The 60,948-nt window shown below is 41.9% G+C and overlaps 6 protein-coding genes across 7 annotated transcripts in view; 3 read left to right on the top strand and 3 right to left on the bottom strand.

The window, feature by feature from the left end:
- nkd2b (NKD inhibitor of WNT signaling pathway 2b) overlaps positions 1-10,267 on the bottom strand; it is a 23,447-nt gene extending 13,180 nt beyond the window's left edge. Inside the window, exons 1-3 of the mRNA XM_080500284.1 lie at positions 10,019-10,267; positions 9,895-9,921; positions 9,709-9,800 (exon numbers count right to left, since the gene is read on the bottom strand). Coding sequence (XP_080356410.1) covers positions 9,709-9,800; positions 9,895-9,921; positions 10,019-10,043 — 144 coding nt within the window. The 5' untranslated portion in view covers positions 10,044-10,267. The remainder of the gene's footprint in view (positions 1-9,708; positions 9,801-9,894; positions 9,922-10,018) is intronic.
- A 4,454-nt stretch (positions 10,268-14,721) lies between these two features.
- On the bottom strand, positions 14,722-20,700 carry trip13 (thyroid hormone receptor interactor 13; the record flags this gene model as incomplete). Its single annotated transcript, XM_080501609.1, has 14 exons — positions 20,597-20,700; positions 20,083-20,166; positions 17,764-17,923; positions 17,546-17,672; positions 17,188-17,243; positions 17,017-17,107; positions 16,846-16,918; positions 16,663-16,726; positions 16,496-16,582; positions 16,274-16,380; positions 16,016-16,169; positions 15,048-15,160; positions 14,899-14,968; positions 14,722-14,817 (listed from the first exon to the last, which is right to left on the bottom strand). The coding sequence occupies exons 2-14, from the start codon at positions 20,154-20,156 to the stop codon at positions 14,722-14,724; spliced, it is 1,272 nt and encodes a 423-aa protein (XP_080357735.1). The 5' UTR covers positions 20,157-20,166; positions 20,597-20,700.
- Positions 20,701-20,771: 71 nt separating this feature from the next.
- Positions 20,772-27,400, top strand: brd9 (bromodomain containing 9). The gene is made up of 17 exons (XM_080501088.1): positions 20,772-20,911; positions 22,084-22,304; positions 22,395-22,523; positions 22,630-22,759; positions 22,899-22,956; positions 23,132-23,276; positions 23,391-23,501; positions 23,896-24,083; positions 24,603-24,735; positions 24,918-24,993; positions 25,103-25,198; positions 25,291-25,423; positions 25,546-25,657; positions 25,781-25,837; positions 25,936-26,041; positions 26,904-27,074; positions 27,153-27,400. The coding sequence occupies exons 1-17, from the start codon at positions 20,863-20,865 to the stop codon at positions 27,251-27,253; spliced, it is 2,016 nt and encodes a 671-aa protein (XP_080357214.1). The 5' UTR covers positions 20,772-20,862; the 3' UTR covers positions 27,254-27,400.
- A 1,107-nt stretch (positions 27,401-28,507) lies between these two features.
- zdhhc11 (zDHHC palmitoyltransferase 11) lies at positions 28,508-33,278 on the top strand. Its single transcript, XM_080501322.1, has 11 exons — positions 28,508-28,648; positions 29,689-29,978; positions 30,511-30,689; positions 30,782-30,883; positions 30,965-31,089; positions 31,178-31,336; positions 31,430-31,548; positions 31,640-31,677; positions 31,765-31,828; positions 32,159-32,234; positions 32,632-33,278. Exons 1-11 carry the CDS (start codon positions 28,618-28,620, stop codon positions 32,772-32,774), a joined length of 1,326 nt encoding a protein of 441 aa, XP_080357448.1. The 5' UTR covers positions 28,508-28,617; the 3' UTR covers positions 32,775-33,278.
- A 5,056-nt stretch (positions 33,279-38,334) lies between these two features.
- tppp (tubulin polymerization promoting protein) lies at positions 38,335-52,956 on the top strand. Of its 2 annotated transcripts, none has more exons than XM_080500354.1 (5): positions 38,335-38,458; positions 44,716-44,796; positions 45,294-45,629; positions 50,600-50,753; positions 50,835-52,956. In XM_080500354.1, the coding sequence occupies exons 2-5, from the start codon at positions 44,783-44,785 to the stop codon at positions 51,042-51,044; spliced, it is 714 nt and encodes a 237-aa protein (XP_080356480.1). In that variant the 5' UTR covers positions 38,335-38,458; positions 44,716-44,782; the 3' UTR covers positions 51,045-52,956. The 2 variants fall into 2 exon arrangements, with proteins under 2 accessions (XP_080356480.1, XP_080356481.1); XM_080500355.1 differs by having other exon boundaries at positions 38,337-38,411.
- A 278-nt stretch (positions 52,957-53,234) lies between these two features.
- cep72 (centrosomal protein 72) lies at positions 53,235-59,339 on the bottom strand. The gene is made up of 14 exons (XM_080500379.1): positions 59,261-59,339; positions 58,904-59,031; positions 57,837-58,029; positions 57,631-57,757; positions 56,603-56,754; positions 56,459-56,517; positions 56,333-56,375; positions 55,994-56,173; positions 54,990-55,165; positions 54,798-54,891; positions 54,520-54,698; positions 54,305-54,431; positions 53,850-53,961; positions 53,235-53,649 (listed from the first exon to the last, which is right to left on the bottom strand). The coding sequence occupies exons 1-14, from the start codon at positions 59,334-59,336 to the stop codon at positions 53,598-53,600; spliced, it is 1,698 nt and encodes a 565-aa protein (XP_080356505.1). The 5' UTR covers positions 59,337-59,339; the 3' UTR covers positions 53,235-53,597.
- Positions 59,340-60,948: the final 1,609 nt, after the last annotated feature.

The following is a 60,948-nucleotide window of genomic DNA, read 5'->3' on the forward strand; positions in this document are numbered from 1 at the left end:
TCAAAGAAACTGGAGTTCAGTGCGGCGGGATGCAACACATGAGGCAGGCGGGCCGAGCCTCTAATAACTCAACTGTGCTCAGTGACACTTGCCAAACCTCAGGACCCAAGAGACACCACTTGTTTGCATAATTGGTGCTGTTCCTCCTTACTGTGAAATATTTACAGCTCCAAGCCATCCTGGCCTGCAGAGCGATGCCCGGGCTTTGAGGGCTGTGGTGCAGATTTTGACACTAAATATCTTAAAACATGAGATATCAAAAAAAGAAGAAAAAAAAATTGGCAGCACTGGTTTTTTTCAGCATCTTCTCTCTGTGTTGTTGTGTAACTCCGCCTGAGCGTCCGGCACGACCGTCTCCTCCAGCCGGCAGGGAAGACCACAAGAATTCTTGACACTGCAAGAAGAGGCTTAATTCCAAGATGTGAAGTTCCTCACCGGGTTGGAACTGGACAGGGGGTCATACCAGGGTCAACACCAAGTGTTTTCCTGAGGATTCCTAAAAATACCCTCCTGCTGGGCTCAGGAAGCAGAGGAGACTCCGTGATCTTCAGACGATGTGAAGGAAGCCTCGATATGTAAAATGGACCGTTGCCAGCAGGCCAATGGCCGTAACGCTTTGGCATATGAGACGCAGCCTCCCATGAAAAGAGGGACAAAGTTGAAAGCTGAAGAGAAACAGATGAAATGGGGGAGAGAAAAAAAAGAAAGAAAAGAAAACGAAAGTAGCACGTGGGCCAATTACTGATGAGCCAAAATCATGCAAAGCTCATTCACATTTCTGTTGAATTATTCTCAGAGAAAATTACTGGTCAAAAAAAAAAGAAAAAAAGGGGGGGGGGTGTGAGTGTCGGCATATTTTGAATTACTTTAGAGATCAGAGCAACAAGATGAGTATTTCTCAGGTTTATGGCACAAACCATGAATTATAATTTTAATTTTGACACGTCAGGTAAATATGTCAAACAGAGATTTTTGAGGCGAAGGTCAGAGAGACTGTAACATCTGTGCTTCCTCCTTTTTGGACTGAGGCTGCCATGTGTGCACTTTAGTGACCCCACAGACTCGCTGTGTGTCTGAAACACTGTTCCCCAGTGTGAAATTCTGAAACGTAATTCATCCATGGCACAGGCAGAGATCAAAAGGCTACGGTGCAGAGGGCAGCTCAGCTCCACCTTCAGCTCAGCTTTAGCGGCAGAGCACACAGAGCGCCGCTGCTTTCATAGCCATAATTACAGAAACCGGGTCTTTGGGGCCGTGAAAGAGTCTGCACTTTCCACATGGGCTGTATTATAGCTTAAGTCTCTGGTTCCTTGCAAAATCCTTATCTTATCTCCAGCGACAGGCCTGATGGAGTCCCACACAGCAAGTTTTGGAGGCACAAAGTGTGACACTTAATGTTTGATAACAGTTCTTGAAAGTGGGGCTATGCTTCAAAAAGTGCAGGATGTTGATGTGCAATAGCACTCTAAAAGCTCTGAGATAATCAGGTGCTACCAGGATAAGGTTGAACATGTGACAGTGGGGGTAAAAGTTCAGATGTTCTGATGCTTTTTTTTTTTTTAAGACGTGTATGCAGCTATAAGGAGAACTGCTGGCGAGTGACTTTATGTCACAATTTCATTGAGGAAACTTCTAACTTACTAAAGCTTTTTACTTTGTGAAGATGTCTCCCGCTGAACACATTGTGGTGCAGTAAACATCTCTGTGAGGCACAAAAAAGCCACGATGTGATGAAATAAGCTAAAGACTTAGAAAGAGCGTGTGTTTTCTTTGTGATGTGAGCAGATGGTGTCTGTGAAAAGGCTCTCAGTGAGAAGGGCAGGCATCTCAAGGAGAACTGCTGTTTATTTGAAACGAGCCTTTAGGTAAACATGTTACATGGCACACAGGGCCAGGTCAGCGTTTGAAGTGGACGGGCTCGGGAAAGAAATGGGTGGGGGAAGAAAAGAAGGCTGCCTTCAGAGGAAATGAGAACAGAGGCCTCTTTCAGCAACGTTTCATCCCCTCCCTCCCTTTCTGTCACATATAGAAAGAGCACAAAAGGTGTTTGGGTACAGAACCAACACAGATTGTGAGCAGCACCTTGATCTTTGTTTCTTCTGAAGACATAGGTACAATCCTTCTTTCAGCCTTTTCCCCAAATTAAACCCTCCAGAGAAACTACAGCTCATGGCAAAAATAACCGCCTCCTTCAAAACGAAGACCCATTGATGGTTGTAATGACAGGAACTGGTTTCTGTAACAAAAGCAAGTTTGCAGCCACTCTCCACGGAAGAGGAATGCGTGGAGGAGAGGGACGGCCGGGCCTGCGCTGTCCGTCGAGCCCGGATCCAAGCTTTGAAGCCGCTGGTGTGTTTCAACAACTAACCACTTTCAGATGGGGCTGTGGCGTTTTATGAGCTGAGTAATAGCGATACCTACACATGTGGAGGCTCGGGGTCCCAAAGAGGGGACTTCTCTGCTAAAACCATAGAGGTCTGGCTGATGCTGCGTTTGAGACGTCTCAAACTATGGCATTATATAAATGTTGTCGTAATAGTAAAAACAGATATTGTGGAAAACTAGCTGACTCGTGGATTCTGTTCTGGTATGAAGTCCATGTATTTTTTTTAAGAGTAAGCAAATCATCAACATCTTCAACAACGGTGGAAAAACATAGATTTTATGAATCAGAACATAAATCGTGACTGTTAAGGCTTCATACATGTGAGAAGCTGTGAGATATGCTTCATATGACATCACAACAATAGCAGCAGCTTGAGCTGCCTTCCATAGGGCTTTTTTTTTTTTTTTTAAAGCATACAGGAAGTCAGGGTGTGTGGTGTATGTGGCATTTCACTCAACAACCCCAAATGCAGCAGGGCGTCAGGCTCGCAAATGTGAAGCAAGGATGAAGTTTTAGATGTGGCCCTGAAGGAAGAACCCAGGAATTGACGGTTGGAAGAGTTGAAAAGAGACAAATGTTGTCTGAAGACGTAGAAACTGCTGCAGGGGAAACCAAATGCACAGTCCAACAATATGTGTCGCGCCTTGTAATTATAATTTTTTAGTGACTATTGTTGTTTACTCAACATTATAATGAATTCATTTTGAAATTCATGGGACGGGCCTGCATTTGACATGAATGGGGAGATCTTCAAGTTTACGCTAGTTAAATTCATAAGAGAGAAACCCCACGTAACCTTTAAACAAACAAAAACACCCTACATTTAGTTATTTCTTCCATATTTATGACAAGATATTGAACAGAAACATCTAGACTGTGTCTGCTGAATATGGCTAAATTGGAATTTGAAGCCTCCTGTGTCTTACCCGGGCCTATAACGTTTGCTTTGCAGGCGGAACACATAATTAACACTATGTAATCAATTAAAAATAGCTCTACCAACAGTATATAATAACACCACAAGCAACCATAACTGAAAAAATATAATATTCCCCTGGCTGCTCTAAGGTTTGCGAAATGAAGTCCACTTGGAAAAGAACAGGGGTTTATGTGGAAACATACCTTACACACTAAAATGTAATAACCTTTGAGTCTCCCGGTGTTTTACTTGGCGTGCGAGAGCATCAGATCAAACACAGACTCGGATCCAGCAGCCTTTGCCAAAAATGTCAGCGCTAAGCACTGGACTCGAGCTTCAGGTATTTTCTTTCCCCTGGCAGAGAGCGAGAGCCCAGACACAGACCAGCGTTAACCGTTGGGGGGGGGCTGCCCCGTCACGAACCGTGCAGGGGAAGTGAGGTCTCCCCGCTGTCGCCAGTGACCATGCACGTCCAGGTCACGACTCGGGATGGGCTCCGCTCCCGCAGCCGAGTTAACATCCCATCGCCTGTTTCGTGGTTTGATGCAATCCTTTCCCGTGGAAACTGCGCTGCTACCCTCTGAAGTACGCGAGGGGATGTCTCATAAATATCATGAAAAGCAATGACAAGACGCATGCGACTTCAAAGTGGTGACGACAAGGATGGAGATATTTCCACAGGCAACAGAACTTCATTCCACACGTCTGCAGATAAATGTTAAAACAACGCGGAGAAGCGCAGGGGGGGGGGTGGCTGTCACGTCTGTCGTCTAAATATATCTTATGCTCCTTTAAAGCTTTGTGAGAACGTTACATTAACTGTTCATTCATGGCTTCAGATATACCCAGTGGTACGCTTGTGCGGGGATGAAAAATGGCTCCTGGATATGACAACAGTTGTCACGATGTCATCAAGCCAAACAAACCTGTCAACACGTCGTTTGTATTTTCTACATCAAGGCTGATGGAGCTATTTTTAATATACAGTTATGAAGGTATACAGTAGGCATCTGGTACGCTACTTACATGCTCAACCCACTCTCCATGAAGAGTGACCTCAGCGCAGCGACTGCAGACTGCAGCGGGTGATTTCAGTCATCGCATCTCATTTGTGCAGCGTTGTGGCTTTTCAATTAGGTCAGATTAGTGTAATCATTATATAGTTAAAGTATGGCAACTGCACCAAAGACATGAGTTGCTATGGGAAAAAAAAAATATTTCAGTCAGTAATTGGCCAGATTGAACTTTAAAAAAAAAAAATTCCTTGAACTGTGCATGTAGTTTCTGGATTAACTGAAACAACACAAAAAGGTGAGCCACCTCGCATGAGACTTCCTGTCTCTCTGTTCCTCTGTTGGATAAAGCAGCATAAAAGACGGATTGACACAATCAGTACAGGTGATCTTTTAACTTGCCAACTGCTTCAAGCAACTTAAAATCAAGAGGCTGGATGAGCAGCAGGTACCCAGAGATCATTGAGTCCCTTACTACACATCCCAAGTAAACCACTGCAGACCTGGTTGTGCTGAAAGCTTAAGCACCGGTGTATGATGGCTCTTTAGTTCCTTCTGATGGTCATCAAAGTTGTTTTTTTTGTTTTTTTTTCCCTGAGCACTGGTCACGAGGGAGTGAGGGGTAAAAGAGTGCAAACTCACAGTATAAATATCCTCAGAAAAATAAACATTTAATCTGCTCACAGTGTTCAGATGTTTCTCTCCATCATGCGCTCGCCTCACAAACCACTCGGAGCCTCTCACTCACTCAGTTGCTCACAAATATACAGGGAGAGGGACGCGAGGGAGCGAGGGGGCGAGGGAGCAAGGGAGCGAGGGACCGAGGGAGCGAGGGAGCGAGGGAGCGAGGGAGCGAGGGAGCGAGGGAGCGAGGGAGCGAGGGCCTGGCCTGTGACTCAGAGGTGAAGTCATGTGGCGATACACACTCAAGACATTCGAACATGAAGGAGCCAGCGTCCAGTGCCGGTGACAAATGTCGAGGCCCACCAGGTGATGGTGTTTACACTGACACGGAGCCGAATGTTTGTCTTGAAGCAAATGGCAAACAGAGAGAAGTTTCCCACCAGGGCAGCTTGATTTACATGTTTGTCAGCTGTTACAAGTTAATGAAGACGGTAAGGTGAGATGCCATCAAGTGGTCATCCTCTGTCTCCCAGAACAAGGCAGATCATTACTCCCCCTCCCCCCCTCTACCTTTTAAAAGAAAAAAAAAACCCATCAAATATCTTTCTTAAGAAAGAAGAAGAAAAAAAAACACACCCATAACCTCTATTCCTCCTCCTCCTCCTCCTCCTCTTTCCCTTCTCCCCGCCACCCCCTTCCTTCCCACCACAGCCCCTCTCCCTGCTCCAGGATTTCTGCTGTACAAACCAGGAACAGATGTCTGCCGGGGCCGTGCTGAAAGACCCCGCTGTTCTGGATGCCAGCCACATGCTTTTCATTCAGAGATGAAGGCTCACAGCTCTCCTTCTTGTGAAGCCAATTTAGAAAAAAAAAAAAAAAAAGTCGGGTGGAAAAAAACAAACTCTCCAAATGCCTTCAAGTTTCTTCAAAAGCAGTACATATACGAACACACCTTTCTGTCTCTACTCCACTATGTATTGTTCCCCGGTACTGCCTACATCCAGGATGTTATCTCTTTATCTTTTTCTTTTTTTAATCTGCGGTCCGAGACGCAGTCAGAAGATGCTGCGGACGAAAATATCACTTGAAAGTACTTCAGAAACAGCACAGTTGTATCCCCAGTAGAAACTACAACAAAGTGACCTCAGTTTTAAACGTGCGAGCGGTGTACTGAAAAATAAAATGTAATTTTACTGCCATGGTGTTTGGGATTACACAGATATCCCAGCCTCCGGTCCAAATCAAATACAGGCTAACTCAAAATTAACATGGCGACGAGAAGATATACACTCAGATGCCCAGCGGCGAGGCTCTCCAAACAAAACATCCATTTTAAGCAGAATCACCAAATGAGGATTTTTTTTTATATAAGGGGAAAGTCTTATTCACAGATTCCAAATGAACGCTTTTAAAAAAAAACAACAACATTAGCTTACAATTAGTTTAGTGAGCTGCTTGGGAACTATGCTCTTAAAACTAATTTATTATTGAAGGCCAACTGCTCGGTAACTCATTGCAAAGTCAAAATAAATTTGTGTCTTGGAGATTTTTGGCACATGATTACATCTTTTTAAAACCCCTAACCGAGAACCTCTTGTTTTTTGTTTCGTTTTTTGGGGGTTTTTTTTAAACTCCAAGTGTGACATTATTAACCTTTCATAGTGGAATAATGCAGCCCTTTGTTGTGGAGTTTAAAATGTTGACACGCTCCGTCTTCACAGACCAGGTTCTGTGGGAAGTGTCGAGACAAAAGATGGTGCTGAAAGGCAGAATTAGCCTGTCAATATTTGAGCATTCGGGCTCGTCTGGTTGAAGCTCCATGATGAAGCACAGTGTGTGTGTATGTGCGTGTGTGTGTGTGTGTGTGTGTGTGTGTGTGTGTGTGTGTGTGTGTGTGTGTGTATGTGTGTGTGTGTGTGTTTACACAGGTAAAAACACTGTGATCCTTGACAAAAGCTCGTCCGTGCACAACTACAGCGCCCTCAGTAATTTCACATATTCAGTAACTACAGACTAACAGACTGAGGTCATTTGGCAGCAGGGTGGCAGGTGACTTTATCCTCCTGTCACTCCTTTCATCTCTCCTGTGATGGTTCCACTTTACACCTGGTGCCCGAACAGGTAAAACTCGTCTCAAAAACACCTGCAAATGTTGGTGTTTTTTTTGTCAAACTCTCTATGGGTGTGTTTCAGGATGAGCCAAGTTATCCTGCTGCTTTTGTCTCCTTAATACCAAGTTTTAAGAAGACGAGGTGAAGGCAAGTATACGGCTGCGATCTTGATTCACCACTTGCAGAAGTATCATTATCTTTAAAAAAAAATTTTTTAAATAAAAAGGTCTTTAAATCCTTTGATACTTGTTTATACCTTGCTAATGCACAGGGAAAGCATTCACAACCCTTTGACTAAAGAAACATGGTGTTTTCTCCAGTAGCACCCTCCACCTCGGCCCGCCCCCCCCCGGCGCAGGACAGGGTGGACGGAGGAGTGAGGGTTCTGAGCCTCCGCTGATATCAGAGCCCTTTTAGAACTCCCAGTTCTGCACTTTGAAGTCACAGCCAGACAACTCAGGAATCCTACGCCTCCATTTGACAAAGAGGACTGAGGGGAGTGGGAGTCAAACTGCATTTGGCCAGTCTTCCTCAACGTGAAATTAGAGGTTATTCTAAATGTCTCTGGAGCTCATCATCATCATCATCATCATCATCATCATCCACATCCACATCTTAAGTGTTGGCAGATCTGCTCAACACGTGACGTCATTACGCCCCTGTCATATTTGACTGGGAACTGTTGAATCGTGGCCTGAACTGCAGACGCTCTTCATCTCATTTTTCATCTGGAAACATGACAAAGTGATCCAGTCCCCGCTAAGACTTAATTAACTGAACATGAGCTCAAACATGGAAACGAAGCAGGAATGAATGTGTTGAGAGAAACAACGTGACAGGGAGAAGATCCTCAGGGACGTGATCCATCTCTACGTCATTCCACGTAATCTCTCATTTCAAGCTGCTTGAATAGACTTATCATATTAATGAGCAGGTATGAAATATGAAATCTTGGGGAAAATTACAATATTGGTTAAGAATCCTGCATTATGCGTAAAATCATGAAATATTTGTATTGTTGATTAACTTCATTGATAATTAGATTTATTCTGCCTGTCCTCTTTTACATGACTTTCTGTTATATATTTTTATTGCGTTCTTTACTTATTTATGTTTCAACATCAGCCGGGCCACCAGTATAGAATGTAGCGCCATATGTACCAGTGTGGTACGACAATAAGGAGTCCTTGAATCCTTTGTAGAAAAATCCCAAACCAATTAAGTAGTATGGAAGCTGGCATGTTCTGCAAAGTGAAAGATTTCCGTGTGACTTTCTGTCAGGGGAAAAAAAAAATCACAAAAGTCCAATTTAAACTACAGAAGCAACTTGTTCTGTCCACTTTTAGTTTCAAAGAGGACTTGAGGAGCAAAGAGACGGTGGGTTGAAGGATGACAGGAATCCAGCTTTGGTGTGTGAACGGGCCTCTGATGGAACCAACTAGTGACGCGACATAAATCAGGAGCATGACGAGGGTGGAACCCACTGAGGCACTCCTCTGAGGCAAATCCTACTTTGATTTGCCATCAGTGGGCAAGTACTGTATATAGCCCTGATATAATCCATGACATCGCCTGAATTAGACCCACCCACCCTCACAGACTGCCAGTACCTCTGTGTGAACTTTCTCGCAGTTTCTGTCTGAGAGACTTGAGACACGGGGAGCCCCCCCCCACCCCCCCCCCCCCACCCCACCCCCCCCCACACAAAATGACACGCCAATCGAAGTGATGTAATGTTGTGCCAGAGGGGAGAATGGGAGGCATTGAGGGGAAAGACACAGCCTTGAGTCATGATGCCAGGAGCCACATGAGCAAATACCTTCTATCCTCCAGTCTGAGAGAAAACGACTACCTTTTCCATCCATTTTGTCTTTCTCACTGTGTGTGTGAGAGAGTGTGTGTGTGTGTGTGTATATATACACTGCTTTGCCAAGCCGCTTCACACACAAGGCTCATGGCTGTCATAACCCATCCAACGACGCTGGCAGGGGAATAACCGCTGCAGTGTTGAGCCGGAGCCAGGCGTGACAGGAAGAACAACAACCTACAACTCTGCAAAGACATCAGCGTGTCTCCACCACGCGCCTGTGAATGCAGTTTGCCTCTACTCAAGTGGAGGAGTTCTCAGATCGGCCTTCTACAGAGACAGGGTGTGGGGGGGGGGGGATGTAAAATCTCCATCCCAAGACAACTTTGAAGTGCTTCACAGGCTCACCCCGTTTACAAATACAGAGACACAATCAAGCAGACCTGTTAACACACTTCTTCCTTCTCCAAATGAGGGACTTCTTAAGCGCAGAGCAGTTTAACAAAAGGGGGATGGAGTCATAGTAAACAGTTTAACAAGATGAAACCACCTGATGCCAGAGCGAATCCAAAAAGTTGATTGATATAAAAAAACCAACAACAAATAAATAAAGGAAAATCATTAATTAAGAAAGAAAAAAAAACATGTTCACACTTTTTTCTCTCACCTCTTTCTAGTTTTGTAAAGTTTCTTGTCAGACTTCTCACTAAATAATTGAATACTCGTGCAGTTTTTTTTTCACACATTACCTTTAAAAAAAAAAAGGTAATTTCGACGCTGTGATTACTGCACACACACACACACACACGCGCGAAATGAAGGTGTCTCGGGAAAGGTGTGTAAAATACCTGCATGTTCTTCAGCTTGTGCTCCGCCGCGCCGTAGCGCTCACATTCCTCCATCCCTCTCCGCAGGAAGGCGTTCACCACAAAACTGTCTCCTGAGACACGGACAACGCACCGATCAGCACCCATTTAACCTCCAGCCTCATTCATAAATTCTCCATCATGCAGGAAAAGCCCGTTCATCCTCACCTTCTGGGTTTTCCCTGCGTTTGCACGCTTCTCGGGAGTTCGTGTCAGGGATGGGAGACACAACGCAGTTAGTTATGGTGTCATCACAGTTATTCTGCTCATCATTGCTTTTAACATTGCTTACCATGTTTTGATTGAAGTTTCCCCATTGTGTCCCTTTTCTCTCCCTCTTTCTCTCTCTCTCTCGCTCTCTCTGGCTCAATATACTCCAAAATCCGACAGAAATCAAGCAGCCCCCCCTCCACTTCTTCACATCCTCACATTGTGTTTGTTTGGGAAGAGAAAAAGTCCGACTTCATCCAAAGGCCGGTGGATGAACCTCGCGTTCATTGAAATATGAAACGCCGGTGGGATGATACGGGAGAAATGTGGAAGAAGAGACCAACTCGCCGTCGGTCCGCCTTCACGGTTTACTTCAGATCAACTGACGTGCGGCGCGCCTGAACGCAGCACGGAGCGCAAAAAGGCGCGTCAAGGCGCAGCAACAAGCGCAACGCATCCGGTTGGTGGAACCGGCAAAATAAAGCACGCGATCGTGCGATCACAGTGGAGGCGTGACACCATTCCACATAATCATCTTCTACACTGCTGTTGTCTTTCGCTGTTTTAATTCTGAACTTCCGAAGGAAATAATTACTTCGCAATAATCCTGAATAACAACATACAGAATTACTGAGTTTTCTCTCTTGACAACGCTACAAAATTCTTCACTTCTCTGTATTTGAATATTATCACTGGTTTTACAGAAATCTACCGCTCCATTAATTTAGTCCTAAATTGAAGATCTCTGATCAATTTAACTCATACTTACTTTTTCTTTTTTGCAAATCTGGACATTTACGGGTAAAGTTTCTTTATGAGCTTTATATGTAATTTGCTAGATAATCTGCTACGTCGGGACATTTCAACAATGTCAACTGAAAGAATAATTGGTTTGTTGATCTGTTTGATCTCAATGGGACTTCCTGGAACACTGACGCAAGTGTGCAAGAAACAAATTCCACAAAGTCATATAACTGTAATTATGTATGATAATGATTGGGTTTGTATTTTTCTGAGCGTTTCTTCAGGCACGTAGTTTTCCAGATACTTGAGTACAATTTACAACCGATAATTCTCATTTGAATTTCTCAATATCACATCAAGTTAAATCTGACATAAAGTGAATAAAGTGCCTACTATCAACACTTTGAATTGAGATGAGTTTTCCGAGTAGTTTTTCTTTACAGCAGTGCATTTTGTACCAGATTACAAGTCAACCCATGTAGCAATGGTTAGATTTGAGTAGAATTACGTCTTAATAATGATAAAGAAACAACACTTACTTGTCATTTCACAATAATCACATTGATTTTCATTTTTCACACATCATCAACCTTGCAATTAACTGAAGCATTAAAAACTGTATTATTTTTTTTTTTAATCAAGATTTGTAGCGACCACAAAATGCTAAATGATCCCTCAAAACAACAACACAATAGTGAGAAGGTTGTTTGGGATGATACATGAAACATGACCTCTAAACCTCTGGTGTCAAAGCGCCTGCTTGTAAATGTTTTATTTTGACAAGTCCGTCGGTTGGTTTCCTGGTTGCAGATTGTTCCACTTGACACGTGACCTGTTCGGTCTGAATTGGTGCTGAAAGCAAAACCACGTCCTCTGAATTCCATCGCCTCCAGCTTCATTAAAGTTGATCGATATTGTAAATCACTTTTGCTTTCACGACTTTAATTGTTTGTTTGTTTTTTTAATCAGTTCATCCGCCTGTATCCCAAAATAAGCTTCTCATGTCATGAAAATTCAACCGATGTGCAGATGTCGTCACAGATTCAGGGAGAACATCGTTCTAAAGGAATCTGATGTTGATGGTTCCCTTTGTGATGTGGAGCATTTCTTTATCAGATATCTGAGATAAACTTTGCTTTATCGAAGAGAAACAGGAAGAACATGTTGTACATGAGGACTTCAGACGGTTTGTTGTTGGTTTCTTATGGCGGGGTGGAAAAACACAAACATGCCAAGAGTTATGAACAGTCCTTCCACTGATAGCCTTTGACTCGTGTTAGTGTTTACTACATTAATACATTAATAATCCTCGCACAAAAACACCGAGGCACAGACGTTATGATATTACATCCTGCGCACTGAGCAGCTTTTATCACGTCTGAAACATCTTATTATTGCGCTTCGCATTAAAGTGTCCCAGTTTCACCACCGTACCTTGATACATGTGGGGTACAGCTGTGGAGCTGCTCCTGTCACTTTGTCTGCACGCACACACACACACACACACACACACACACACACACACACACACACACACACACACACACACACACACACACACACACACACACACACACACACACACACACACACACACACACACACACACACACACACACACACACACTCAGATCACTGTCTGTGGATGACAGGAGGAGCAGACATTTGCATGGCTCATTGATGGCAGCTCCTTTTCATCCTACTTGCTGTGCCTAATTATCACCATTTCTTTATGCAGCCGGGCTCCCAGGATTCTGCCTCTTTACAAGGTACCCCCCCCCCCCCCCCCCCCCCCCCACACACACACACACACACACACACACACACACACACCAATCATTTCTCCTAGTCTTTTAAAACCATGCTTAAACTGATGACAAGCACTTGGGACACAGAAATCTGTTAGTACTTTCTGACAGGACAGTTTTAAGTGAAGGAGAGAGAGAGAGAAAGAGAGAGAGAGAGTGAGAGAGAGAGAGAGATGTGATCATCCTTTACAAGAAATGTTCATCTTGATAAAAGAACTGGTTTATGATCAAAGGCTGTCATGTTGATGGACTGGAGAGGATGTGGATCATTAAAACGCGCAGATTTCTTTTACTTCAGCATCACACTTTTGAATCAGCAATGGGAATTGCAACCTTGCTAGAACTCAGAATGTTTGCATGTAACTTTAAACATCTGTTTAAATTAATCCCGTCTCCACCGCTGGCATACATGGAGATATTCCAACGCCTCCAGCAACGCACACGAACGGCGGTTGAGAAGCTGTTTGTTTTGTTTGGAGTTTTTTTTCTTCTTTTTAACAGCTTAAAGCTGCTTGAAACTGTGATAAAATCCAGTAACAATAAGGCTTTTGACTTTTCTTCCTTCTCTTACTTGATTGCCTTTTAACAGCTGCCTGGTTTTGGACCGACTACAGTCAAAAAGAAAGAAAAAGAAAAAGAAAAAAGGCCTCCAGACAAAGCAATTATGGTTTTATTTTTGCCCTGCTCGTTCTTACGGCTCCCCTTTTCTCTGCACTTTGTGATCATTGATCAGATTAGAGAATCGCTGAGCTCCCTGATGTGATTCATCTCCCATAAAAACGTCATTGAAATTGACAACTATTAGCAGTAAAGTGATAACATGGAGCCAAAGAGAACAACAATGTGTCCCAGGTCTAATGTGCTGTTTCTGTGCGAGGGGGGAAATCCAGCCCGGGTTGGTCCTGATTAGAGCACAAATATTTCACTTGATCTTAATGACAGACGAATCAAATCCACCAATAAATCTAATGAGCTTAATGACACAAGAGCAGCGAGGTCACTGGGCAACAGCCATATGATTGAGGTCTGAAGCGTGTCAATGGGAGATGAATTCAATGTTTGCTTTGCTTTTGCATTCAGGAACAGCCTAAAGGATCCACCTTTGAAGTGGAATGAAAAAGAAAAGAAAAAAAAAAAAGCAGTTGCCAACAACAAACAAAGGGCACATTGTGTGTGAACCCGGCAGCTGACGTGCAAAGCAGCCGAGCATTCACAGAATGCAAAACATGTTCACGCGAACAATGAAGTCACTGATCTGTCCATGTAAACTGCACACGGGCAGTGATACATTTCAAAATGCTATCGTCTTCCAAGTCTTTTGTTGTTTGGGTCAAATCGGCGGGGCCAGCGCTCGTAAACACGCCGTGTGTCGGTTTTAATGGAGCCGGACCCCCCCCCCCCCCCCCCCCATGTGGACGTTTGATGACGACCACAGAATCAACCTTGACCGTCCCTGATGTCTCTCATCCACGACGACAAAAATCATGCGTGGAACTATAACAGCCTTTGTATGCCACCAAGTGGCGGCCATTGACCCGTTTCCCAAAAATAATCCCCTTGCAACAACAAACATTACAAATAATATTGTTTATTGCAAAGTTATAAACAAAGATGTGCTGAACATGTTATTCCAGTGAGTTCATAGAAACATTGAGATTAATGTAAAAGTGAGGACAGAAACAGAACATCCCTTGAAAAACAAACAAAGAAATGAACAATGTCCACCCAATGTGTGTGCTTTAACATAAAAACATGTTTAAATATAAGCACAGCTCGCAGCTAATAAGAACAATTAAAACTGACAGCAATCAAACCATGTTGATGCAGCTGATTCTAAAACAGCTTCACGTCTATGGAACGACGCCACGACTACAACGTAAGTGAGAACTCCGTTTACGCCAAATACAACAAACCACTTCTGCGAAAGAAAAAACGGTTGGCAGTATTAAAGTTAAAGCTGCATGTTATTTAAAAATATCAAACACTTTGGAAATGAGAATGACTTAAACAGTTAATACAACATCGAACGTTCAAGGCTCTGGGTTCAGAAAACCACCTGAATCAAGGCTCGTGTGTTACAGAAAGTATTTGTTAAAACAATCTTTGTATTTAGGAAGTTCAAGTGTCGCATCCAAATGAACAAAACGCGGCGGCATTAAAAAAAAAAAGCCGTGAGGCGCTGGGTTGACGTCTTCCAAACAATGGTGGGTCAGCCTCTTGAGCTCTGATCAGTTCAGACACTGTTGACCAGGTTCCCTTTCTCCTCCCTCTGTTTGTCCACCGCCAGGCTCATGGCCTCCAGAAACCTCTCCAGAGACACTGTTGGAGTCTGCAGGCAAACAAAGCAGCGTTTTTATACGCGGACACCTCGAGCTTTAAACTTGTCCGTGGGAGAAAAACAAGCGCTTGCCTTCACAAACAGCGCATGGGCGAGAAAAGGCAATTTCCGGAGCGCCCGTCCACTCAAACCTTTGCTTTTTCTGGAAACATAAAACAAAACAGTCGTCTCTTGTTGTTGCAGCTCGCGACGCGAGTGCGATTTGTGGCGTTTCCACTCACAGAGCAATGTTCCTCAGCTTCAGACTGTGTTTGGACATCTCGCTCTCCGCGAAGCCGATCGTCTCCAGCTCGCTTATGGTGAACAGCTGCTGGCGAGGGACGACGATCTGGCACTGTGGACGGAGTCAAGGAGTGAGAGGAATCCACCCGGAAAAGGGCTGAAGTCGTCGGACGGAGGTCACCTCCAGCCCACGCCGTGCTCGCTTAGATAGAAAGGATCGGCAGGTGGATTTAGACCCCCGCTAACGTGACGTTTCCAGTGAAGACGCATGGCGTTGGCGGTTTTCGTCTCGGAAAAGTTTCACGTTTACACGGAAATGTTGTGAAAACGACATGCAGAACGCGGACAGTCCTACAGATAGACGACAAAGTCAGACTGCTTTAAAACAATAAAAGCTGAACCTTCCTCTGGGAAAGAGGGAAACTTCTGAAGGAGCTTCCAAGAGCATGTCCTTCAATATGGCGTCGTTTGGATGAAAGTCAAGAAATCTACTCACTCTGTGCGCAAATGAGGCTTTTAAATGTTTATTCCCTTTCACCACATCAGTGAAACTGACTTGCCAAGAGCTTATAGAGCAAATGTGCTTGTTATTGATATTGCCAACTGGGAAACTGGCCATTCCCAACTGGTAACTCCTACAGTTACGAGCTGCAGGGATGGAGCAGAACACTGTTTTGAATATAGCAGATTTGTCTCGATTCTAGTTTTCCATCTATTCTTGATTTGGGTTGTGAAACGGAACATTTCAGCAAATCATTTTTGTCATCTTCAAGTAACTCATCCAACAGTCACTGAGCAGAGCGACTGAGTCATTTGTGAGTCAGAATATGAACCTTCATCTCCCAATGTCCATGATTATGTTGAAAAAGAAACGAATCTCAAAACGTAAGTCGCACATCTCCAAGTGTTTGAAATTATGAAACTAAAATAAATGTACAGTGTTATGTGTGTGTGTGTGTGGGTTCACCTTCATCAGCTCCTCCAGGGAGGAGAGGTAAATGTTATAGATGCCTTTCTCAGACGGCGGTCCGATGTACTGCTTGATATCCGCTCGGTCCACAAACGCCAGGTCGATCTTCTCCGTCACGTTGGAGGTCGTCAGGATCACCACGTTGGAATGTCTGAGAGAAACGACAACATGATAAAGACTGCGACAGTGTTGAGTGAAGCTGAATCATTTAAAAAAAAAACAGAAATATAGGTACAGCAGTTTTAATAATCAGACCGTTTGATCTGGTCCAGCTGAGTGAGCACGGCGTTGACCACTCGGATGGCGTCCGACGGCTCCGTTCCAGCCTGGCAGGCATTCCTCGCTGCCGTCAGACTCTCCACCTGTTTGTTAAAAAAAAAAAAAAAAAAAAAATGGATTCACAACAGACGCATCAATCTCACACGTTATTGTAACGAGTAGGAGAAAAATATGAATTCATTAGTGAAACCTCTTCACCTCGTCGATCAGCACAAACACCAGACCGTCCTTGTCGTCGATGAATTGCTGGATCTTCTGGAACATCCTGGTGACCAGCTTCCCGCTCTGTGATCAAGAGGCGCCGTTAGCTGGGACGACGGCATCGGCTCAGTGTACAACCAAATGGGGTTTTGCGTTTCTTTTACCTCGGAGAACCACTTTGAGAACAAACTGTGGCTGTTGATCTCCACAAACTGTCCATAAGAATACCTGCAGGCAGAGAGAGAGTGGTGGGGGGGGGGGGGGGGGGGGGGGTTTGGGGGATTGAAACGAGGAGAGCAGGTGTGAGGACAGCTGAAGCGCTCTGAATGAAACGAGGCTTGTCTTACCGGCTCGACATTCTGATTGACAGCTTCTGGGCTAAAGCTTTGCACAGCGAGGTTTTCCCGGTGCCCGGGGGTCCTGGAAAGGGAGCCCATTCAAAAAAGGTAGAAATCAAGTCACTGCGCGGCTCTCGTCACCACGTGACATCAGCTCAGAGGGGTCAGGGCGACTTTTACCGTGAAGCAGCACGACGCGGTTCCAGGATACCAGGTTACTGTCCACGTTTTTGTCCGAGAAGTAAATCGTCGTGGTGACATAGTCCAGCAGCTGTGGGGGGAAATCCACACGGCGGAAAGTCAAGCACAACGGTCAAGAAATCGAGCGTCTGAAGTGGCTCATCGTTTTACCTGTGTTTTAACGCCGGTGTCGTACACCAGACTCTCCCAAACCCCGTCAAATTCAGCTGTGAGCAAAAGAATCCATTTAAAAGAACAATACAGCAAATAAGCAGATCTCCCATCTGTGACTCAAATTTTAATCTGGAATTTTGAAAATCGGCTAAAAGATCTGAATCCTTGTCGTCCACATGATCCCTGCAGCCTTCAGGTTTTTATCTTCCATCATTTCTATGTAAGCTATTAGCCCACGGTCATTGAACTTTGCCTGCTCTGCCTATCCTGATCTAGATTGCAAACAGGCAAATACTGGAAAGAGGGAATCCAGATGTTGTGGTCAGCGCTCGATCCTGCACGGCTCCACCATCACCTGCCGGGAGCAGCCAGTGGTTCGCTGCTGAGAGCTCCTCATCCTCCTCCAGCGTGAGCGTGCTGGGCCCGTCCTCGTTCAGGGTGTAGATGTAAACAGAGACGGAGCAGTTCTTTAAATCGAGGGGCTGAGTGGAGGAAAGAATGGCAATCAGTCTTTCACGTCGCCATCGAAACGACGAGAGATTCAATGCGAACAAAAAAAACAATATGACAGACCGGCGCATTTATTTCTTCGAGGTCAACCAGAGCGATGAACTTAACGTGCTTCTGAAGGAACTCGTCGTCAAACTCCGTCCATCTGTAGTTTCCAAAGACCATGCTGTGGCGATTCAGCAGAGCCTGAACATGAACCTTCAGGTCGCACAGTTTGGCTGTGCTGGAAGAGAAATGAAGAGAGAATTCAAAGAATTCAAAAAAGATGGAGACGCACACAGACTGATGTTGACAGATTAGGACAGCAAACAGTTCAATTTTTTTTTATTATGTTTTAACACCAGTTTCTTTGTTTTTGTCAGCTTGTTTAGGGGTCTTCTTCAAAAGTTCTTTTTACATTCATGTTTGGTCTTCTCTTTGTTCAAATATCCCTGTGAAGTCCTTTGAATGGTTCCAGCCTGCATGATGAAGTGCTATGAAAATAAACTGAGATTGCCTGATAAAATAAATCACTTCCATTCATTTTCTGTACCTTGAAAAAACAATGTCAGTAAAAGGGAAAGTTGTCTCTCAACCCTCACACCCCCCTGCCCCCTCCCCCCAAAAATCTGATAAATCCAAGATCCACAAATAAAAAGCAGATTGTTGAACCTGTGTTACACAAATCAGACTTTTATTTTCCCACTGAATTAAGTGATATCATTCTAACAACACGGAATCATGAAATTCAACTTCTGTCATTTGCATTTGAATTTAATGGGAAGTTCACTCAGAAACAGAAACCTCGAGGCCAAAACAAATCCCGGCGAACCATCAAGAAGCAGAATCTGCAAATATATTGCATTGTGCAATCAGAATTAGATTGTGCCAGATTGTGTGGCAGATGAAAGCATTTTCTGTTTAAAATGAACAAAAGAGTAAAACTAGGTTGCCAGTAGAGGCAAGGGCAAAGCCCTGTAGTCATTCATAACAACAGACGCGTTGCTAAGCAACACAGCGGGACTCAGGTTGGCCCGATCACGACCAGGAGAGACAACACTGCTGCTCTGAATGCAAGGGAGGGCAAACCATCTTCCCCAGGGGGGGCAGATTAAAGTATTACTACTGGAGAGAGCTACTTACACGGGAAGTGCACACGTTTACACTAAAATCCAGGCAGTTGTACTGCATACATGTACACGCTTTAAAAAAAATTCAATTTACAATGTCTTGAAGACCCGTCAGGGACAGAGAAAGGTCCAGAGCCCTCAGCGTGCCACACTGACTGACAGCTTAGTGATGTGGTGTGTCCAGCGCCCCCTGGTGGCGACCACAGTCCTACTATGACACGTTCTGCTTCAACGGGCTGCCAGCTCGTGCAGAGAATTTAATATTTAAAATACGTAACAAGTCAGCTGTCATTCCAGAGCCAATGTTTAAAAAAAAAGAAGAAAAGAAATTAGAACACAAACAAGCAATGACTAAAAGCATAAGACACAAAAAACGGAGGAGAGCCACATAAAGACGTTTTGCAAGTGCAAATTGGCATTTTCATTTTCATTTATAAAGTTGCCAAAATGCATTTACAATTCTGTATGCTCAATTATGTCTATGAATTCCAAAATGATGTACTTACATTTCAAAGCTCACCAAAATATCACGCCAATCTAAATTTTGCTTGTTCTCAATCACTTAATAACTGTGGGAGAACATTGTGTTTAGTTTCTTTGAACCACAAACAAATGTAAATTTTGTGAGATAAACCTATAAAATCTGCAGACGTTTCTCTTCCAACAGGCTCCATTTGCAAACATGCTCTATATGTTGCTCTATATACTACTCTATTGCGCTATATGAGTATTATCATTCAATTATAGTGATTCGTGGCACAAATTGCTGTAGACACAGACCAGGCGTCACAGTGTGGAATGAGTCAAAAGCTCCTGGTTTTCAGTTCTTGACAACCATCAGTGCCACAAGTCAAACCACAGTCAATGTGGGAAGTGTCTCACCAACCACCCCTGCACTCTGACCAGCCAACTAAGAACGTGTTAAAAAGTGTGACTTGAATCACATTGACATCTTGAAGAATTAATTCAACTAGACAGCATATGCAAAACCATTTGAAATTGTAACGTGAACGTAATATAACACAGGTGGTGATTGCAAAGTGATTTAAGAAGCCAACACAATCTGGCAGTATATTAAGTAAAGACTAATACAAATGTCCTTCTTCTTAAAGTACTATTTAAGAAAATTCCTCATGTATTGCTTATACCAGTAAATAAAGTACATCAAGGTTCTGTATTGAAGTACGTCACGTGTATTACATTGTTAAAACTAACAGAGGGCTCTTTTATTTGAGTGCAACAGTGAAACAGCATCACCTTTATAAAAACTCACCTGTGGGATTTTACGAGGACCTCTACATTGATTATCTGTTTGGAGTTTACTGCTTCTGTCTCGTCACCCTCCATGATTGGAAAACTGTGGACACCAGAGCAACATTTAACAGGTTTTAATAGCATACCTCTTGAAAGCATGTAACATGTTTTAATCTTCACCAAAGACTACCTCAGTCGTTCGGTGTAACGGATTAACTGGTTTCCCTGTCAACAGATGACCGACTTCTTTAAGGTCCCCCTTGTTGTTGCGAATAACAGCCGATTTCAAAAGCACGGCAGGAATCCATAGCTGTCCCGGTGAACGCCGTTTAGCCATTTTCACATTAAATGTTCCCATTTCAACATCTGATGTTATTAGCGGCAACGACAGAGGCTACAGGTCATCAATTAACAGGGAAGCCAGTTAACCCGAAACACTAGCTAGCTCTCTAGCTTAACAAAGCTACGCGAGCGATGATGTCGCTGGCTAACGCGACCGGGTACTATTAACAACACAACAAATGGAATCGCACCTTAAAACACCAACGCCGCCAAGTGTTACTGAAATATCTGGCCGTCAGTAACTTTTTGAGGTCTGTCGTGTTGACGGAAAAGACGACGACCCAGTCAAATCCAGCGCGCTGATTTCTGACACCGGAAGTACAATCGGTTCCAGATTCTACTTCCGCTCACCTCCATCGTTTTTCACTGTTATCTGTTTTTACTGCAAGGATAACGACGCGACTACTGCCAACATACTCGGAATAAGCCCAGGAAAAGCTCACATTATCTCGGAGACATGGGGAAAAAACACAAGAAGCACAAGCCGGAGTGGAGAACAGTTGATGGTAGCTGAGTGACCCGTGAAACCTTTTGTGTCGCGAGCTCCATGTTAGCTTAGCATCGCAGCACAGATCTGCAGTGTTTGTAAAAGAGAACAATACATGCAAATATTTTTGACAAAGCTGTCAACTGCTTTGACATTATCCCCACTGTAATACAAGTTTGTAGCAGTATATTATATCACCCTGTACCTGGATGAGTTTTAGTGGCATTAGCATGTAGGAGTGAATTCTTCTGTGTTCATATTTGTCGCTTTGTAACTTAAGTTTAGGGTAAACAAAACCAATTATGTTGTCTTACAATTTAATGTGGAGGTTTATTAAAGTACACCACTTACTGTTTAATCGAGGGCGTCTTTATAAACAGCTCAAAATGCTTTAAAAATTAAAAACATCAACATTGATAAAACTCAAACTTGCATCACATTACAAGGTGTCCGAATATATAAAGAAAGTAATGTATTTGTGAGGCTTGTTTCTTCCGTATGTTGTTACCAAATCAGCAATCCAAGCGACAAAAGCTTCAGAATTCACATTATCACTGATTATTTGATCAATTGTCTGCATGTTCAATTGCTTACCCGTTTACAAATTAGATTTCTACGTTTATTCAATTCAACTTAACTTGTATAGCACCAAATAAAATAGACATTTCTAAGTTTTTTTTTAATTGATGCACAAAGGAAGCAGCACCAAAGTGCAGTACAGAGTGGTACAAGAGATCCTTCATTCCTGAGGCAATAAGACTAACTACTCCTTGTAAATAGTATTTGTTGTGTTTTTCTGATTATTTCATCCTTCAAGCCTCAAAACCAGCATGACAGCAGGCTGAGATTGTAAAAACCTGCATAATGCAACAGCTATAAGAGAAGTTTTATTGACATTTCACTGTGTTTTACGAGAGAAGGTTTCATTCATATTGGGATTATGTTGAGATTGGGGTTATTTTCGAATGTAATTGCTTATGTTTGTGAAAATATATACATTTTACTCACGTATACTCTGCACCACAAAGAAAAAATTCTAATTGAAAGCTTGGTATGACACAATTTGCTCACTCAAAGTGAAATTAGGCCGTATGTGTGCCTCTGAACTAAAATGTCATTTTTGTTGTGCTTTCTATTTTTGCGACCGCCTCCGTCTTCTCATGCTTCACCTCGTTTGTTTTTTGCTTGTAGACTATGAAGACAAAGCTCTGGAGAAGCCGCTGAAGCTTGTGCTCAAAGTGGGAGGCAGCGAGGTGACGGAGCTCTCCGGTTCGGGTCACGACTCCAGCTACTACGATGACAGATCGGACCACGAGCGCGAACGGCACAAGGAGAAGAAGAAGAAGAAGAAGAAGAAGTCTGAGAAGGATAAAGACAAATATGTAGACGACGAGGAGAGAAGGCGGAGGAAGGTTAGTCGACGGGATGAGGCTTTATGTGATTGACGTGCTGTTCTGTACTTAAAGCTAAAGCTTTTTTTTTTTTTTTTTTTAATTTTAAAGGAGGAAAAACGGAAGAAGAGGGAGCGGGAGCAGAATGAATCCGAGGCGGCGGCGGCTGTGGCTGCTGCTGGTAGCGGGGTGCCTGTTGAACCATTCACACTATCTAAAACCATCACTATTGCACTAGAGGTGGGAAACGGTTTGAAGATTGAGGCGACGTCATTTATAGTCCTATTTAATCAGTCGAACTGTCAGTAATTCTAGCTCATATTTGATTTTTTTCTCACGCGCTCAGCCAGAGGAGAAGAAAAAGAAGAAGGAAAGGTTCGAGATCGAGCCCGAACTGGAGGATTTTCACCCAAGTGTTAAGATGGACTTGGATCAGCAAGGAGACCGTCCAGTCAGAGCGTGCAGGACACAGCAAGGTGGAACTGCCTCAATTCACACGGGATAAAAAAAAAGAAAAGAAAAAAAGATCATTTTGCAAGCTGATGTTTTTTTTTTTAAGTACTTATGAATCCCTCACGTATGAACATAATGTTTCTTGATGTTTGCACAATGCAGAGAATGAGTCCACGCCTCGCCAACAACTACTGGAGCACTTTCTGAGGCAGTTGCAGAGGTGAGGAACACATATTGACAATAACTACATCCACTTCCAATGTTTTTCTCCCGCTTTTGAAGCATTATATTCCTGCTTCCTGTTTTTAAAAGCATGTAGTTTAATTCAGTTTGCAGCTAAAGTGAAGGTGTGAGAAATGACCCAAACACCGGCGTGACCCCACATATCTTTCCAGGAAAGATCCCCATGGATTTTTCTCACTTCCAGTGACCGACGCCATCGCTCCCGGCTACTCTGTCATCATCAAACATCCCATGGACTTCAGTACCATGAAGGACAAGATCATGAACAACGACTACAACACGGTGACGGAGTTCAAGGTGAGCGTTCCTCATAAAACATTGTCATGTGCTCGTGAAAAACATTCGTCTTTCGTTTTCAAATTAGTTTGAAAACTCGATTCTTGCTTCCTCCTGAAACGCTCCGGCCTTCAGGCGGATTTCAAACTGATGTGTGACAACGCGATGGTGTACAACCGGCCAGAGACCGTCTACTACAAGGCTGCCAAGAAACTGCTTCACACAGGATTCAAGATGATGAGCAAGGTGATGAGGACTGGTGATATTGTAGTGCATGCAATTATTACACATCAAACTACAGTTTTGTAGTTTTTGTAATTCATTTAAAAAGGAAAACCACAAACATTTCTCCTATGCTTAACATGATCTTTTTTTTACACTGTCACATTTTTACATTAAAACTAATCAAAGACTTGAATTGGTTCACAATTTTTGTAAAATATTTGAACATTTCCTCCATTGTGTTTAAGGAATATTTGTTTGTACTCGGAAGTTGTAAACAAATCAGGGATGAGTAAAGTTTTCTGAATCGTAATATCTATTTTCACTTTCATTTTAAATGTCTTCTCCAGTGTCAATTTCAACAACTTTGCCAATTCAGGCCATGAAGTCAATTGTGTTTGTCCTCCCGTGTGTCCAGGAGCGGCTCCTGGCTCTGAAGCGCAGCATGTCTTTCATGCAGGACATGGATTTCACTCAGCAGGCTGCTATTTTAGGAGACGAGGACCTGACGGCTGACCTCCCTCCTCCAGAGACCATCGTCATGCCGGTGGAGTCGGCCAAGAAGTCCAGGAAACAACCAACCAAAGACATGAAGGAAGTCATCAGGTAGCCTTCATTTTGTCCAGCTTTCTTTTTGAATTCACGTTTAAGGAAGCGGCAGGTTGTCCCCAACGCACATTTGACTATATTGAGTTGTAAATTCCAACAGAACCTCAATACGACAGGTCAGGGGTCACCAACCTTTTTCAAACAAGATGTTACTTTGAGGCTGCTGAGAAACGTGAACAGCTGATTGTCTTTTCTGATGACTGAACTTCCTGAATAATTATTTTTCAATCATGTGTTTCATACTGATCACTGTTTTTCCAACATGCTCCCATGGTTGGAGTCCAGTTCTCACTAAAACAAGGCAATTTAAAGACACTTAACTGAACTAAAGAAATGCAGGATCATAAGTGTAGTCAAGTTCTTCCTGATGTGGAAGCTGGAACTCATAACAATAGTTATTATTTTGTTATTGTTTTTTGGGTTTGTTTGTGCACAAATTGACTAATGTTTTATTTTACATGTTCCAAATGCAAAAAACTAGATTTACTAATACTGTAACATTGTGGTTGGTGGTAGTTACCTGTTCGAGCCAGAGGGAAACGCTTGCAGCCTGACTGACAGTACGGCGGAGGAACACGTGTTGGCTCTGGTTGAACACTCAGCAGACGAAGCTCGGGACCGCATCAACAGATACATGCCCAACTCCAAGGTTCCCACGTTGCTCACCATTGATAAGCCCCAAATCGTGTGTGTGTGTGTTTGTGTATCAGATCTTGTTTGAGCTTCTTGACAGATGTCCACAATCTGATACGACGAGGGAACTTCTTCATTCACGATTAGATTCAGGGTCGACTATACTGACTTCCTGTTGTCACTTCTGTGCGTTTTTAGATGGGATACTTGCGTAAAGAGTCCGACAGTTCTCTTCTATATACTGTTGTCAATCAACTAGATCCAGATGCAGAAGGTCTGTTATTGTTGTAAAACCTCTTATAAATAACACTTTCCACAATTTGTACGTGCATGCATTATCCACACATCTTTAAATAATTGGGTTTTTTTGTGCTTTTTCACAGAGGAGGAGACTCATAAAGTAGACTTGAGTTCTCTGTCGAATAAGCTTCTTCCTGGATTAACAACGTTAGGCTTTAAAGACGACAGGAGACATAAAGGTGCGCTAGAATAGTAGTTTCACATTAGTCGTTTTTAAATGTTAATGACTAGTAAATTTGCAGACTTTAATATTTGTTCTTGCTCTCCGCAGTGACCTTTCTCAGCAGTGCCTACAACGTTCAGAGTCTTCAGAAGAACACAATCTTTCCAGACCTGCTCTCGGATGAGGTGGACAGCCTGTATTCAGCCTATGGAGACGACACAGGGGTGCAATGTGCTCTGAGGTAGGGTGGCGTTTCTTTTCTGACATTTCTGGCAAAAAAAATAACCCCTAAAAACTATTGCCAATCATTTTTTAATTGAGAAAAAAAACAAAACTTTTTTTTTTTTTTTTTTACATTTGAAGCGTCCAGGAGTTTGTGAAGGGCTGTGGAAGTGTCACCAAACGTTGGGTCGACGGGTTCCTGGACAAGATGACCGGCAACGACCACTCTAAAGCCGTCAATCAGATACGACAGGTGCTGCCTCCGGCAACACTCACATGGTTTCAGTTGATTCCCTCCGCCGTGCCGTCAAGTGGCACCCGTTTTTTTTTTCCCGCAGCTGAAGGCGTTAAACGTGTGCTTGATCTTACATTCCAGAAAAGAAACATGATGCTGAAGCCTGATGAGAACAAATCCAACATCTGTGACATGCAGGTATGCTGTGATGAACCATGAATAGAGGCGCAGGTTGAAACGCTCTCAGACGAGATGGATCTGTTTGTTTGACGACGTGTATTTTTTTTTTTGTTCAGATTGCAGATGGCGGCGGTCTGGGAGAGAGCAGCTCCGTGTTGGACTTCATGTCAATGAAGAACTATCCTGATATGTCGCTGGATATTTCTATGCTTAATTCATTAGGTGATTATTGCCGGCGAAATGAAGTAAACGAAGCTCACGCTTGAATATGTTGACGCCAACAACATCTGAGCTTTTACCCCCAATAGCAACGCCACAGACACAATAATGAGAAATGAAATTCGTAATTTATCTTAGTGCCTTAGTGGTGCTTTCCAGTCCAATTCAATCCAACTTTATTTGTATTGCACTTTTAAAACAAGAACCAAGTTTGACCAAAGTGCTTCACAGTTAGAAATAATAATGACAACAAAACAGTAACCTGAGTAAAAACAGTGCCCGTGCTCAATTTCTGTTAAAAGCCAGCGATACCTAAAACAAAGAAAATATTTACTTGTTATATATACAACACAGACAACTGAACACACAAAGCAAAATGCAGCAGTGGTAGTGAGCAACTTCTTTTTTTTTTTTTTTTATGAAACATCATCAGATTTATGACCATTCTATGTGAAAATATGCTGAAGTCTGCTGAAATCATGTGGCCTTAGAAGAAACAGACTTTAGGGTCCGTAGGGAGTCACAAACAGGTTAGTTTTTCATTGGTGTTGTAAAAAGTGCATTAAATATGAACATTGTCATCATGTACCTGTAAGTTTCTGCATTGAAACAAAGGAAACACGAGTTGTTTTTGTGTTACTGTTTAACTCATGGGGCTCAATTGAGATCAAGTCAGGCTGTTTGTGGCCCCTGAAGTAAGAAGAGTCTGCTTTAGGATCACACATCGTTTTCTGTCTTGAATTACACGGTTCCAGGTTTCTATAAATCTCCTTGTTTTGCTTCCTCTCGTTTCGCTTCAAAGCACCAGAAATGCATTCTACCTTTTTTTGTTCACGGTCGTTTTCTTTTGCGTTTTGTCCATCAGGTAAACCCGTGAAAAAGGAGCCAGGCAACGAGGACGGACAGCAGCATTTCGATGACGCCGACAAATTGTTGCAGGAGTTCCAGGAGACTCAGGTGGACAGAGTCGGCTCCAGACCCTCGTCCAACCTGTCGTCTCTTTCCAACGCCTCGGAGAGGGACCAGCACCACTTGGGTATCTTCCTCTCTCGTTTCTCCCTTTAGCAGCACAACCGTTTGCCGTTTTATTGATGTGTTCTTCCCTCATCCACAGGGAGCCCGTCGCACCTCGGTGTTGGCGACCAGTCTGAAATGGTTCACGACCCCTATGAGTTCCTGCAGTCTCCGGAGGCAGAGGGCTCATCAAACAGCTGACCACACACACACACACACACACTGCCGTTTTGTTATCCTGGTGTCAACAACACCGACTCTCCAGCATCGGACTGCTCAAACACTGGAGAGACAGCAGGAGCCGCATTCTGCCTTCAAAGACTGAATAGAAGTGTACATAGTAGTCTAATGTGGTGGTTTTGTATGAAGAAACACGCAAATAAATCCTTGTACCTCTGTTTTTTTTAATTGTCTGTGGTTCATTGTGTAATGGATATTTAAACTAGCCATCAGTAATGTCCACGGGCAAACACGGGAACCAGTAGTAGTACTAATCTGAATGTGGCTGAGCTCCAGCTCAGAGATCTTATGAGAATGTCCCGCTGCAGAGAAACATGACGTCTGAGTCCCCTGAAGGAGTAAACTTTCACCCACAGGCTTTAACAAAGAACTTTATTGTAAGAACAGCAAAAAAAAAAAATCAGAATGAACTGGCTCACCTTGAGATAGCACTGTTTTTTTTTCTTTTTTCAAAAAGAGTTGTAATAAAAGAAGCTTGCCGAGAAGCTGTTATTAAAATAGAACTTGTGCCGTAACTGCAACGTCAAGGTCACATTTGTGTCACTACGTCTGCAAAGTGTATTGAACGATCATGACTTTCAATAATCGATGATCCCCACATCTGATGTCCCATCACCAAGTAGAACAAGTGTGTTTGTGCTTTCCTGTCACTGTATTTGGACCTATTCTATGCTGGTTGAAGCAGATGTCTCATTATCGGCCGTCTCTGTGTGAGGGAAGTGAAACTAAGCGGTATACATTTCTATTCAGCACGGAGAAACTTGGGAGTGAAAGTTAACAGTGAAAGACAGGCTGTATTCAGGGAAGCAGAAGTATCATGTGTGCATCTGTGTCTGCAGTTCCCTTCTGGCCTTTTTTTTTTTTTTTTTTTTGCGGGAACAAGAGGTTCAACTGTGACCGAGGGGATCGTCTCTAACACCGCCTGAAAACATGTCAGAAATGCAGCGATTGTGTGTGCATGATATCGTGGTTCTTTATTGGGCGAGTGAAGCGCTGCACACACACACACACACTCTGAAGGAGAGGTGGGAAGAGCCTTGAGGAGCGCGCAGTGCGCACGCGCAGTGGATCCGTTTCCATAGCGCTGCTCTGACCTGCTGAGTGAGTTGATTCTTCGACTTCTGACTCACGTCCTCTGGCGACACAAACCCGACCTCACCATTCACGACTGCGGGTTATTTTTTTATTATGTTGTTTCCTCCTAGTATTTGATTTTTTTTTTTTACTATTTTTTTTAAAACTTTTTATTCTCTCAAACACGCGCGCGGCTGCTAATCCCACCATACGACGTTGAATATGCGTCTCAACGGGAGCTTATTGTTTTTATGGTTATGATCCCAGTTTCACGCCAGAAAAGTAAGTAAATCTTAATGTTTTCCAGCGATACAACTTAACAGTTTAATTCTTAATTTTAGTGCATGAAATGATCGACATTTGGTTTGTTTGTTTGTTTGAATTCTCAATTTCAGATCAGTCCCAGGTGTTTATCATCTCCACTTAACAATGTTCCATTTCTATGGTTAATTTAGAAAAAGAAACCTCTGGATTGGATTGTTTTTGGGGACACTGTTGAAGTTTTACGGCCATAAGCAAAACATGTGATCTGCAGCCCCATGTCAAATAAAGGGATGTTGCTGTTTTTCTGTCTCTTTCACTGTGGGTCAGCTGTTTTGTGTTGTGACAGTATCCTCCTTGTTGTGTTTAGTTTGGTACATAATCAATGAGAAGTCCCCTCCCCCCCTCCTAATCATTAAGCAAACACTTCTGCTATTTTACTTAACTGATTTAATGCAGTTTAATATATTAGTCCAGAAATAGTCTTTAATCCAGTGTAAATTTGAGATAATTTGTTCTCAGAAGTGTGACCAGGAGAATCACATTAAGCCTTCTCATGCGTCTCACACCAGGTAGTAATGTCAAACTAATATATAATATTCTAATAGCCTTCCACATAATCAGATAGTATTTTTTAATGGCTGCACAGGCATCATGCAAAACTGAAAGGTCATCGCAACTGGCTCAACTAACACTTAATAAATTAAATTGTAAATATGTCATCATTGTTTTACTCTGCACTTCCATTTTTTATTATGGTTGCTTCTCGAAACCTAAAAGGATCAATGAATGCTATGAAAACCCCCCATTTCTCATGAAAACTACAGTTTTAAAAGATGTATAGATTCAAATTTACCATAGTTATATGCTGTTAAATTATGTACTAATTTTCCTACATAACTAGGCCCTTTCTGTTTGATATATTCATGTCATTAAACATTGAACCACTGACCTGAATATTGGCCCAGTTTGTTTTTATGCCTTCACTTTACAGGTCACTTTACAGCTCCCTGAGTGTGTGATCATGGCGCTCAACTCATTTTCCTAACTCATTTCCCCAGCAAATGTGACCACACTGTACTGGAGCCCGACTGGTGTTTACCGCAGCCTTTGTTTCTCGCCCGCGGCTGAGATGAACTGCTTCAGCCAGAGGTTTCGACGCACGGCGCCCATGCGGGACGGCAGCAGGAACGACCTCGTCCCCTCCAAGCCTCCGAGGATGAACGGATGGTCGTGGCCCCTTCAGGCTTTCCAAGTGGTCGGGTGGCTGGTGTACAGCTACCTCGCCATCGTGAGCTTCGGTATCTATGTCCCTCTGCTGCCCCCGCCGTGGAACCATGTGGCCTACGCTGTATCCTTTCACCCTCCCCTGAACCCTCTCGTCACTGGAGCCGACTATCATGAAGCGGGTCTTCAGCATTTGAATATGGAGCCTCTGCAGAGGTTTTGTTTAGCCGCCTGTAGAAGACAAGGATCTAGTATGTATGTCCTGTATGCATGAGGTCTTAGTGACACCCGACAAGACCGTCTCCTTGTAGACGCGTACAGTGGCCTTTTTGTTTCTTGTTCAGTGCAACATGATGTCAACACAGGAGTTAACTTGACCGAAGCTTTACTCAAAAGGACAGTTGATGTTTTCAGGCCTTACTTCCTCTCACAGAAGACTCACTTGTGTTTGTGCCTCTTGATGTTTTAAAAGAACACTCTCTATATGACTATTTAGAACAAACTGAAAGGGAAATCTACATATATATATATATGTGTATATATATATATATATATAACATAGAGTATGACGGCTCAGACATATTCGGCTTGATTCCATCCTCCTCTAATTGTCTTACTTGTCATGCAACATTTTCCTTGACTCTTGTCGTGTCCAGCTCATGGGCATTGCCTTCTTTGTTCACCTTCTCGCGCACATTGCTGCTGTGACTATAGATCCAGCGGACGCCAGCGTGAAGGCCAAGCAGAGCTATTCCAGTCCCATGCCTTTGTTTGACCGGACGAAGCAGCCGCACGTTATCCACAATCTTCACTGTTACCTTTGCAACGTCCGAGTGTATGTATAACCCAAACCGGGAGCTTCTAAAGGGACCACGTTTTTTTTTCCCCCTTTTGCACTTGTTTAAAAGTGTCTCCTTGTTCACGTAGCGGCCCCAAAGTCAAACACTGTGCCGTCTGCAACAAGTGCGTGGAGGATTTCGATCACCACTGCAAATGGCTGAACAACTGCGTGGGAGGGAGAAACTATTGGTGGGAATGAAGCGACAAAATGAACAAATGCTCTTTCTGTGTCGGCTGCATAAATGAATTGACATCTGTTTTGACCTTCAGGTTCTTCTTCTTGGCAATGACCTCCGCGGCAGTGGGCGTCGTTCTGCTCGTTGTTGTCGTCTTGTTTGTATTTATTCAGCATTACTTGAATCCACACAGCCTACGGACAGCGCCGCAGTTTGACGGTGCGTCGATGTTTAACTCAATGGAAACCTACCTCTAATTATAAATTCATCAACATTGTCAAAAGGTTTTTTTTCCTTGGTTTTGCAGGCGGTGTGCTCGGAAATACAACCTGGCTGTTTTTTTTACCGTTGGCTCCCATAAAGACGAACTCGACTGGTCTGCTCACGTTGGCCTTCGTTACAGTGGTGCTGAGCGCCACCTGCCTGGTGCTGCTCGGTCATCTGCTGGGATTCCACCTCTACCTCTGTGAGTGATGACCCACCCAACCAACACCTGTTGTGTTTACTTGCCGCCGTTGATCGCAACTCCTCCTCTGGTGTTTTCCCTCTATCTTAATAGTTTATAAAGGCATAAGCACATATGATTACGTGAAGATTCAACGTCAAAAGGAAGTGAAAAGTCGAGATATCGAAGCAGAGAATCCTCGAGCTTCAAAAGCCCATAAAAAGACTGCGGAGGTGAGCTCTGACTTTTACAGCTAAGTGTCGTTCGTCTTTTGTTTTCTTTTTTTTGTTTTTTTATAAAACTGATTAATTTTTTCTTTTGAAGGGTGAACACGGCTCAGTTGACTGTGAACAAAGTTCAAGGTGAAAATTAATATTTCCAGTTTACATCATACCCTAAAAATGATTGTTGTTCAGAAGAATAATTCATACCACTGCAATTTCCTGCAGCTCCTGCAAAGCGGATGGTAAAGGCCCGTTCACCAGCAGACTTCCTGAATCCCTGTGCTCAGAGGTAACTGGTAACTGGTAACTCTCAAGAAGTGAGATTATAATGGAAAAGTATATATATTTTTTTTTTAATTCGATTTAATAGTGGAACAGTTTAAAATTCCAAGAGTGTAGGTTTGCTTTTTTTATTTAAGATGTAAAAAAATATATTTTTCTACTTTATCTTGATTCTTTACTCTTTTCTAATTTCTGCATTGTGTTTTTTGTTGTTGCTCCATAGTGGAGTAGTTTCCTTGAGCCTCTTGCAGCCCTAGGTTTTATACACTAATCCTGTGTACCATGGTTCAAAGCTTTCTTGTTGATTTCTTGGCAATAAAATCTGTCTGTATTACAGCTGGAAACTTTTCACAAAGCATCTGAAAAGGAAAATAGCTTTCATTACAGCACAGACCCCACACACAGTACAGAAAGTAAGTATTTGAATTACTTTTGAACTTCCTTTGCTAATAAACAGGAAACTAAATAGAAATGCAAAGAAATACAGCTCCTGACTGACAGCATTAATGGGCCACTAAATGTGTGTTGTATTATTTTAACAGCAATGTAAACCTGCGTGACAATGTATAATTGTCAATGTATGATTTATTTTGCCTTTTGCACAGCATAAATAAACTGTAAATAATATACATATTCTTCTTATCAGACAATAGAGCAGCTATGAGAGGCATCTAGTAGCATGATGTTGGTCTGAAACTTCACAGTTGTGGGATTAACAAACCAATATACAATCTAATTTATAGGTTGGTGTATAGATTTACACACTGACGTTCACCAATCCTCAAGTCTGTTTCTTCTCGTGTGTGAAAGGGGAAGTTTCAATGGCGGACATCAAAAGCGGGAAGCCAGGCGATAATGAAGAAACTCGGAGCGCCAGAGTGAAAAGCGTTGACGACGTTCCCGGAATGCAGGATCCACTCGGCAGCTCAGTCATGACTCCGGATGATGCTTAGGCATTGTGCTCCTCTCAGGAACTTTTTATTTACATTTATATATAATGACAACATGTTTCATAAAGTGGAGCCATCAATTGTTTATAAAGACAGAGGACATCTTGGTGTCTTACACATCACGACGCTGTATTTTGTTCCAGGGGACGTTTTGTATGTATCCTGAATAACAGTGGTCCTTTCTGGGTTTTCTTGCATTTTATTTGCACTATGTGCTTTTATGACAGAGGTTGAATTATTTAAAGTGTCTTTATCTTGGTCTGGAGAGCCAAAGTCCAGCTGCACTGATAAATTAACCTTTTTTTGTTTGTTTTTCTTCTCACTGTGATCAAATAGACGGATGTATATTTTTGCACTCCTCCAACGTATGGATGTCATTATGCAGTTTACTCTTTATTCCAGCACTGCACTGACTAACATATGACCACCTCATTTTATCTGATCACCAAAGGCACAACCATACATGGGAAAATGTAAAAGCAGTTGGAGCTGATGTTCTTGCTCCTAATGTCCTCTGCTGCTGTTATTAAAGACCAGCTTGTTGGTGATCTTCAATAAATGTATTGAAGAATAATTCTATGAATAGCAAATTATCTGTAGGTTACCAAACCCACACAGTGCTGACACATCTGGCATTTATACACGTGATATGACCTATCATTACGAATAAAGGAAAATGTTAAAATATTGAATATAAATGTTACAAAAATGTCCAGAGTGAGTGAGAATCAAGAAGGTGTTGTTGAGTACTAATGTAGTTGGTTTCAGCTGCTCTATCGCACTATGGCCACAGTGAATTATGTAATCTGCATGTTTGATTTGGTGCAAGTAATTATCCAGATGCATTACTGAAAGCAGTTTTTGGCTAAGGGCGACTGTCGCTTGCTTCCCCAACCTCCAGCCCTTTGCTGCCCATTGTCACATTTTTATTTTAATGTCATCGAGAAGTTTTTTTATTTTATTTTTTTTTAACAAACCTTTGAGACAATTCTTCTCATCTGGCTTATAAGAAACTTTTCAATGAGAGAAATCTTTGAATGCTTTGATTGTGTAAAGAAAAAGAGAATGAGACTTCTGGAGAGCTTCAGGTGGAGCTTGAACAATCTGAAGTGGTGCTTTCAGTCTAGAACATACGTTACACTTTAAACAAAGTAGGGCCCCACGAACTGAGAGCAGAGGAGACACCACTGAAGAAGGAAATCAAGGTGGAGTATTTTTTTTGTTCGTTTGCACATATAAAAACTAAAACCCAACTGCTGTTAAACATAATGCAGAGGCACTACGTATAAGATCTCTGCCAACAACATTGAATGAAGGTTCAATTGATTTGGTCCTATGTCTCAAAAGATGTTTAGCCCCTGATCTCGACTCAGTTTAGTTCATGCATTCACTTTAAAATGCCTCCGATCAGGACAAATGAGAATATGCATGAACAAAAATAGATCAGAAAAATAATGAAATCTGTTCCACCAACTTACGGCAGTGGGCCTCTGGAGCCAATTCTAACAGATTATGAACATAAGGAAGGGCACATGCTGGACAGATCACAAATCAGGCGTGTGGGAAATTTGAAACGGCCTGCATGTACAAGGAGAACATGCAAATGCAGAATACAAAGGTCCCCATGTCTCGACTTGAACAGGGTATATTTTCACTGTGAGGCAAGGCTGCTAAACTACTGCGCCACCCTGGTTACCAAATAATCTCTGAAATAAGAGAAATCTGCTGTTCTTCAGAAAACAACGTTTGACTTGAGAGTATTTAGTGTCGGAGATCCAGAAGCAGAAAGGACAAGACAAAGAAGGACTGTTGCAAATGTATAAGAGCTGGAAGACTTTGCAATGGAAGAGTTTCTGAAACCATAATCTGACAGGAGCAGGGTTCCAGATTCTAGAAGGGTATAGGTGATGTTCAGAGGTTGTTACTGCTGCTACGAAATGTTGTTTACTGATTTGCTTTCATTTGTAAAGATGTATTGGAACATGTATCTAATTATTATGGATCCGACATATCCAGGTTGTATCCTGCATTGTCGATGCTGAGTTGGATAAACTCATGTCGAAAATCAAGACAAGAATAATTAAGGGTTACAGTAATGTTGGTCAGTATTGTATTGCCTACACATGATAGCAAATCACATATTCCATATACTGTACTGTCTCTAAGAGGCACAGCATGGTGCCAGCCTTTGGGAATAACTGATTTCATTGGTCACAACATGATCAAATTAACTAATACTTCCTTGTACTTTCTCGGCCTTTGGTTTCTCTGAAATCTGTTTTCTCAGATTCTACTTACCCTGTGGCAAACATAAAACTGTTCAGGCTATTCTTGTCCTTCACAGACAACCCATTAGACCAGTAAACACAAGAATATCAATAACGTGTTGATGTTAAAATAAATATATGTAGACTTGTATCACAGGCTTCTACATCCAGAGAATAATTTGTTGTGTTTTCCCAACCACCATCTCCGCTTCCATGAAACTATATTTGATGCACTATTTTGCTTTTTCACTACATGGAGTCTTGGCAGAGAGTCAGCCAGCTTATAGCACGTACACCCACACCAGAGATAACATGGTCGACGCCGAGAGCGACTTCAAGATTACCAAGTAATCTGAAGGGTCACTTCTTACAAACCACTAATGTAAGTGACCGTGTGAAACACATAATCCACACCTTGAATTTCAAGCCGCAGATGACATTTCATTACATTTTTGTAGTGTGTGCAGAAATCAGAGTGGAAAAGTGAAGCGTGCACAGGGAAAACATGCAAACATGCAGGGTGCCAACCACTTCACCACCCTGCGGCCTGTCAGTCAGCGTCACCAGCTTATTTTGACCACAAGTAAATATTTATGTTCCACAAAGGAGAGGATTATTGGACAGATTCCTGTGAATTGTTTGTATATTTTTTTTAAACAGCTTGTCTAATTAAAGGGTCTTTTCGTAGGCTGTTGTACATACATCTTGCCACTAGAGGGTTGTCTTTCTAAATTGATCGGTGAATTACGTTGTAGATCTTTCAGTGGACCTTTGGCCATAATTTTGAAATCAAATTGTGTCCCTTTGAGCCATTTTTCTTTCCTCTTTTGTATTGATTTTTTTTCAAGACATGATTCAAATATTGCTCAGGAAAAGCTTTCAACACAATTTCAGTAAACAAACCTCATGCAATATAGCAAAGAAATGTTCAAAAGGATGCAAGTCGAACCAAAGTATCTCCACACATTTGTAGTGGAAGCGCAACGTGAGATTAAGTTACATAATTTATTGCGTCACCTAATGAAAGACCATATAAAACTATTTACACATGCATGATTAAGCATCATGTGAAAAATGTCGTGAGTTTTTCAAAGTTTACCAAAGTCAGAAACTAATAAATACTTTCCGACAGACATTTTTAATGGATTCAGTTCTTGGCTTTATTGTTAAATGTCTGTAGGAATAAATAACCCAATTATGATCTCATGGGCATCCAGGAACTGAGTCAAACTGAGCAAGTAAACTAAAAGCTAGTAGGCTGCATTTTTCCAAGCATTGCCCTGGGGCTTGAAAATGACTTGGAAAAAACAAAACAACAACCTTGTTGTGGAGGACATGAGGGGCTACTAAGGCTTTGTTTACCCCAAACATTTTGACTCATTGTGGAAAAGTGCAAGTGTTACTAATAACATGAACAACGGCTTTGTTCTCCTACAAATGTACCAGTAAGTCCAGAAACTGAGCTGACATGAGGAGCAACACCAGGACCCTGAAACTGGAACGCCGGGGCTGCTGTTTTATCTCAGTTTCATCGTAAATGATTAACTGCACTACAAGTTTCCGCGTGTGTGTGCATGTGAGACCTTAACTTGATTGCACTGTATTCCACAGGGCCTCGTGTTACTGAGGGGACACAAATGGAGATCCCCAGGAGAGAAATTATTACATGACTAAAGACTGGTTTTCTGGATTAGGCTATGCTACGGTTGATATAAGGAGGAGTAACTCCTGCTGGGTTGGAAGGAACTCTGAAGAATTAATGTAAACGAATCCTATGTCCCTATGAGGCATAGAAAAAAAATGTGTGTGTGAGTGTATTTGAGTGAGTGAGCACGTACTTGGCCTTGTTGTGGGGACCCAGATCTGTTGATGCACTCATGCAATGGAAAGATTTCTTCCTCCTGGGGACATGACAGTCTCCTTAGAAATGATCGTTCCATTTATAGGTGAAGAGCTCATTTATGGCCAGGCTGGGTTATTAAGGGTGAGGGTTAATATATTGCAGTTGTTCATGAGAGTAGGACATTTCTGAAAAGTTATCTTGACAACACAAAAAAATACATTGAGAGCAAATCCTTTTATCGTGACACATGTTTTAAATAACGTATAATATACCGCTCTATAAAGACTAATCAGACATTTAATTTTAAAAGCTTCTTAGCAAAATGTATGGAACCGAGCTTTTTAATGCCTATGACTCTCTGTAGCATTAATGTGGATTCTTTGTGTCTGTATGTTTATTTATCACTGTTTTAAGGATCTCAATCTGCTTACACGCTGTAATAATGGAGACCACCCCACTTCCCAGGAAAAGCAAATCAGCACAAGGTAAATAAATACATTGATAATGAACAGTTCTGAAGCTTTTACTTAGGAAATCGGTGTAAGTCAATGCTCAGGCCCCTGGAAGTTATTCAATACACAATGACTAGTTTGCGTGCATGTGTGTGGTGACGATAGCCCAAAAGGAACCACACAGTGGCGCAAGTGAAGCAGCATGAGTAAGACAATTATGTCATCCTGTGATTACACCCTGTTCAGTCTGTTTTCATCATAATCAGCTCGATCACTATTCTGAGTCCTTGCCTTTGCTCACAGGCATGCACGTTTTCACCGCTGGCCCCAGTCTTTGAGATGTTCATCTGAGAGCCCGCTGCTATGTTATATCAGCTGAACCATCAGAGACAAGAGGTTATATAATGTGCATCCAGCGTCCAGCCATCAGGGTACTATACGAGTTGTGTAACACATTAGTTCACTGGACATCAGAGGAGGCATGTTAAGAGGACAACCTCTTATATTTCTTTGTTTTGTTTTTATCCCCTAGCAAATGTGTCCTCTAAATATATAAAGGGTAGTCACTGGAGACGAGTTCCTCTGGTTGGTCACACACAGTCCACAGCATCCTGTGGTTTGAACTTCGTTTTAAAATATTCCATTTTATTGCTCCAGCGTGTGACCATTGGCCTCTCCCATGAGATTCACCTTCTCTCATTGTAAACAGACTGTGCGTTAATGAAGATGGATCGATCGTCCAAATAAAGGCATCTACTCGTGTTGTCACAATCTCCGCCTCTCAAAGCGCACAAAAGGCGCTCCGTGCGCGCAAAAGACGCTCCCCCTGCGCACTCCGCTTGTTTGCGAGCTGCCTGCCGCGGCACCATCGGCTTTCACACAACAAGCCAGAAGAAAACAGCTCGTCTCTCAGCCAATCAGCTCTCTGGTTTCTCTTCAGCATCTCGGAGGGACTCAGCCATCAGCAGACCTGAGCGCAGCAGCGCGGAGGAAACACACTTCAACGCTCCTCGACGCGCAATTATGGTTTTGTGATTTTTTTTTTTTTGGTGTGATTTTTGGAGGAGTGTGTCAGCAGGTGATTAAAACGGTCTCATATCCCGCTGCAGTGGTGCCTCATCAGCAGTAAGCAAAAAAAAAAAAAAAAATTCTGATTGTTTTGGTTTCCATTAGACCTGCATGCTTTATGCCAGCCTGCACAGCTGATTCTCGAAGGTTCAATATTCGTGTTTGTGCATGTCTCCTTCTATTATCTATTTTGCAAATGCATGTGGCTGCATGATTCTCCCAACCCTGTTTTGTTTTTTTCTTCTTCTTCTTTTCCTTTCCAGTGTTTGACGTTCTGCATTGGCAGCCTTTGCATTGAGGGCTGACAATAACAAACACATCACGTGGACTCGGTGCGAATCTGGCGTTTGCAAGTTTATGTAACCGACTTCGCTCCCCCCCATCAAAAAAGCTGAGACAGCTCGGTGAAACCAGCAGCTGCAGACATGTCCAGTAACATAAACAGGAGCACTTTACTCCTGTGTTCATCATGTGAAGGCGGCCCCAGTGAGCCACAGTGAAGGGCCAGTAATGGCAGTTGGGAAGAATGGGTGACAACACATTTTGGCCTTTGGCTGCAACCTTTACGCCAAGCTCCTGGGTTTTATGAAGGTAGTTACATAATAATTGGTGGGTGATAAAAAAAAGATTTATTCACCAATTTATTAGCCTCTTGGTGCTCGGTGGAAGTGGGAAGATTGATCAAAGTGGTGTACAAGGTGTTCTGCTTAAATTTGGATTGATATGATTGTATTATTGACTCCTTTATGGCAAATTGACAATATTAAATAAAGAAGATTATTTTATTTACTGGTGCTTTCCTCTCACTGAATGGAGCGTAAACCATGTTCAACCTCCTCCCATACGTTAAATTAGGTATGCCTGAGCAGAAGACACAGTCACTGAGTTTGCCCCAGATTTTCACTGTTGTAGGTTTCATAGCACTGGTCCAAGAGCCTTTGGGGTTCTGTCACTAACAATTAACCTCCAAGTGTAAATTATCCTATTTAGTTCGTCATGACTCAAAATTCCAGTCATTTTTACAAACCAAAAGAAAATGCTTTTGGGGAAGTGTATGGATTCTCAACCTTATGTTATTGTTGATTATACTGTATTTCCCTCAGAGGGAAATAGTTGCCATTGCATGTCACTTTTTTTTATTTGCTGGCATTTCTACGACATCACAAAGAGTTTTTAATGAGTTATCTTAGTTAATTAAACATTACAGGGCACCTAAAGTCTTAAACTGTGCTCTATTTTGAGCTAATTTGCTGCTGGCACACGAGGCTTCCTCCATCTGAGCCATGTCAGGGACACTGCCGACTCTGGCATCACGTCTTAACCTCTCATATGTGGGGTTGCATAAGGATCCCCCGACCGTCTTATATCTCTATTTGGCTTGCCGCTACCGCCAACAATAACCGCTGTAGCTTGTTTAAAACTTCTTATTTTTCAGCCGCGCGATGCTTGCCAAGATCTTCGAGTCACGGAGCCGTTAAAAGTGTTTAGGGAGGCGAGGGCTGACAGAGACAGCATGGTGGTGACCTCAGACCTGAGCTGGAGCATAATGATATCATGGCCTCACTGTCTGTGTTGGAGAGTTAAGATTTGGTTGGGTGTGTGTGTGTGTGTGTGTGTGTGTGTGTGTGTGTGTGTGTGTGTGTGTGTGTGTGTGGGGGGGGGGGGGGGGGGGGGGGGGTTGGCTGTGACCAAACTGGGAAATGATTAAGGGGGTTGTCCTTAACTTGTCACAAGCATGATATTTCTTGAATTAAACAGGGTACATGATTACGTGCAAGTTTTGCCTCATATCCTCTTGGAATTGTGCTATTTTGGTAGTTGGGAGACTGTACGTGTACGAGGACCCTTGACTCGTACGTGTGAGCTGGTAGACGTGACACACTGTAATAGAAATACAGGAGTCTTGTGCAGAATGGGGAGGTTTCAGTGCTGCGGTGATGATCTCTGTTTCACATGTATGATTGACTGACAGTCACATTCCAGAGCAGCTGCCTGGAAAGGATGCTGATCTGGATAGAAAGCAGATGGGATCCCTGCATGCCCACTGACTGTGAAGCTCTCTCTCTCTCTCTCTCTCTCTCTCTCTCTCTCTCTCTCTCTCTCTCTCTCTCTCTCTCTCTCTCTCTCTCTCTCTCTCTCTCTCTCTCTCTCTCTCTCTCTCTCTCTCTCTCCCACACACAGTCTGGTCTGATGTCAGTGATGGTATTTAGTGAGTTAAACACCATCTGCCAAACCAACAGCTAAACATCAAATTCATTTTATTCAGTTTGTCTGTTTTAGCTTGCATGTTGTCTGGCTGACGATCTTCCCCCTTGAGAATTAATAGAATGTTCCAGTCATGGCAGTGCATTGTCGCTATGAATAGAGATTCAGTTAAAATGGGTCAATTTATAGTTAAAGCACTCATCTGTGCAGTGTGTTGCCAGAAGGCAAGTGTATGTAAGCATGCTGTCATCCAGTCGCAGATTTGTCTCTGGAGATCTGCCCTTAACCAAATGGCCGCTCATTTGTATGTGGAAAAATGGGGCAGAAATAAAAACAGCGTAAAACAACAGGGCCATGAAGTCGTTGTTGCATTTGCATGCTTTTTGGGAAAATACAATCATCTCTCATTTAGTGTTGTACATAATCCTACTGTTCTCTGTGGGGTCTCGATGTAGCTCCTATATATGTTGCAACTGATGCAGCTTGAGAAGCTTTGTTGTACTAAGGACTTAAGCACTTCAATCTATTACCAATAAATTGTAAGAGGAAGAAAAGGTTCCTTTGTGCCGCTCAGATTTTGCTGCTGCAGTTGAGGCACAAAGACAAACACAGAGCAAGTCTATTGAAAGGATGTGGATTCCCACTGAAAGTAAAGTCAATAATGGTTCAACCTCAGTGCGGGCCTTACAGGAAGTCACAGTACCAAACTGAGCCCAGCAACATCAAGATGAAGACCTACTTCACATGAACATAGAAGTACTGAGCTCTGTTCCTTGTTTGTAGCGTTGTTTGCTGGTTATTCATTGTTAAAAAGTAATAAATATAAACGAACCACCTTTCCTCTATATTATCACTTGTTGTGGTTATGAAGATAGACAATCCCCAACCTTCTAATATAATAATAACAGAGGTCCTCATTTAAAAGATATTCACAAATAAACTCCAGTCTGGTCATCAATTATTGAGTGATCAAGTGGAAATGGGAACTGGTTCCATTGTACCCAGCACTGCTTCTCTTTTGTAGGTTATGTGTTGTAGTTTGCTCTTGGGCCTCACGACTCATTCGGATCTTGTGGGTTTGTAGCAAGACTGCATGTGCGTGAGTTGTTTTATCCGTGGCACTTTGATTTCCTCTCCATGTCCAATAATCACGGCTAATTAGACTAATCTAAATCTAAATTGATTGCAGGTTTGCTCCGTGACAGACTGGTCCAGAGTGTAGCTGCCTTGCCTTTGGCCATTTGTCAGGCCGGATCGGCTCCAGCCTTTCAAGTGAACAAATCTGGATAAAACGCAGTTTTCAAAAGTACCGACACTTTGACACAAATCCTTTATTACGATATCAAACCATTCAGTAGTATCACAATTACCCAATCAATAAAAAATATCCTGTCAGTTTTCTCTCCACAAACTGAACAACAGGGAAGGAAATTGATTGTGATCGCCCGAACAGTTTTCAGCTTGGGGACGATTTTGGCCTGCTGTGACCAATCCAATATACAAACAGCAGGATGGATTGATAACATAGTGTGAGCAACATGTTTCGTGGAGCTGAGCTGCAGCTGTGAGCTTCCCGCCTGTTTATCTACACAGAAACCGTTCAGGTACTGGAACATGTGTACATTTTGTCAACACACCTCAGCACCAACATCAACATCAAATGTGTGAATTTGGAAAGCCTGTAATATTGTAAGTAATTGACACTACCTGTATTATATCAAATTTCAAAGCGTTAGCATTGTGAGAGCTCCAGACTTTTGTCGATATCGAACTCAAACATCAATCATCCATATCATTATGACCATCAGTTTAACATTGAGGCATGAACTCCTCTGCTTTTCTATTACGCACACATTTTACCTTCGGCATCAATTTGGCCCGGAGGAGCTCATCAGTTGGAGCTGATCACACAAGTCAGCCTGTACTTTCAACAAATATTTAAGTCGTTGTTAATAGTTAACAGTTTTCTTCTTCTTTGGATCACTTTTTATAGATACTGGTAATACGTTCAAGAGCTGCGGTTTTGGAGACTCTCTCACCCAGTTGTCTATCTGTCACAATCTGCTTCCTGTGGTTGCCATTTTTCCTGCTTCTAACTTATTAACTTAAAGAACAAGTTTGCTTATTCCCCAACATATCTTTGTGTATGTTATCCAGTAGCATGTGTCACAATAAGGAGATAATTATGAGACTTCTTTGCATGGTCATAATATTATGGCTAATCACTGTGGATTAAACATGTACTGTATGTTTATGTCTGGGAAGTAGGGACAGGTCCTTAACTCACTAAAAGATTAATGATTGAACAGTAATTACTTCCACCACTAGATGGGCTTGAGACATTTTTGTGATTAAAAAACAAACTACTTTACTTAAAGGACAAAGGTGTAGGATAAATTGTTCACATCAGTGGTTTAGAATGGCCAATATCTCTTTATATTTAGAACAAATGTACACTGAAAAGAGCCACATACATCCAGAATGATTTTAGATTTAAGTGGTTATTAAATAACAGAGAGCATGGCCTCGTTGCATTATACGATGCTTTATTGGCCCTGGGAAGCGACTGTCTTCCATGATGGAGCTGTGTCTGTGATCCAGAACATCTGATTCGAGTAAAACAGTATTTATCAAACATCTTTGTCAAGATCATCATCTGTCAAGATTGATGTCGTCTCATGTGTATTTGGTAGTGGTACTTTTGTTATATGGGTGGAGCGGCGGAGTATTACATGCAACACAAAACGCTAAGAGATAAAATGTAGATTTATGTGATTTGCCTGTAACCTGAAAATGGGATAAAGGAGTTTAGAAGATGGATGGATTTCTGTGATATGCATCTTAAAACTCTTAATTAAGTTGCTCTATGTCCTTTTGTTGTAGTTATACATTTTTTTCCCCCGGTGCAAATGTTTTATAATGATATTAATTATCGTTTTCATTGTATTTTATTCGTGACACAGTGAAGCTTCAGCGACCTCAGTCACTCCATCTCAATAGTGTTGGCCTGAGTGCTCGATGACATATGACTATAGAAACTCCTGCCATCAATAGTGGTACTCTGCGATGTCACCATGTCTGTATTTGTGAAAAAAATGGGAATGTGTCAGACAGAGAAGCCACTTGCCTTGGACAATGGGTTCCCAGTGTCTCTCGCCCTGAATGCCATTATTCATACACATTCATAATCTCTTCTTTTAGGCCCCCAGAGAATCCACATCCTGATTATAATGGCTTTATACATTGTCAATCATTTGTACGAGAGAAACTTTTGTACAGTTTGAAGTGTCTACTGTACTCAGAGGGGTCACACTTGTGATTGTTGGCCACAGAGTTGAGGAAACAAAACCCTTCGCTATTCCTGCTGCCACTGGGGGTGAGTGAAATCACTTTATTGGAGACTTACAGGAGGCGCTGAAAGTCCGTTAGCGACAGGAGACGAGTCGTTTCACAGGACACGGCAGCTCTCTCTGGCCTGCTTCTCGTCTGCATACTGCTGGGAAATTGTTTTGAGGACATTGTTGGGCTGTGTTTTACTACGGCAGCACACTTTCTTTAAGGATGCTGAGCTGATTATGGGAACAGCTGAAAGGTGAGGGGACACGTGTCACTTGTGCTAACTATAGCACAGGACTGCCTTATCTCTATAGAAACAGAAACATTTATTTTATTAACTTTTTGTATCGAAGTGTGATGCAAATCTGAGACTGAGAAATGTTACTGATGATTAAATATAACTAATAACTAATTCAGAATGAATGAAGTCATGCAAAACAAAAGAGAGGGGAAGTTTGAAAAAACCCCAAACAAAAACAAAAGAAAAAAAGGCCTGTTACACCTAATACACAGTTACTTGGTGATTGGGAGGAGATCTCTTCCTTTTTTGCGCTACAGGTATTACTCGCTCCATTGCAAGTGTTTTAACTGAATGCGTGTCTGCTAGTGTGTGTAAGACTGTATTATAAGTGACTGTCTTCAGTGAAATGTTGCACCCATGTCGGGAAGTTTTATTTATTGCTTCAGTTTGATGTATTTCTCCTCAGCTGTCAGATCTGTGAACAGTGTACTCTACATCCTGATAACATCCACCTCTGTTCTCTTTCATACAGCACAAAAAGAAAACACAAGTCAGCAAATTCAAGCACTGTACAGAGGGAACCAAATTCCTGCAAAACAATGGCAGACCACAAGTAAGTCTGAAAAGTCATCCTCCAGTTCATATTTTACATCGGTGTTAATTTATATAGCCGCCTTCTGGCTTGTTCCATGATTTGTGTGCCTTTGAATTCCACAGAGATCTATTTATAACTTTACTTTTTGTGCCAGAACACATAAGACATCTGCCCATTCACAGGCAGCGTGAGCACAGAAACACATCCCCGGTCCCTCATGTAGTCTTCAAAATAGAAGCACCATCCAATAGGAGACCGCCAGAAACTGTAATGTCACCCTGAGACATGATGCTTTATTTAATTTCAGCTGTACTTTTCCATTAATGACCTCCCATAACTGTGAAATTGCTGTTGAGTGACCTATTTAATGTTGTGTGCAGTTGTCTTCTATTGTGAACTGATGTGTTCCTAAAGAGAAGTGTTAGTGGGGGTTTTTTTCTCCCAATTATATTCTTCCACTTTTACATCACATAGATCACCAGGATAAGGAGTTTAATTTAAAAATGTTTTTGCAGAGACAACATAGACGACTTCAAAGTCCAGACAGCCAAGCACCCCAACATGAGCTCAGCTCCTCTACGACCACACAGTGATCAGTCTAGAGACCGGGCGTCCAAAAGGCTTTCGACTGAGTCCAATGGGACCAGCGATGGAGGCATGGGCTCGTCCACACCAGTGGAGGTGACGGCTTTGGAGGAGTCGTTTCGACGCTTCGCCATCCATGGTGACACACGCGCTACGGGCAAGGAGATGCACGGCAAGAACTGGTCCAAACTCTGCAAGGACTGCAACGTGATTGACGGCAAGAACATCACCCTCACTGACGTGGACATCGTCTTCAGCAAAGTCAAGTAAGAAAGGATTTGGAGACAAAATCTTACATGAAATGATTTATTTTTATTTTGAGGCCCCAAAAAAAGTTGTATTGCAGGAAGTGTACAGACAGTTTATCATTTATCAGTACAGCGACAGTTAGTAATGTTGCAACAAAGTATATCTTGTGACTTTAGATTATTATTGTAGTAAAACAGTAATTCTAACACACTATTCTCCTTCATATTGAGGTTAGTTGGAGGTAAGAGTATGAGAAGGAGCAGCCAGAGCAAACAGTGCAGGTGACTCATTCTGCGTCTCCTCAGGCTGGACTGATTCATCCATTACGGTTCTATCCAGCAATCAGTTGCTACTTCAATACTACTCTGGCCAATGGAGGAAAAAAAACAACCTTTCCTGTGTGCAGCTGTGCACATGTTTTTTTTCAAGCGCATTATGTGCGGTAAGGGGCTGGTAACACTTTGAATGAGTGCCTGTATCTCCCACAAGTCATTAGTAGTTTTTATTGTAGGGATATTTCTCATGCAGAGTTAACATTGATTTTATAATGGCACATGATAGAATTGATGGCAATGTGGAAATGTCATTCTTGTACAGAGCAGCATTGTTTTTATTTCTCCTTTTGAATGAAATGAATGAAGGTTATTCCACTAGACAGCACCAGAATTGTAAAGTATGCCTGGAAGCCATTTTTTCTCATCTTGCAGGAGTGGAGACACCGTGTAAAAGGTCTATTTGTGAATTTCACATTGATATTGTGGATTTTCCACCTCCTTCTTGCTCATAACTACAGTTCATTCTCAGTCTTTTTATTTTTTTGTGAGACACAGTGGATTATATAATGGCACTTGAAAATATGTTCCTTCTGTTTAAAACGGTCTATTCCGCCTTTATTACAGCAGGGATCAGTGTTCGACTGTTACCAACATAAAGTACAGTAAAAACTAAGGTATGTGAAAGAAAGTTCACTGAAATGAACTTGATAAAGTACACTTAATTTCACATATTGCACTTCTAGCATCACGTTAAAGAATATACAGACCTGTGGTAAAGCTGCAGCCTGTCAACCTCCACTGAAATGATTTTAGATGCTCCACATCTAAACTGACTTATGTATATTTTACCAGGTTTATTTTTGCATGCTTAAAATTCTCTCACATGTATAAATCCCCCCCCAAAACACAGAAAAACCATCCCTACACTACTACTGCACAGTCACTACCCTGTTGATACTGAATACAAGTGATTTGCATGAGATAAGGGGCAGTGGTCAGCACTGTTGTCTCATAGTGAGATGATTCCTAGTGTGAATGTGTCTGCTGTGAATTTGCATGTTGTTCTCCCTTGTTGACAAGCTTGTTTTGTTAATTGGCTCTAAAGTGGCTGTAAGGATGAATGTACTGTCAGTATTTGATGGACTGGGTACTGGTGTCCAAATGTTGGACATCCGTCACTGAGATATAATGAAACAATTGATCTAATTCATTCATTTCATTCAGTCATTCTATTTTTCCACAGAACATCAGGTATTGTTCAAGTTCTTGGTGTCTTAACTGAACAGTAGAACGGTATAATCTCTGGGTCTACATGTTGTGTACAAAACTGAAACGCTCCTTCAGGATGGTTCAGTGTTTGATTGAATGAGACAAATATTAAAAATCATATCATCAATGATCCCATGAGAGGTTAAAAGGAGAGATTAAAAGTCTGCAGACAGTATTTTATAGTGATTTAGGATTAAGGCATGCAGTTGTGGGCAAAGATTTATAAACGCCCTGCAGTATTTCTGCCATCAGTTTTTCAAGTTGACTTGACTAATCGTCTTATATTTGTGAAACCAGAGGAGTATCCATGGGTTTGTTTGTTTTTGTTTTTTATTTTTTTGGTGGAGCTTTCACTCTCCCACATCAACACCTTCACAGTTGGCATGGCAATTGGTGTTTATGTTTGCAAGCACTTCTTCCTGCCAAAACCAGAGAGCGAGAGAGAGAGAGAGGGAGAGAGAGAGAGAGAGAGAGGGAGCGAGGGAGGGAGCTGACTGTGGCACTGAGGCTTGTTTACATCCCTCTCTTCTGAAGGGCTACGTCATCACCACTGGAGAGGTTTTGGGGAACGTTGTTTTTTTTTTTGTTTTTTTTTTGGCTTTTATTGGAGCATCTCTGCGGTGTGTACAGTAGGTCGTTGGACATCCGACGTGCAGATGATCCAGCAGCCAGACAGAGGAGCGTGTGTTGACGATGGCATTACAGTAGGAATATGAAGTGAAGAAAACATGTGCTGTGTGTACAAACCCCACAAAGCCTCCCACAGGACACTTACAGTGACAGTCTTGGGGGAGGGGCTGGATTTCATAGTAGTGTCTGTCTCCAGGCATGACTGAGCAGGGCAGTGCTGCCATCCCACTTTCCTTTTAATCACTGTCAAAAGCCCTTCTCTTGCACGTGAAAAATGAAACATCCATAATGAGCACTGGCTAATCACGATATGGCTGAATGAATCATTATTTGTTCTGGCTACGGAGGTCTGCTGCGCCACATGGGTTCTCCGCTGTGCCGCTCGGAGCCAGAAAACCACAGCATGAACTATAGATGAGGTCGAAATCTGGCATGGATTAATTAATTAGTGGCAACGTCTTGCGGTGGCTTTGGTTGTATTTCCTCATCAGTGAACGTAATCATAGTCAGGTCTGGAGCATGACTCCACGAAGCAGATTGCATCAGATCCGTTATGGATCGCGTTGTGCAGATGGTTGAACTGTGTAAACAGACAGCAGGTCAGATCCAGCAATATCCCAGACAAAAATAAGTTGTTCCTGCCCTCTAACCTTTTTTTTCCTTTTTAACCTCATCCCGATCTCCTCAGATTCTTGTTTGCAGTTTAGTCACACAACTTAACCTCTGGGATACTTTAGAGACCCGACGAGGTCAGGAAGCAGGAGACTTATCAACCTCGGACAGAAACGCCAGCTGAAAGTGCAGCTTCCCCTCCTGATGTTAGACAGCATGAAGGAAGACCGGAGCTCTCACATGTGCAACAGTGATGGATTTGTCAAACAAACCCGGTCACAGAATGAATCACATTAATACCAAACCAAAACAAGTCTTGTTTACAGTAGCTTGTTTCCATGGCAGCGGGTTGCCAAAGGAAGACTGTGGGCCTCGCAGGCTGTTGTTGAGGTGATTTATCACCATGGAAATGACTGTTTGTATTTGTGTTACTATGCACTTTTAACGTGGAAGTGAAACAGGCAAACGGCCAGTTAAACAACTGAAGTGCTCGCAGATGGAGAATGATTGATGGTGATGATCCGTCACGTGGCGCTTTATGTGCTTTGCGGGCGGTTCGATCTAATAAACGAGAACATAGTGAGTCAGACGCCATTTCCAAATACTTTGAATTTAGCGGGTGTGCAGCTGAGTGTCCCCATTGTGCCGCTCGGTCCGAGCACTTGAACTGAACTGCATAGCTGAACACAATGTGATGGACGACACGAGGAGACAGTCACAAATACAGCCCACAGCTGCGTCTGTGTGTGGAGTTGCTCAGACAACAGTGGAGTCCTGAAACACCCCAGGAGACGTGATACAAACACTGCAATTTTTTTTTTCACTGTTTATCCGAGTAGGATACCATCTCCATGCTCCAAAGGATCACACAGGGCTTTGTGAAAACTACTGTCGATTCTCGTTTTAGCCTTGAAATATGAACTAAAAGCAACAAAATGACGAAGCAAACGCTGAGGCTGTCGTTTTTTTGCTTTTACTGTTTAGTTCTTATATGATATTAAAGCATATTTTTTAACACATTCACACTCAGTGTCACAGCAACCACTTCAAATACTCTCAGCAATTTCTAATTTTTTTTGTCAACTCAGGTGTAGATTTCAGTTTCCTGACATTAGAACATAATAAGCTGATAGTAAGACAGACTGAGGTCATCTTCATCTCCAGTTGTGACGTTCGCCTGTGTGTTACAGACACATTAGTGTTTTTCCAACATTCCAAAAACAAGACTTTGATGTGAATTGGTGACTGTGAATTGCGGTTTTCTTGGTTTGCGTTTGCACCGTGATAGACTGGTGAACTCGCCAGAGTGTTTCCTGCAGGCCTCCAGTGTCCCTCAATTGAATAAAGATGTATAAAAGATGAATGGAAAAGGAGATAATTCATTGAATACCACAAAAGGTATATGAAAAAAAACACAAATCCACAGGTGTTTGACTTTTATACAAATATACCATATCAGTTTTTACTCTATGAAAACCAAATATTCCATCCACTTACAGGACATACACGTTGAGACACAATATCACACAGGCTCACATTTGCACCAGCTGGCAGTTTAATGTCACCAATTAGTCTTAAAATGTCTGTCATTATTCACTGCGAGGTCCTCAATTTCCTCTCCAATCAAATAGGTCACTTTTTCTATCGAGACGACTGGGTATTCTTGTTTTGCAGCTCAAACTGCAGCAGAACATCAGTTTGGTTGCGATAGAAAGTTGCTGGAAACACAGCGTGTCTGCTTCCCAACTTGTTATGTCGGTTTCTTGGCACAACAGATAAACCAGGGTCTCCATAATGACCATTGTGCAATCTGCCATGATCATGTGCACCCTTTCATTGAAATGGTTCAGGAATGTTTATATAGCCTCCTCAATCCAAATCCAACATACGTGGGATGTGTTGGAGAAACTTATCCTTTTCATGGAGGCCTCACCTCGCAATTCAAATGACCTCGAGGACCTGCTGCTGATATCTTGGTACCAGAAACGACAGCACACCTTTAAAGGTTGAGTGGATTCCTCAATGAGTCAGATCTGTAATGTCAACAAAAGAGAGGCCGACATGATGTGCCTGATCGTGTCCTGTATTATTTCAATCTGTGGTTCTGATCATTATTTCCACTTAGAGATTAGCGTCTCTTTTAGGTCTTGGTCACAGTGGGTTGAAGGTCATATTCAGACTGTGTTCCTCCTACATTTCAGGAAGAAAAGCAGTCGCACCATCACGTACGACGAGTTCAAGACTGCACTCGGAGAGCTGGCCCGGAAGAAATATAAAGAAAAGAGTGGAGAGGAGGCCGAGGCCGAGGTCTTTCAGCTGATTGAAGGGAAGGCGCCCGTCATTGCAGGAGTCACGGTAAGATTTGCTTTGCGAGATTGACGTCACGTCTCTTTTGACGGCGGTTCCAGTCAAAACTCAAACGTTTTCCCACAACAGAGAGCCGTGGCCTCCCCGACAGTGAGTCGCCTTACGGACACCACCAAGTTTACAGGGTCGCACAAGGAGCGTTTCGACGGCACCGGGCGTGGCAAGGGTAAGGCGGGACGGGTGGACATAGTTGACACTTCTGGATACGTTTCGGGATACAAACATCGAGGGTCATATGAGAAGAAAGTGAATAAACCCACTGAGGGCAGGCCCATGTGAGGGCGAAGATGAGGAAATTAACATTTGATCAACTACTAGGATGATTTTCTATTAAAAGAGTACTCATAGAAAGCACAAAAGAATAGGATTTCGCATATTTTCCCTTCCATCTATCTTATATGTGTGTCTGTGTGTGTGTGCGTGAGAGAGATTTTTGAGTTCCTCTCATTGTGAAGTGTGAGAACTGGAAAACTGTTTACATCTATTTTTACAAAAGTCATCACCAGCTGGTACATTCCTGTCTGATAGCGAGTTACTGCCAAACACTGAAGAGAACAAACGAGAGAAACTGCTTTACTATGGTGGTCGAAGCCTTGTCATGATAGGGCCTTATTATATTTATTGAGCACAATGAACAACATGCCAAGAAAAAAAACTGAAGCGGGACAAAAAGTTAAATGAGTTAACGACACTGCACTTTTTTTTTTTTAATTGAAATGTTTCTCTTTCCATATTTGGCCGAAGACGAAATGCATTTTTTAAACTCGTTTCGCAGATTTCAAAGATAATTGCCACACCTTTTTGACAAAGAAAGCATCTGTGTTTGTTTCTTTTGAAAATGAAAAAAGAAAAAAAGAAAAGTGTTTTCATTGTTAACCGTCGTCTGCCATCTGCACTTGTCAACTGCTGATAATCTACTGTTTTTATTGTTAAATTATTGTATAAGCTCAGTCATTTCAGTTATTTGCATTCAGCTCCATGAACACACATCGGAAGTTTAATCAGGTCTCTTGAAAAATCCCTCAAAATTCAGTTTTTGTCACCTGACTGACTTAACTTTTCTGTTTTCTTACCTTTTTTTTAAAAAAAATTTCCATAAAGTATCATAACAAAAGCCCTCCTGTGTTTATAATTGATGGTGATTATAACTCAGAACTTACTTATCCCTTTCCTTGACGTTCAAACTTTGTGTGTAATTACAAACAAGTCCCTTTGCCAACATTCATTTCATGAATTGGGGAATTCAGCTAAAAAGAAAAAAAAAAGAAAAAAAGCTGTAACCACAGTAGATGAGCTCAGTTGTAAAGGTTGTATTTCTAACGTTTTACTTCAAGTATTTCCTCATCAGATTTATATACAGTAGTTCTAATATATTTGTGGTAAGATTGTGTATATTCTTAAACCTTTTCAGCCACATGGCTTAATTTATGACACTGGCTCCATGTTTTATTTCCTGTGTTGCTGTACTTTGTGCATGTTCTGTATATTACATTTGATTCAGAAGCATATAGTCGACAGTAAGAGTTTGTCGTATCGGAGCTGCTGGGAGGAGTGGACAGACTTATCTTCTTGCTAAAACAAAAAAAAAAAAAAAAAATTGAGTCATGAGATTGTTGGATCATGACAAAGTCTTTTATTGCTTGAAATCAATGTGTATCAACGTGTACGTGTACAAAGTCAGCTATCCTCTGATGCTATTGTATTTGTTGATTAAAAAAAAAACCAACCAAACATTTAAAGTACCTTTCACATGTGGTACCAGCATCCAAGGCACAAATTCAACTGCAGCAGGGTTTTAACAGTTTGCTTTCATACTGTATCAGATAAAGGGAAAATTACAAACGAGTTATATACTTTTGTAGAATATTTTTCCAAAGTAACGCGTCATACACTACCTGTAGCCTCGGCCGATGAAGAATCATGCATCAAGTGCATAACTCGCAGCTATCCGTGCGTTACTTTTCGTTCTGCTGCAGTCGCTCGAGTATGATCCGTTTTCTGTGCTTAATGCCAAATACCGTGCACCTTTAATATGGAGAACGATATCGTCTTTTTTCAAATAACTTTTTACTGTACTTTTGTGCCCTACTGCATGCAGTGTGTTCCTTTTTTTTTTTTTGGGTTCTTGTTCTCTAAGTGTGTCCATGATTTGTAGTGCATTATTGAAAATAAAAAAAAGAGTAAAAACACATTATACTCATCTGATTTTTTTTTTTTTTTTCCCAAGGAGCTGCATTGAGTATTGCATCCAGTTCGTAACCTGGTTCGTCAGGTCTTGTGTCTGTTAGAGGAAAGTGCGTGTGCGAGCGGCTCTCCAGCCCGAAGGCAGAGGTATAAATAAAGTCACAGTGCAGCTGGAATCGAGATGCATTCATTCCACTGCAGCGTACAAAGCAGATGGAGACACAACTGACCTAAAAAAAAAAAATTATAATTAAAAAAACCAAACAGGCAAGCGCGACAGCCTTTGCTACAGATCCGGGAAACACATTATGACCTTCTCGCAAACATTTTTCCCGTAAAAATCATTTGTTCACATAACAGTGCTGTCACACTCATATACACAAGGTTTCAGGAACAAATTGCTTTCTCTTCTCACAGTTTACATCAAGCCAACGCAGCCTATACATTTTCCACCCTCCAAATAATAAACATCTAATTCATCAAAAGCCCTGAAAACTCAATATGCGTGAACATTTCTATGTACACTGCAGCAGAATGAATTAAATGTTAGAAAAATGAATATTAAAAAAAGTCTGTCGCCGCTCTGCCTCAAGCTAATGCAAAACTTGGCTTTCACTTGCTTTGAAATTTCTATCCTCCGGTGCATCTTCAGTTTTCCTTCAGCTCGGTGAGCAAACGCTCGCTGGTCGCCACCAGAGACCTGCAGCCCACACACACACACACACACACACACACACACACACACACACACACACACACACACACACACACACACACACACACACACACACACACACACACACACACACACACACACACACACACACACACACACAATATTACAACAACAGTGTCGCTGTATAAACACAACAAACAAAAGAAGTTTTATTTTATTTTCACCTGTGACTTTCCTGCAGGATATTTGACAGCTCTTTGTCTTTTTCGGACTCTTGAACTTTCTTCCTCAGCCCCTCGATCTCCTTCTTCAGCTCATCCACTTCCAACTGAGCCTCTGAGGAGAACCAGAGCAACACATGGGTCATTTACAGTTTTTTCTAAACGATGAAATATATAGAAGTGATAGATCTTGCTCATGGTCTCTCCCCTGCCTTGGTTATTACACATAAACTGTAATATATAAAGACTTTTTTATTTGATTCTTCATTATTTTAACTCGTATATTATGAAAATTGTTGAAAATTGGGTTGCTTTTCATTTTCTTTTTTTTACCAGTGGCCATAATTACTGCTATTCAAGTGAGTTTTTATGTCATGAATGTACAAATAAACTGCTCAATCACGTTCCAGGTTCGCGCTGTGCCTGTTCACGCATCTCCCACTTTGTTTAGCACCGACCTCTGATCTGAGTCATCGGCGAGCTTCTCATCATAGACTGGAGGTACTGCCGCTCTAACTTGATGAGCTGCTTCTGCAGGGCCACGTTCTCCTCCAGGACGACCCTCAGCTGCTCGTTCAGTTTGCCCTTCATTTAAAGTGGAGACAATAAACAAAATGTCAACGCCGCCATTGTCCCCCGGAGTCGCTTCTCCTCCACAGGCGAATGCGCTCACGGTCGCTGAGCGAGCTTCCTCCAGCTGAGCGGAGAGGTCACTCGTTTCCGTTTTGTGCTTTTCCTCCCCTGCCGCCGCTTGGAATCTCAGACCGTCGGCTTCCCGTCTTAAGGTCCTGACCTCGGCCTCCCGGCTGGAAATATCGCTCTCCATCATGGAGAGTATCTGGACTGCTTGCGCTGGACCCAAAAATAGAAAGAAAAAAAGATGAGAGGATGTTTATTATGTCAGGCTGCTGTAATAAGACACGACATTCCTCAAAGCAAACGTGAACTCACACAGGAAGTTGTTGTTGTGATGCAGAGATCTCTCTCCCTTCCAGTGCTTGTCCACCAGGTTGAGCAGCATCTCCAGAGGTTTCCTATAGCTCCCCTGGAAGGGGAATTTACAGACACAAAGCCTGAATATTGAATGAAAGAGACGCGATTCGGCACCCAGGAAGATGTAAGAGGACCGAATTGGATCTCAACCCTTTTTTTCTTTTCGGCTTGCTGCGGCAGACTGGAGCCCCCTGCTGTCTTGTTGGAGTACGTCAGTCTCGGAGGGTGTAAGACGGGGTTGGAGGGGTCAGACAGATTCAAACCAGGACGCCGCGGACTGGGAGGTCGAATATTGATCAGTGAAGAACTCTGAGCGTATTTGTGGTCTGAAAACATATTGAGGATACTCGTTAATTGACAGGATATGAGGTTAAATCTCATGCAGACGTCCGGGTCATCAAGGAAGAGCAGTCGTGTGCAGAATTCATTATTTCATATGCATTTAAAGACAATAATGCAGAGTCGACACTATTTCAATAGACGTGACAAAAACACTGACCACAACAAATACATTGCAGGTATATAGATAATAGAGGCGTATCCATATCTCAAAATATTACAATACAGAATCTTCCATTTTGACATAATTTTACTTTTAACTTTTATTCATTTCATTTATTAGACATGGACAGAAACAATTGAAGTATTGTTTGTATTCCTCATTATAATTCCAGCTTATGTCAAGTCAGAATAGTTCCATCAGATTTCGCTGGACCATATTTATCGAATTCAAATGTTTAGAAAATTATTCAAACATTTTATTTCATTTATTGTGAATGGATAAATGACTAACTAACGAAACAGTAATACTTTTTTGAAGGGGTATATGTAACTACTCCACTAAATACCACACCGAATAGAGAATAGAATAGAATTCATGGAAGAATGAGATTAACAGAAAAACACAACAAACAAGAGGAGTTATACGACTCCAAATATAAGAGCTCAGCAATCTTAAGTTTGACCTGCAGCTCAGTGCACTTTTCGACATAATGATCTGATTTCAAAGGAACAATTTTTCATTTCAAATCCACCAGCATTCTGCTGAAACAAATCCAATTTGAAATGTAACTGCTGAAATTCAGTTTCAACTGGCAGATAAAAAAAATCTGGTACCTGTGATGAATCAATGTTTTCAGGAATTCCTGACTTACCAGGGTTTGGGGTGAAATGTCCCCTGGCTGCATGTCTGCTGCGTTTGGGAGAATCTTTCTGGCTGTGTCTGTCTACGTACGGGCCAAAGGACACTTTAGGTTTTTCAGCCACTTTTAAAGAGGTAGAGCTTTCCTTGGTCGATGCATTTTTCACGTGAGGATCCTTGGACTCTGCAATACCTGACAAATGAGGCAAATTACAAAAGAGACAGACGGTTAAACACGCTGCATGACTTGTGTCTGGACTAAGGCCTTATTCCAAAAAGAGGGGAAAACTTGCTTCTGTCGCCACCTGGTGGTGATTGTACGTACTCAAGTTTTCAAATGAGTTAAACTTACCGTTTTTAGTGGATGGACACCTGAGGATGGATTTAGCAGAATCCTAAAAAAAAAGAAAAGAAAGAAAAAGGAATATTTCCATTTCACGGGTCAAACAGTTTTAACTGCAAGGGAAACAAAAGTCACCTTTTTAGGGGTCGAACTTCTTTGTTCTGTAAAATCTTCTGAGTTTTCCTCTTGGGATTCTGAAATTAATCATGGTTTGGAAACGTTAAAGCTTTTATACAAGTGGCTTTTCTTCAGGCTTCGACTGCAGTGCTGACATCTTACCCTCTGCTTCTTCGTGAAGTGAGTCAGAGGTGATTCCCCGTCGGCCGCCGGTGTTTGTCTCAACAAAATTCAACACGATATCGTGACAGTCAGTCAGGGGAAAATGCCTCTTGGTTATGCGGTCGACTGCAGCCAGTCTCTGATTACTGCTTCTGGAAAACCATTAAACAGCAAAATCCTCAAGACGACAGCAGAGAAGAAGTGAATAAACAAACGACCCCGTATAGTCAAGTAAAGTGAGCTGATTTTACAGCTTTACTAATGTGGAATACATGACGTCCATATGCAGTGTTATCAAATTGCGAGCGGGTTTCACACGATAAATGGAACTTATTATTGTAAATTATTTCTGAGAATAGAATACATAAAGTTTCATTGTATAATTATTAAAATTCTTAAATCAACAACTTGAAAAATTACCCCCAGCTTTAAGGACTGATGTTTGCAATCGTATCTTAATAACATAAAGAAATCTGCTACAAATACTGACATTTCTAATGTGAAATCAGACAGTTTCCATTTTGAAAATGAAAATAAATAAATCGATAAACAAGAGGTAATTATGTTTGTCTTATAACTAGTCTTATTTTTCCTGCTGGTATGGTAAACAATCGGGTGTCGCTGCCTTGAAATCCAGTGGCGAGGAGCTAAATGTGATGAAATACAAATAAAATATGTCAAAAAACACAAGCACTCGTTTTTGCGAGATAAAAGCTCCCAACATTGACACATGGTCTCTTTTTCTGCCTTTTCATCACTGTCACACTTCAGAAACATCCAAATAAACAATCTACAGATCAATACTTCTGCTCTTAGACTGATGAGTGACAAGTTATATATTAATTTACAACTGCAGCTTTTCACGGCGCTATAACTACTGATTCATCATGGAACACCGTCGCAATGAAAAATCAAAGTGATCACAATTCAGAGTGGATTTAAATACGAAACCGTGAGCCACAAGCAGAATGTGTCCAACCGAAGGAGCCGACTCTCCTCTCAAGTTAAGTAATTCATGTGCGGCGTACCTTTGGTCCTCAATGGGATTCAGGGAGACGCTCTGCTTCTGCTTCTGCTTCTTCTTCTCAACAAGAAGATCCGAGGGAAACTGCAGGATTGCAGCTTTGCGCTCAGTGTCTCTGACTGAACAGCCATCTGGAAGGCAAAGACACGACAGACTATGAAGACTTGAACCCGACGTGAAATCGACACATTCTGGACGCGTAGACGTTACCGAGCTTGCGCAGGCTGGGCATGGCGTGCACCAGGTAAGGGCGGTAGTGCGGGTCACTTTTGGTGAGAGGGTTGAGACGCAGGTCCAACTCTTTCAACGAAGGCAGCTCCAAAAGCACTTCTACCTCTTCAAGGGAAGGTATGCAGTTATTGTAGAGTATCAGCCTTTCCAGCACTTTCAAATGTTGCACACCCTAAGAAGGAATAAACAAGGTTGATATTCATTGTCGTGCAATTTATCTGAACCAATGCCAATATGGATTCCCAGAAAAGAACTCTGGTGTCAAGAAATGCAGTGATTCTTGTCACATATTCAGAAATAAAGAAACAAAGTGCTTTAGGCATACGATTCTCAGAAACATTTCTGACATCATCACATCATTAATTGACAAATGACCTGAAGACGGTTAAAGAACCTTGTTTAAAATTTTTTTATCATGAATTTAATTCAAACAAAAACAATGGATGAAATATGTGTCCTATAACAATGACACAGAAAAAAGTACAGCAGATTGCTTTTAATGGATTTATACTACAGTTGTGTCTTTTCTTCACAACTGCTCTGATACTTGAATGTGATGGATGTGCCTTCAACAGGTTCTGCAGAGAGCATGATCAGGTGTGTTGATGCAAGGATACGTTGGAATCATGCAGGACTGATCGCTCACATGGCCATTTTTTTTTCTGTGTTGGCAGTGTAATGAAACAGACTTTGTAAAAAGCTGGATTAAGTTACTAGTTAGGTCCACAACATCCACATGGATGTGAAACAGCCCTAACACTGAAACACCACTGTCCCGGCTACTTTTTTTTTTAAAGTGTTTGCGGCTTCCAATGCTGGTGTCAATAGTATGTAAACAAAATGTTATTCAACATCGTGGCACCATTGTTTTAGGTATTAGTAGAGCTTGGGGGCGACATATACGAAATCCAAGGTGTATAGGAGTCACCTGAAGCTTAAGTCTTAGCCTTCAGACTCAAATCAAACTGTATTCGTTGTATTCTAAAAATAATAATAATAATAATTGCAAACTGAAGCAAATCAGTGAAACTAAAAATGTAAACAACCTGGACAGAGACGAGAGCGTTGCAGGACAGATCCAGAGACTTCAGGCGGACAAAGTTATTCAGAGCATGTCCCAGGTCTATAATCTTCTCCTCATACGTCCCCGGGAGGCTCAGTGTCCGGACATCACCTGTTTTAAAAACACAAACTGTATCATTTAGATTTCCTGACGAGGTTTTCTCGGCGCAGCAAGCCGTTAATGCTGCATCATGAGCTCATTGCCGCTCAGGCCCGAGACGCTGCGGAGCCGCGACCGCTCTCCATAACAATAGAGGTTAAAATGTCAGAATTTAACCAGTTAAATCAGCCAATTCAACCTGCTGCTACCGAGGAGTTGATGTCAGCAGAAGAAGCGTTACCGAGCCACGGATGCTTGAGCTGTAATCTGTCGCGGATCCACCGCTCGGTCAGTGTTGTCAAACACTCCGCCGCCATGCTGTTCGAATTCGTGATGCCTTCACGTGCTGTCGGAAAACACACACAAACAACTGTGACTCTTCGACTCTGCCTCTAGTTCAACGATCATACAGTTTAAAGTTTTAATCAAATCACGTGTTAGTGAAGATGTTGTTTTTGTATGTATGTATGTATGTATGTATGTATGTATGTATGTATGTATGTATGTATGTATGTATGTATGTATGTATGTTACCAACTTTTCACAAAATCTACTCCCCCGAATTGCATGATATTTTAAGAGATTATTGTCTGTTGCCATGGAGATGCTCCCAAAGAGATTTATGGTTGGATTTCTTTTTAAGTAATGCTTTAAAAAAAGTATTCAAAAGTAATCAAAAGTATATAAGAACGCTGTGTTCTATCAGTATGATTAATTCAGTGTAAAATCAGGATATTTTCAAGAATGAATAGATAGATAGATAGATAGATAGATAGATAGATAGATAGATGGATAGATAGATAGATAGATAGATAGATAGATAGATAGATAGATAGATAGATAGATAGATAGATAGATAGATAGATAGATAGAAGTTCAAAATCCCGAAAATGTTATATACACATATACACAGTGAGGTCCCCCTGTATCCCACTCTGAACGAATTATTTTAAAAGTGATTATTATCCATCTTTTGTTTCTTTTGTGTTGTCTTTTTTGTATTTTTTACATGATTGAAATACACAATTCATTCATCCATTCAATTATTCATTCATTCGAGACCCTGTTTCCGAATTTTGGTTTGTTCTTGGACGCATCGTTTGACGCATGCGCACTCTTTGCTACGGAAAATCACGTGTCCAAACAGACGCACTTGTTCGCGCATAAATTTGAGCTTCTGTATTTCGATAAAAAACCCACACTTTCAGATGCTTTGTCAGTTCAATAACCACCAACATAATAGAATAGAAATGGTTCAAGCATTATAAACAACTGATAATAGTTTGACTAAACAAAAGTTATTTGTGCAGAAAATTACAAAGAAACATCCTAATAATCAGATTATATTCTTCAGGTATTGATTAATTCCTATAATGAAAGTTATAATAAATTGCTCAAAAAGGCCAACTATTCATATTTGAATCTACACAGTTAAAAAATTATTCATGGAAGCAAACATGTTATTAATATAATAAAACCTTACACAGCTACACATTACTCCCTGATTTATACTTGCCAAAGTATTTTTTTCTTAAATTACACAAAATAGACAGTATGGAGCAGCTTTCTACTTTATATGAATAAATGCACATGGATATAAACACCAATAGATCGACAGGAGAAAAGGAGATTGATGTGAGAGTTTGAAAGAACATGGGTGAACGTTAATGATATTGAAGCTGACTAATAGTTCTTTCAAACTTTCACTGAGTGTTTCAGTGGGTATCTTTCTGATCGCAATCATCACTCCTCCAGTTATGCAACGCAAGTAAATCTGAAGATTAAACAGCAACTTTTGGAACCAAAGCCTGATTTGTTCTGCAGTCTCAGCAATACTTCTGTTAAATCCCAGCATCTGCAGTGGCCCGAGCCCTTGGCCTGGATCTTACCTCACCATGACTATGTGAAACTTACCATTGCACTCTTTCT

This window comes from Blennius ocellaris, assembly GCF_963422515.1.
Source record: "Blennius ocellaris genome assembly, chromosome: 8".
NCBI classification, from domain to species: Eukaryota; Metazoa; Chordata; class Actinopteri; order Blenniiformes; family Blenniidae; genus Blennius; species Blennius ocellaris.

What these genes read in the sequence shown, in the direction of transcription:
- brd9 (XM_080501088.1), top strand. Translation starts at nt 20,863, where the DNA reads ATGGGGAAAAAACACAAGAAGCACAAGCCGGAGTGGAGAACAGTTGAT. An exon ending in GATACATGCCCAACTCCAAG is followed by an intron (nt 24,736 to 24,917) that starts GTTCCCACGTTG and finishes GTGCGTTTTTAG; the next exon opens with ATGGGATACTTGCGTAAAGA. An exon ending in GAGGGACCAGCACCACTTGG is followed by an intron (nt 27,075 to 27,152) that starts GTATCTTCCTCT and finishes CCTCATCCACAG; the next exon opens with GGAGCCCGTCGCACCTCGGT.
- zdhhc11 (XM_080501322.1), top strand. Translation starts at nt 28,618, where the DNA reads ATGGTTATGATCCCAGTTTCACGCCAGAAAA. An exon ending in GGAACCATGTGGCCTACGCT is followed by an intron (nt 29,979 to 30,510) that starts GTATCCTTTCAC and finishes TGTCGTGTCCAG; the next exon opens with CTCATGGGCATTGCCTTCTT. An exon ending in GACAGCGCCGCAGTTTGACG is followed by an intron (nt 31,090 to 31,177) that starts GTGCGTCGATGT and finishes TTGGTTTTGCAG; the next exon opens with GCGGTGTGCTCGGAAATACA.
- tppp (XM_080500354.1), top strand. An exon ending in ATCGTCTTCAGCAAAGTCAA is followed by an intron (nt 45,630 to 50,599) that starts GTAAGAAAGGAT and finishes CCTACATTTCAG; the next exon opens with GAAGAAAAGCAGTCGCACCA. An exon ending in CCGTCATTGCAGGAGTCACG is followed by an intron (nt 50,754 to 50,834) that starts GTAAGATTTGCT and finishes TTCCCACAACAG; the next exon opens with AGAGCCGTGGCCTCCCCGAC.
- cep72 (XM_080500379.1), bottom strand. Translation starts at nt 59,336, where the DNA reads ATGGCGGCGGAGTGTTTGACAACACTGACCGAGCGGTGGATCCGCGAC. An exon ending in ACGCTCTCGTCTCTGTCCAG is followed by an intron (nt 58,030 to 58,903) that starts GTTGTTTACATT and finishes ATTCCTTCTTAG; the next exon opens with GGTGTGCAACATTTGAAAGT. An exon ending in GTGTCCATCCACTAAAAACG is followed by an intron (nt 56,174 to 56,332) that starts GTAAGTTTAACT and finishes CTCATTTGTCAG; the next exon opens with GTATTGCAGAGTCCAAGGAT.